Genomic DNA, 72,089 nt, shown 5'->3' on the forward strand with positions numbered 1-72,089 from the left:
CTTCCTGAGTGTTTCCATGGGGGTGGGATGAAGTGAGGTTCTATTACCCAGCATCAGGCTGCAGCAGGCCTGGGCTTCAATATCTGTGAGTACCTCTCCTACAAACAGCTAGCTCACAAAGATTCAATATGGAAATGTTGAAAGCACCTAGCACCTAGATTCTCAGTCAGTTATAAAGTGAATTTCCAAGACCTGTATATATAATGTTTTCCATGGGTATATTGCTAGATTAACATCAAAGATAATATTCTATGAGTTGGATTCTCTTTTTTGCTGAAGTTACTCATAACAGAATGGTTTTTAAAATTTCATTTTATATTATTATTATTAAATGCCTTGTTCAGTGTATTTTACTCAGTACATAGTCATATGTACTTTCATATTCCCAACCTCTTGTGCATTAAACCATTTAGGCGCCCCCAAAAGAAACACTATTCACCTTTTCATGCAACAAATGTTGGGGGTTAAATAATATTTTAATTATTATATTGCTTAGGAGTAACACTGTATATGTTTAAAAGTGATTATTTAAATATTGATTGGGGGGCTGGGGATGTGGCTCAAGTGGTAGTGCTCTTGCCTAGCATGCATGAGGCGCTAGGTTGGATTCTCAACATCACATAAAAATAAAATAAAGATATTGTGTCCACCTAAAACTAAAAAATAAATATTAAAAAAATAAAAAATAAATATTTGATTGGTTTTAGTCAGATAAACTTTCCCTGATTCTCTTCATGTTAAAAATAGCAAGTGTTTGAACACAAATCCTACATTTAAGAACATCATCCGGACACTATCACTCTTATTCATACCTAAACTGTGCTATCTGTTGGTAAAATTATGAGGCAATTAAATAAACTATAAAAGCAGACATGATCATGTCATGCCACTCAAGCAGCAAGACATGACATCCCCACCACCAATAGGCAGACACACACACACACACACACACGTAAAGGCACGCATACACATACTCCTAAAATATTTTATTGACTTTACACATTCCTCAGGATAGAGGCAAACTTTGCATGCTGTGATCTACTTCAAGATCTGGCTCCCACTTTTTCTCTTCTCTTTGCATGCCAAAGCACCTTAGTACTCCTGCTTTATCTACAAGGACCTCCTTTCAGTCTCTCAAGTGGTCATACCTTCTCCTCCCTATAGGGCCTTTGCACAGGGGTGTTTCCTCTGCCTGGAATATCCTCCTTCTCCTTGCTGAGTAGTTAAATCTAAGAATCCCTTTGAACTTCTCTATGGATGCTGTGTTGTTCAACCTTCTGGATTAGATGAAATACTCCAACCACATGGCTCTCCTTCAGCATATTTGTTTCCACTGCAATTTCACATTTGCTTGTTGTTGACTTAATTACTATGCTGCCTGCCATCTCCATTGTTCTGCAGCCTCTGTAAGGGAGAGTCCTCATCAATATCTAACCCCCATTATAGTCCCCAGTGCCTAGCATGGTGCCTTAGAATAGCAGAAACGTGATAAGTATTTGTAGAAAAAAAAATGGAAAACAAGCATGAGTAATGTGTGAAATCATGTCATATTGGCCAAGTTGTGAGCTCATACATTTGAATAATTGAACTATCTGATGCCATAAAGATGTCTTAATTTATCTGTTCGGAATATTGAAATCAAAAGATTCCGATGGATGTTTCTTCCATTGCTATTGATTCCTTAGGGCCCATACTAATTTGCCAAATGCTTTCAGTGAAAATGTTTGCATTTCCTTTGACTTTTATTTGTTTTCTTGTCATCCTCAGGGAGCAGAATGCCTGTCTGACTCACTCTGACAGATCAGCTGTGGCAGTTCTGCTGTTAGAGAAAATTCTCCACCCCGAAGGCTTCATCTCTCCTGCAGGGAAGGCTCATAAGCGGATGCTGTCATTAGCAGCCAAGCATTGTTGCAGACACGCAGCAAGAAAATATGCCAGGCTTTGTTTCAATGTACAGATTTTAGTGGAAAACCACCAAGAATTTCTGGGGATATTGACTATAGATTAAAACAATTGTCTTTCACTAAATCCTGAGGATTTCCCTTGACATTTTGGTTTTCATATTTTTCTTGACTCCCATCTCTTTAAAATTAACTCATTTTCCCTATGATCTTTGAAGGAAAAATGCTGTCAACTTAGAGGTTTTTAGCTATACTGTTGGATGTCACTTTCCTTTTTTACATAATCTATTCAGATATCTTGATTTAAAATCATCAAAGGAAACCTTCCCTGCACAGTTAGGCCAATAGGTATTTCAAGATTCCTTATGTAAATTTTCTTATTTCTCTTTTTGTATATATACATGAACTGTATTGTGAATAAAAAATAGTGACTGTTGAATTAATAAGCCTTGAATTAATTAAATATATATGAGATACGAAGTAACACTTCAATTTATATGATCAAAACATAGTATTTAAATTTTTTTAAATGATAGGCTAGATAATAATTCTACACTTGGCAGGGGAACCAAAGTTAGATGAATAGGAAAATTTAACCAAGAAATGACTTCTCTATAGAAGCAGCAGTAATTAGAATAATAGGACTAAAGGCAAATTTGTTAATGGGTATGTCAAAGGTAATTGTTTTCAAGTTACTTTCTTTTAGGTCATATAGTTTAGGGGGTATCTATGTCTTACTGATATTTAAAGAAAAATTTGGGAGAAAATAAAGGGATTGCGGTTCAAGTATAAAATGTAGTAGGAAAAAACCATAGAATGATTAACATGTTGGCATCTAAACGAACAGTTGAAATAGAAATTCTTTTGTCTAACTTGATTAGAACTTGCAGTTGGTTACATAATTGGAAAACAGTGAAAATGAGAAATCATTAAAAAAGTGATTACCATATACCTTAAATGTCTTATTTTATTCTAAAATATATAAATATTCATTTGCTCACCAATATTTTGAGATGTGGCCACTAATGAGTGGTGTTGACTAAAGATTCTCATTTTTCTTTACATAAAACACATCCATGCAAATATATCATTTCCATTCCCATTTCAGCCTCATTAGAGTAAGAACCTAACATTTAAAAAGGAATGTAAAGGCATTAAGTATTTTTAAGTTTTTATTACAATTTTGTTGTTGTTTAGGTACTGGGGATTGGACTCAGCGGCACTAGAACACTGAGCTACACCCCCAGCCCCCTTTTTTAATTTTATTTAGAAACAGGGTCTGAGTTGTTTCGTGCCTCAGCCTCCAAGCCACTGGGATTATAGGTGTGTACCACCATTTATCATAATATTTTATGGTCATCTCACATCTAATTTAATAACATTTAAAAATCTAATTTTTTTAGAGAGTGAGAGAGAGAATTTTTTTAATATTTATTTTTTTAGTTTTCGGCAGATACAACATCTTTGTTTGTTATGTGGTGCTGAGGATCGAACTCGGGCCGCACACATGCCAGGCGAGTGCACTACCGCTTGAGCCACATCCCCAGCCCTAAAAATCTAATTTTTATGAAGCAAAGAAACAACTCTATTTTCATAACTACATCTCATTGCTTTTTATATAGTATTAATTTATACAGTTATAATGATGAGTACAACCATCTTTCACAGGTAAGGAAACAAACATAATTGATTTTGACTTTGGTTAAGCAGCACTGTTCTGGGGGTGGACTGGATCAAAGTGCCTTCCTGTGCTATTGCATATTGACTGGGGAAGTCCACACTTTATGAATACAATGAAGGAGGTTGATGAATTCAACAATTTAGTTAATTCCAACTGAACAATTTCCTTTTAAAAGTTTACATTTATTATTTTAAGGGTAATAGGCTTATTATAAGAATTTGAAAATACCCTACACATACACATAATGTACCACATGAAAAGTCAGGATAAATCTTTTCAATCATATCTCTAATCATTCTAAATCCATAATGTTCTTTTAAACATGAAGCACTTATAACAGCAGTTTTAAACATAGTCCATGTTTTTAGCTAATGTTTTTTATATCAAAAAGTATAATATTATTATACTTTTTGATATAAAAGTATAATAATATTCATTTATAGTGAAAATTATAAGTCAAGAATATTAGTTCTAATGCTAGACCTATAGCTTGAGTTTGTAGAATTCCTCTTGCCAAAATGTTCTGTATAAAAGAGATATTTTAAAATACAATATAAAGAATAAAAATGTGTAAAATATTTATTATTTTTAAAAAATATCATATTACTTAGCACTGTCTTCACCATTTCCAAATGAGGATAGAGAAAGATTAGAGACACCCCAAGATTACCCTGCTCTGGAGTTAATGGAAAATTCAAAACTTTAACCCACGTCTTTTCTCAATGTTTTAATATTTATAGTATGGGATTGAAGTGCAGTCATTTTGATCTAAATAATAGTCTGAGGGTATATTTTTCTTCTTAAGTATGTTTTCCTCTATTAAAATTGCATATTTCTAACATCCTTTAAGTGTAATTCCTAGGAATAATTTTAAATTGCAGCAATTCCTTTATAAATAAATTATAACAGCAATGAAACATCCTCAACAAATAGAACCCTCTATTGTTTTTTTTAAATGGCCCCTGGATTTAAAAATTACAAAACTTTCTAGAAACAAAATGTTTTGTATCTATTTTTCCTCAAAGTCTTGTATATAATTTTGAAGCCAAATTTTAGACTTTAGACAACTCAAAATGAAGAACTATCTTAGCACAGAAAACCAAGTGCTGCATGATCACACTCCTGTGTAGAATTTAGAAAAGTTGATCTCATAGAAGTTGAGAGTAGAATGGTGGTGACCAGAGTCTGGGAGAATAAGAGGAGGGAGAGACAAGGAGGTTGGTTAAGGAGAACTAAGTTTTAGGTAGATAGGAGAAAGAAGTTCTGATGTGCTGTTGTACAATATGATGAATATAGATAGTGATGATGTACTGAATGTTATTTCAAACTCTAAAGAAAGGATTTTGAATATTTTAGCCATTTATAAATGATAAACATTTAAGGAGATAGGTTTACCCTGATGTGAACTCTCTACAATATATACACTCATTGGAACATCATGTATGTACAGCCCATAATATGTATTGGTTAATTTTTTTAAAAATTAAAATATAAAAGGAATAGTGGGAAAAAAGAAGAAAAAGAAAATATAGAAAAAGAAAAAGAAAGAATGCCTTAGCTCAGTCTGCCTTGTTAGGCACCTAGCACAGTACCTCATAAGGATGGCATATAGTGGGTATTTGCTGATTGCCTCTGATCCTTTTTCTTTTTTTAGTGTGATCTCCAACTCTTTCTTAAATATTGCACAAGTTTAATTTTTCTTTACCTCAAGTCCATAGTGAAGAAATGCCTACCCACCTCTGCATTATGTGCTAGAGTCTGGTAAAACTTCTCCAAACTAAAAATCCTGGGTTACAGATCTTCCCATTCTGTGTGTACCTTAAGGGCACCCGGGGAAGGAAGGAGCAAATAGACTCAGCTTCCCATAATAGCTACTTGGAAGGGTCATGCTTCAAAGTGATCTATGATAATTTAGCAAGGGAAGGTGTGCCAGAGAAATGGCTTGCTTTCCCTTCTCAGTTCCCCTCCCTTACAGAGTCTGCATAGAAAATCTATTTATGTTTACAAACTTACATGGGTTATAGATACACATTCCTATTTATTTACTAGAAGTAAGGAAAAAACTTTATACAGATTTAAACATTCAAGATCTAAAAAATTAATAATTTTGTACAAACCCTGCAATTGTTTAAAGATCTAATATTATAGTCATTTTATTGGTTTAAAATGTTGATTATTAATTTTTCCTGTGATGATACTTCAGACTTTTTTTTCTTAATAGTTGGTACATTTGAGTAGATAAAAATGTAATAAGGTGTCATTGCTTTGAATGTCCCATGACAGATTAGCTATAGCAATGACAAATTTGGTTACACATAATTGAGCCACTATTTGATCTTAATTAGTTAAAAAGCACTGTGTACCTCACGCTTCCTAGGACTAAGGGGTGGCTTAGTGCAAGATCATGTTCTGGAGTTATGGCAGGCTTCTCGGTCTGAGACTCCTTCATCTGTTTTCCTGGCTATAAATTGATTTTCTATATGTTTTTATTCTTATTGGAAACACACCCACCAGCACTTTCTGTGTTCTGTCAAAAGTAGAACTACTCTCCACATTCTTTCTGCTTCTTTCCCAATTGAAAATGTTCCAGGGATTCGACTAATTGGCCAATTTTTGGTCAATTTGACTGAGACTAGGACAGAAAACTCTTGGTGTGGGTGTACTTCCCAGGAAAGTGTAAGTGGCTGGGGGCAGATTGGAGCATTGTCTTGTTGGTAGTGGTAGAAGAGAACAATGGGTCCTTGTAAGTACTTTAATCTTTTCATCCATATTCAAGCTACTAAAACAAATCAGTTTAACAACAGTCACTGAGCACCAACTGTGATTTTATATCTATTACCTTTTCAATCATTACAACCACCTTTTGAGTCAACAAAGTGAACACAGAGCTTTCCCTGTTCAGAACCCCTTCTCATGCCAGAAAGCTACCAGGAAGCACTCCACGATGTTCTAGGAACTCACTTCTCTACATGATATAACTGTGAGGTGTCTGCGAAAGCTATGTGTATTTTCAATTTAGTCATTCCCTCAAACCACATGTGACAGGTCCAGGTCTGGTCATTTGACCATGTTGAGTCCTTTCCTGGGATGTTGGAAGTTAAAAAGAAAAAGAAAAAAAAAAAGTCATCCTCTTTGTACTTACACGGATTGACTTGTCAATGTATAAGGAAGGAAGGTGTTGTCAGGTCTATTTTATTACACGTTTGAGGTGGCATTGGAACTTGGAATGTAGGGAAAGGAAAAAGCCCAGTGGCAGAGGGAAGTAGAGACAAAGGATGGTTCCAATTAGTTTCCTGTACCCTTCACCCCATCCCTTCTGAAGGGCATTCTTAGAAGACCTTCTTGTTGGGTTGGTGCTCTGGTTGAAAATCACTGGCTCTTAAGTCCATTCATGCTCTCTGGACTCTCTGACCCATCTTCTCCCCACTTCTACTTTAAACTCTATTTCCAGTCCCACCATATTACTGCTACCTTTGGAAGTCTACCCTATTGAATTTCAGCATTCTCCTAGTTTCCTTTGGATGTCCCACTTCTCCCTTTCTTCCTGCCTTCAATGCAGGTCTCAGTTTAAAACTTTCTTCTTCAAGGACATCCATTTTGACCCTGTCCCCAGTCTGCTTATGTCTTCGCAGCACACCTGACTTCTATTTTAGAGCTAATTTTGTCATGGTATATTCTAATGAAATGCCTATTTCTTTGATTTAATTCCCTCTTGCAGTGTGTGCTCCTAGAGGATATGGCCATAACTACTTTGTTCATCGCTGTACATCTAGCCCATATGGCACAGCACCTGGCACGAAGGAGGTAGGCAATAGGCATTATTGAATATGCATAGAGAGATTAATTTATATCTTAAGATCAATAGATTCAGAATAACTGGATCTCTAGGTCAAATAATGACCTAACTATTGTCCTCATTAAGTGACTCTTGAAAAAAAATAAAATAGACACTAAGTATTTTTTTTTAAGAGAGGAGAGAGGAGAGAGAGAGAGAGAGAGAGAGAGAGAGAGAGAGAGAGAGAGAGAGAGAGAGAGAGAGAGAGAATTTTTAATATTTATTTTTTAGTTCTCGGCGGACACAACATCTTTGTTGGTATGTGGTGCTGCTGAGGATCGAACCCGGGCCGCACGCATGCCAGGCGAGCGCGCTACCGCTTGAGCCACATCCCCAGCCCGACACTAAGTATTTTGTAAGAGCAAAATTATATTATGTTATTCCCAGCAACACAGAACTGCAGGTATTTCCAGACATGCTATTCATTTTCTCTTCTCCCAGTCTTTGCTGGAAATAATCCCTCTGCTTGCAACATGGGATTCTTCTTCCTCCAGCTTCAGTCTAGCTCCATCCACCCATTTATGCAGCCTCTCTGAACCTCTGACTAGTTGCCCCTTCCCTTCACTCTCAAAAATCTTGGTTTTTCATGGATGTTCTATTTCTACTGCAGAGCAAATAGCCTTATCTACTTTGGTCTTGGTTTTCTTATTTCTCATATTTTATAAATAAAATCCCTTATGAAGTCCAATGTTTACATTGAAAAGTCTTTTCAGGGATCCAATGTGTCTCCCTTTTCCCAATGAGGTAAAATGTATTTAGTAATCATGGAAGGGAAGCTGCCCACCCTCTCCTTCCCTAAAGGGACCACCCTGTGGATACTTTGCAATCACTACAGGGTACTTTGTCGAACACCACTATAAAGGTCCTCAGTCATGTCATCACATATGTATAGTCTTGCTAATATGAGAGGAGATATCACTTATTTGTTGTCTGAAGATCTAAACAAAACCTTTCCTAACTCCTAAAGGTGGATGCTCAGAGAAGGATATTGAGGTCATGGGGGTGGGGCAAGGCATCACCCCCTGTAAAAGCACTCCATGGGCAGCTAGAAATGAAGCATATGGGTACCTAGAAATGTTGTTAAACACTAGAAGCTAGTAATCTCAAGTATCCAAATTTCATACTTTGGACCTATCTTATGAATCTGACCACTCAAAAATTTTATATTAAAATGTCAATTTGTTGTAATGTTAATATCTGGTCACAATCTTTCCATCTTTTGAGTGAGTTACAAAATAAATATAAAGTTGACCTTGTTTCCACCCAAGCAGCAATTTTATTTTTCTTTCTGGACTTCAGTGTTTTTTTAATATCTTAAAAAGTGAATGTAAGCAAATCAGAAATATTATACTGGAAACATTTTCCTTTTGTTGACCAATCTTTAGGATAGAGTTTTATGACCCTCACAAAGCAAACCCTGTTAGCTATTTCAACTACAAATCAAGAAAACCATTGCTAAAAGTGCCAAGATTCAAGACTTCAATGTGACCATTGAATTGATTTCTTTGCTGGAGCTAAAATTTAATAGGTTGCCAAGAGAGCCAAATCAATGGTGTATTCTTAAAAAAAAATCCCTTCTAACTATCATAACTTGTCTTTCACTTTTCATGGAGAATATATGATCTACCTTACTACCTCTGTGTAGAAAAATTATATTCTAGTCAATAAGTTGCTAAAAATTCAAATTTATTCACGTCATTTTAAGCAATGATTGATACTTGTGCAATTTGGCTTGACTTGTTTTTATACTTCTGTATTATCCAATATCAACACAACACAGAAAAGTGATATAAAGTATAATCCTTGATCAGAAATGAAGCAACAGAAGAAAAGAATGGAATTTGAGAGTCTCAGGAGACTCTTATTGATACAACATACAACTTGGACCCATATGATAAGAGAAGGAAGTAAAATACATATCTGCATAATATTTCATTTTCTCTGAATAGTTCTTGAAAAGTTCTGCTAACTGTGATTTTTGACAAGACCTAAAATTAAAGTGACATAATTTCTAGAGAAAATGCATTATTTGAGAAGTCATGACAGACTGAAGTCTGAGATGCTCAGGCCTCTTGATACATCATGATTTGCTGAATGTTAAGTAAATATCAAATTGTCTATGTTTCTCAATGGATTTCATCAGAGAGTGGTACTGCATTTTGCAAGCATTTACATCCATAGAAAGATGTGAAAGTTTGAGAAGTTTGGTTGCATATGTGCTAATTCATCCTCAATTTTACCCCTTTATGTATTTGAGTTTCTTTCCAATCTTCTATTAAAAATTACACTTTGCTATAAAGTATAATGTAGTGTTCAAATATTTTATGTAGCCTAGGAAATATTGTTTTTCTGGAATAAATAAAGAAATATTTTAATTATTCTTTCTTGATTTTAACTTATAAATTTAAATAAATTAAAATACCTTAATTTTGATGGTTTTAAGATAGACATAATTAATCATGTATATTCTTAACAGTACCATTTTTCATCCATTAATTCTAATTAGGATTTCATATAAGGCAAAGAAATCAATGGAGGTTTCCAAAATAACAATTAGTCTAGAGACACAATCAGGGACAAAGTTTGTCACTTGGTAAAAGACTTTTTTTTTTTGGTGGTGGTGGTGGTACTGGGGATTATTGAACCTGAACCCAGGGGGCTGAACTACATTCCTGTCCTTGTTATTTTGGGATAGGGTCCCACAAAGTTTCTCAGGGTGGCCTTGGCCTTGTGATCCTCCTACCTCAACATCCAGATGTGCTGTGATTATAGGCATGTACCTCCACTCCCACAAAAAGGCATATTTTGAATCTCAGCAAATAATAATATGTTGGTTGCATATTCTGATTTCTTTTAGAAATATGGTCCTTTTGAATTATTTGAAGCAAAATGGAAAGAAAAATTATCTGGGAAGTGAATTGGCTGCTGGGTAAAATTTTTCTTGTTCAATAATGTATCTCAAAACGTGAAATAGTCATTTCTTTTAATTTGTAGTGTGTCTTATTTCAGCACACCAAACACTAAATGGAATGTAATAGATTTTATAGAAATGCCAAGACAGGTAATTGCCTCAGTCTGGCTGGGCACAGAATCACGAGCCACTTAAGCAGGAACAAAACTTTATTTTTGAAAAAGCCATGTACGCACCGGCAAGCCAAAAACCGGTCCACCCACGCGCGCGTCTACCAGAACCCGGGCCCGACCTCCCCCGAATTCCCTCCTACTATCCTTCCCCAACCAATGGGAACTCTCCAGGAGTCCCGTAACATGAGTCCTGTAGCAGGCCAAGGTGAACAGCAAGAGTCCAATTTCCATATGAATGTAAATCTTAACATAATCATATCATCTCAATGGCTAGCTGGTGTCACCTTACAACCGAAAGTGCCATGCATCATATTATTTGCTTGTGGCTCCTAGCAGGTAATAATTTACATGTTCTCTTCTGTATAAAAAATCAATAGTATGTATTATCAACCCTGTGGAGTGCTGATATGGAAAAATCCATGTTCAAATCAATTCTTTTTGTACAGATGACCTTAGATCTGAACCAAACAATGATTAGCTAACTTCTTTTTTGGTCTCTATTTCTAAAGTAGAAACTGTAGAAATAGATGAGTTGTGACTATTCCCATTTGAAATATTAAAGTTACAGCTGGGATAAGCTATGAATATATTCAGTGAATATATTCAAAATTTCCTTATAAAAATAAAAATCTTAATTTAGATTTTTATTTATCAAACATTATAATCTCCTTCAAAACTTATGTGTCAAACTTTACTTTTGCTAAAAAAAAGAAACTACAAATACTTGAATTACTAAAAGCAATAACAAAAACATTTGCACTTTATGTTTTCATATTCACTTAGTCAACATAACAACTTGCATAGGTAGAGCTGAGAGCAGGTATTAAAATCCTTGTTTTACAGATGAAAAATTTTGTTGCAAAAAAGATAAAGAGTTTATATTGTGCAAGTCCCCAACAGAGTGGTGGAGCTCCCTGTGGTTTTATTCATGGTCAGAATAAGTCTTTACTTAAGGAGCCAGGACATGGCAGCCATCCAAGCAGGAAAGCATCACTGTTCAGGTTAAGGAGGCCAAAGCTTCTGAGTAAGGAGGTGTCATCTCAGATAAGCACAGGAAGCCCCTCCTGTGGCATTTTCATAAATCATGCTCCAAAACTGGGTACCTGAGTTCTGTAGCCCACCACTTTGGGATTGATGCCCAGCTCAAGTGAAGCATGCATCCTGGCAATGGAGCTTCTTAGGCAAGATGTAAAAGATTTATTATTCCCATTTAGCTTTGATCTCTCTTTGCATAAGGGTGGAGATTTGTGACACACTTAAGTGGTCTAAAGTAAGAAGGTTAGAAAAATGGCTTATCTGTATAACTGAAACTCCAAGCTAATAAGATGGGTGGGGAGGAGAAACCACTGGTTTTATTTTGGAAAGTTTTTTTTCTGTTCCATAATTAATGCAGAGGTCCTACTTCTGAATTATTTTTAAAGAAACAAAATAAAAGAGTTAGAATACAAATTTGCTCCCATCCAATTTACAGAGGTGACTGATCTTCTGAAGTTGATGTTTATTTTTTTCCATCTGTATACTTTATGATATATAACATATGACTTATGTTGTTTTGTGTGCATTTTAAGAGTTACATGAAGGGTGGCATAGTAAAGACATTAATCACGCTTTTTTTCCTCATATTTTTGTTTCTGGGATTCATTCTGGTTGATTCATGTAAGTCAAGTTTGTTCTTTTTCTGAATTCACTATAATTAAATTTTCCATTCCTATGTTGATTGACATTTCCATTGTTCCCATCTTTTTTATTCTTAAAAATAAGTGTGGAAGTTGCCTTCTGCCATATGCAAGAGCTCCACTAAAGTTTATACTTAGGCATAGTATTTTCGGTTTACAGGGTATAAGCCTTTAGCATTTTAAGGGATTGACAAGTCCCTTCTCCTTCAACAGCAGAACATGAGAGTTCTCACTTAGTCTTACTCTCTCAAGCAGTTGGGTATTGCCATTCTCTTTCATTTTTTCCTAATAGAGATGCAATTTCATCTTGTATTTTACTTTTCAATTCTCTATTAAGTTGAGCACATTTCCATACTTTCATTGGTCATTCGGGTTTACTATTTAGGGAAATTACTGGTCCCATTCTTTGACCACCTTTTTTTCAATTTGGTGTTTTTTTCTTATAACTTTGTGTTTCTGCAAATATTGTATGCTAGTCTTTTTGTCTGTGTCACAGGACAAAAAGAAAATTACAAAGACCTCATAGAATGGGGTATTTTTGAAAGAAAATGATAAAATGGTAGTAAATAACTTCAAAATCACAGCATTCCTAGGTGTTCCCATGATGTCTGATTCCTTCAGTCCCAGAGAAAACTTTCAATAACTATATCCCAAATGCTGTGTTATTGGATACAGGAATACTGGGAGACCACCTCAGGAGTTTCATCAATGTGCATGTAAATCAACAGATATTATGTCATTTTGTTATTATAACATATAACAACAATTCAGCTCTAAGCAAGTGCCCTGGATACTTATTTTGTACGATATTTCTTATGAGGATTGTAAATCTGCACCATACCATTGTTTGACATCTTTAGATGAGCAACTGAAGACAGACTTTTCTCACCAGGTCTCATTACTCCTTCATACCACAGTCTGATTCCACCCAGTGGCTTAATTGTAGCTTTGTTGATAGTTATTATTATTATTATTATTATTATTATTACTGGTTCTGAAACATGAAACTTTAAGATAGTCACATTTATCATCATTGTCTTTTTTTTTAAAGAGAGAGTGAAAGGAGAGAGAGAGAATTTTTAATATTTATTTTTTAGTTCTCGGCGGACACAACATCTTTGTTGGTATGTGGTGCTGAGGATTGAACCCGGGCCGCACGCATGCAAGGCGAGCGCACTACCGCTTGAGCCACATCCCCATCCCTATCATCATTGTCTTTTATTCTTTTGCTTTTCTTGATCTTACTTATGAGCCCTCTCCTACTCAGATACCATCATGGTATCATCCTTAATTTTCTTCTCAAATTTTTCAGTACTTAATTTTCATATTTAGATTTTTAAAATAGATTTTACATATGGCATGAAGAAAGAAATATAACCTTAGTTTGTCCCCAACATGGATTGTGATCTTTTTCTAGTACCACTTATTGACTGGTTCAACCGTTTCTACCATTTATAGTGGCAGTTCTCTTATTTTGTAAAATTCGCTTGAAGTTTCACTGTTTTCTGTTCCATGCCATTGTTTTATTTAGCCATCCAGTACTAATATCATGCTGGTTTTTAACATGGTTGCTCTAAGATAGTCTTGATATCTGGTAAGGCACTAGCTATAAATTTCCTTTCATGACAGGCTTTGCCCATTCTTTGTTTTCTTACTCTCATTCCTTTGCCTCCTTGGCACTTATGACCTAGCATAATACATATTGCTTATTTTTTTATTGCCTGTCTTTCTCAAGAAAATTTAAATTTGCTGAGAGTAAAACTTTATTTTATTCACTATTACTCCCTAAGTAAGAATATTTATTTAGTGATTTAACAAATTTGAGAGAATTAGTGTGTGTAAATGAATAAATGAATTCATAAATAAATATGGGGTTTTAAGTCATGATTTTTTTCTCTTTCTTTGTCTGATTTTGATATTCTGGTTTCATGATATTAATCCAGTAGCTTTCAGACATTTTGTATACATGCATATTTATTCTTTAGGATATATCAAGGTCTAGTGCTTCCTTGTGAATAGATGTTGGTGAATGATTTAATTTATTTAAAATTACAGTTTTCCTTGGGTTTCTAAAACTGTTATTCTTGATCTAGTTTTGGTATTTTCTTATAAAATTGTTCCTGTTTCCTTCATTTTCAGATGTATTTGTGCATTTGCTTATTATTGCTGCTGCAATAAATGACCCCAATATATTGACTTAAACAAACCAAATGGGTAGTTCTAGGTCAAATGTCTCAAATGGGTGGCAGACATTTTCCTTCCTTATTTCAGCTCCAAGAGGATTGCTCACATTTTGTGTTGGGTCACATCTTGGCTTCCCATTTCCCCCACCCCCACTACCACTTATAAGAACCTAAAGACTGCAGTGTTCCTGGGTGTATAATCCATGATACTCTTGCCACTTTAAGAACCTTTGTTTCTCATATGAAACTCCTATTTCACCTGTCAGGTAGCATATTCACAAGTGTTGGTACTAGGTTTTGGACTTCTTTTTGAGGGCCAATATTCTACCTACCAAAATTAGCTTCATGTTTTTCATTGTATTTTCTCTTGTATCTCTCAGGTTTATTCCCCCCCCCCCTTCCTTTCTTTCTTGTTTCAGATGGTGTTTATTTCTTCCTCTATCACTTTCACTTAACCAATTCATCTGATAGTTGTCTTTTTTATCAGCAACCCAACAGCTGTGACCGGGGTTTGGGTATAGTATAAAAATTAGAAAGTCATGGTGGGCCCTTTGGGGCGTTCTGTTCATATTATTTGCCCCTCCTGTCATTTCTCACTACTTCATCAAACAAAACTTCCCTTGTGCTCTGGGTAGTTGGAAGTAACCCCTAGTTGGATGCTTCCTAAATCTGCCTTAAAGGTAATGGCACATACAGAGCATTCTCATTCTGAATCCCATTCTCATTTCCTATGAATGAAACCTTCCAGCGCCTTTTCTCTCCTGACTCAGCTCTCAAGAATATCTAAGGAGGTGTGCGCCTTACCTCTCTAGTCCCAGGGGTCTGACGCCTGGGCATGCGCACCTGCTGTGGCCTAATGGAGGCAGTGATGTGGGTCTCGCTCCTTCCACTCTCTAGTGACCATCCCGCTTCCATTATCCCACCCCTTCCATCTCCTCTTTCCACCACCACCCTGCACCCAGGCTCCAGAACCGGTCTGGCTGGTTCTGACATCTGGGGAATGAACCTGTCGGGTTCATCCCCTAGCCTCTAGCAGCTCGGGCTCCGCGCCTCCGCCCTTATTCCCTCGCTGCTGCCAGCTTCTAAGAGTGAAAACCACTACAAATGGCTTGAATGAAACGTGTGTGGGTTTAGTGAGTGGTAAACCACCAGGGGATCCGGTCTCCCAACAATGCAGAATCTCTCTAGGAGGAGGAGGGGTAAGGGAGGAGGCATGGGGCAGACCGTTTGTCTCGCCCGCTCGCGCAGTGGCTGAAGCGGCGGGAAGAGGCTGGGCCACCCCCCCCTTCCCGACCACGCACTGCCTTGCCCGCGGCGGTTCCAGGCACCACACTCTCCGCCTGGCCTGCGCCCGCTGTGGCAGTGACAAGCTTCTGCGGTCGACGGTACTGTCCACCCACCAGCAGCGCCCTCTTGTCCCCCTTCCCCCACGATTCCTGTCTCCGCAGGGGTACGCCGCCCAGCAGCCGGCACCGCCTCCTCGTCAACTTTGAGCCGGAGGAGAAGCAACTTTGACAGTGGCCGTAGGTTTCCAGTCGGCTTCTTCTTGGCAACATTAGTCTCGAAAGTCGCTGGGGTTAGGTGGGGCAAGAGTTTCCTGGTGCATCAGCTCTGAGTCTGTTTGCAACCTGTTTCCAACGAGCGGGGAGCGGGGATTGTGACTGTCAGTCATCTGCGGGAGGGGGAGTTGTTTTTCTTTCCCTTTCGAGACCTCGGCTTGCAACTGGATAAAGCAGTAGCGAAAGGATGTAAATAGGCAGAGCAACTGTTACCAAGAAGGCAACCACCTCCCAAAGGCAGGGAGGCGCACAGGGCTTCGTCCGTCCGGGCTTCACCCAGTCGCAACATTAATCAACAATCAGGTGTTGGTTGCAACTTTTCAAGGTCAGCCACCCGGAGCAGCTGTTTCCTCTCGGGAACCTTGGGGGTACACAGAGCTTGGACTGGATTTGGCTGAAATGCACAGGACACCAAACGAGGAAGGATTGTAGGGGGTACCCCAAGACCCATCCCCCACTCTCCCGGTAATCTCCGGTTCCCCGCTGCCCAGGCGGGGGTGAGTATGTGACATGTGGCTAACTCTCCGCAGCAAGTTAGGCAGCAGGTGTTGGTCTTAAGCAAGAGCTGCGGCTGCAAGGTGCGCCCTAGCCAAGCCATGCGGGCCCGGGGCGCGCCACTCGGTCGCACATCGCGGCTGCTGCTTCTGCTACTGCTCAAGATTTCCTCTTTCTCTTCTGCGCTCGGGTTTGTCCCCGCGGCCAGAAAGGAAACTTGTCTCGGGGAGGGCTGCTCACCTACATTGATCCAGCGCCGCAGCAGGGATGTTTGGGGACCAGGAATTTTTGCTAGAGACGTTCTGAGAGCACGCGCACCCAGGGAGGAACCAGAGAAAGGGGCACGAGATGTGCCCTCCGGGGACCTACGGGCTGCCCGGGGCGGTGACCCTGGTGCCGCTAGAGGGGCGGAGACGTCGGCGGTCGGGCCCTCGGGACCTCCACTTGGAGCCTGGAGGTGGAAAGATGCCCACAGTCAGGAGGCACCTGGAAATTTGGGGAGAGGGGACCCAACGGCCCTCCAACTCTTCCTTCAGACCTCAGAGGAGGACGAGAAGAGTGCCGGAAGCTCCGGTATTTCCCGGCGCAGCCAGGAGCAGAGCGTGAGAACAGAACCCGGAGCCAGCGATCTTTTCTATTGGCCAAGAAGAGCAGGGAAACTACAGAGTACCCACCACAAGCCCTCATCCAAAACAATTAATGGACCGGCGGGGCACGAAGGGAGGACAATTGCACCTCCCGGCAGGGCGCTACCCCAGAATGGGTCCTCTGGTGAGGGAGTTCATGATCACTGGGGTCCCCGTCGGGGGAACAGCACCAGCCGGCGGGTGAGATTGAAGAACCCCTTCTACCCGCTGACCCAGGAGTCATATGGAGCCTACGCAGTCATGTGTTTATCAGTGGTGATCTTTGGAACCGGCATCATTGGCAATCTGGCAGTGATGTGCATTGTGTGTCACAACTACTACATGCGGAGCATCTCCAACTCCCTCTTGGCCAACCTGGCCTTCTGGGACTTTCTCATCATCTTCTTCTGCCTTCCACTCGTCATTTTCCACGAGCTGACCAAGAAGTGGCTGTTGGAGGACTTCTCCTGCAAGATTGTGCCCTATATCGAGGTAATGCCTTCTAGGGGTTCTCAAGCTACTGGCTTTATCCATTTCCGGGAGTATAGCATCAAAGAACTGCTGCTGGACGCACCTACCTGGCTGAACCTCTTCGCTTTTTCTTTGGGTCCCTCCATCTATCTTTCCAATCATTTAAGTATATATGTGTATATGTAAAAAAAGAGGCAGCTTCTCTAGATCACCTTCAAATTCAGCTGTTTCTGGGCTGTAGAAAAAAAAATGATGGTCTCAGAATGCATAGAATTGTTTGGATTATAAATCTCTCTCTTTGAATATGATACTATGTAGATTTCTCATTTGGCACCCATCGTCGATTTCAGAGTTAAAATAATGGCCAGTCTATGGTTGTCCTTATCAGAGCATAGCAAGAAACAGGAAAATAGAGAAGAAGAGGGAGGAAGGGAGAGAGGCATTAACATTTATTTACTAGATTTCTAATGCTTCAATGTAATTTTCTCCTCTAGAAAGATTATTACAGTCTTTCAAGATGCGTAAGTGGAAGCAATGTTTTATTTGAAAAAAAAAAGGAAATTTTTCTTGGTTGATTGGCCTCAGGATACATTAATAACTCCTCAAAATAGTTTACGTGTCTGACTATCTTCCAGAGTATTTCATCTAAAGTCTCAGGTCATTTCTTATATCTCTCTTTTTCCTTCTGAATTTCATAACAATTTTATTATTTTTGTATAATGAACTTAAGTAAAAGACTGGTTATAATGGCACAAAATCTGTTTAATATTCTCCAAGTACGTATTTGATATTCTTTATGGGTGTAAAGGATTGACAATTTTAAGGCATTTACTCTTAGTCTAGAAAATTTTAGGAAGACAGAGGCATATATAGGTCCCAAACTTTGAAAATGATTATCATTTTGAGTAAGATTTTACTGCTTCTCCTACAATAAATGTCCCAAACCAGAATTGTGGTAGTTGGAATTTGCTCTTTAAATGGCCTCTCTTTAAACACCAGCTCTTGGAAGGGGCCCAAGTGTTTTGCTGCCAGTTGTGTTTTTAGCCAGCTGGCCCTTGATTTTCTCCATTCAGACTGTCCATTTCATTTATGGAAGCAGAAGAAGGGAAACTGTAAATATTCCAGAGCCCCTGATCCTGTCTGGCACCAGGACCAGTGACACTATGTTCAACATTGTTCCGGGGCCTAAAGCTAGGGGATAAGTAAACAGAAAACAGCACCTACTTAAAAGGACCAAAGCAAGAGACAGTAAATAAGACCCTCTGTTATCTTGACAGGGATCAGATGCAGAATCATTTCAGGGCTACTAAGTCAGCTGCTGTGACTTTGGTAGGTTCCAGGACTTCGCTGTTGCCAAGTTTGAAGTGTCTCTGAAACAACTACACTTATTTGGGGGAGATTTCATTTTCGAACTGGGGAGGAGGTTGTAGAATTTGTGTTCAAGAATACCTGTCTACTTACTAACTGCCCTTTCAAGGTCAATTTCAGTTTAGAATTTCTCTGCTTATTTGAATTACAGGAAATTAATTTATGCAAGAAAGGAGACAGAAAGTAAAGTATAAAGGGAACAGGAGAGGTACCTACCCTAATAAGAGAGAAGGGTATTGACTTGTCTCACTGGAAATGTTCTGAACATAGAGAAATCTTTGTACTGGAAAACAACACAACCGAAAGAAGAAACTAGAGAAAGAAAATTACCAAAGTTCTTGAAGGGAAACTTGAAATGAAAAGAAGTTTCTCAAATTCAGGAAAGTATATAAAAACTTAGTTTAGCCAGACCAAACAGTTTTGAACAATGGTATTTATTATGCATTTGTTTTAAATTTTTTTCTCCCTAATTCTGTTTTCTAAATATATTGATATTGTCTTCCATTTTTATTTCACTGTCCAATTTAATTTTCTCCTTAAAAATATTTTGGTTTTTTAAATCATTTTTCTTCTGGTCAGTAAAAATCTGTCTTTTGCTTAGTTTTCCCCCATCTTTATGATCTTATCTATTTTTTAGTTATTGAGACTAGGCTTTATTCTTCCTAGAGAAGAAAGACTTGAAAAATATTCCCTTATTTTTTCTTGAAAATTTACATTTTACATTTAAATATTTGCATAATATTTATATCATACATTTAAACATAAATATTTAACATAAACATTCTATATATATATTTACTGGTAGAATAGTGAGTCACAATCTTAGTATGTAGTATTTCTATATTCCTACTTCTCCCATTCTATTCCAGGGTTTTGTAATCTTTGTGGCTTTGTGATAAATCTTAGAATGATCATGGGCAAATAGAATGGAAGGAAAAGCAGGATAGGAGAGAAGAGAATCTGAAATTATTTTGAAATGTTTTAGCATGTTTTATAAAAATAATTATCAGACCATAGTAGTAGCTTCATAATTCCTAATTACTGAGAACATGAAGTTCAAATGTCAAAATAAAGCATTTCTGCCTCCAGGAGGCACTGCTGTTTTCACAGAAGTAAAAGAGATTTAGTGCCTGTCCTATGTTGGGATCATACCCTGAGATGGAGATTTATTGGGGCATGAAGTTTACTAAAGCATGCTTTTGGGTTCAGTACCTATTAGGGGATGAAGGAAGCAGGACTTGGTAAAAGGAGAAGTTTCACTATGATACAATTGCCTTAAAGTCTTCAGCCCTCAATAAGAGGACATCTAGTGCTGAGAGGGATGGGTGGAAGCATGTAGAGAAATCCTGAATTGAGGCCAGAGCGCCCAGTCTTATCTTTCTAACGGAACCCATCATTGGATACAAGTTGCTCCCAGAAGTGGAGCATAACCTTGAGTTTGATCTATCTCTTTAGTAAAGGGCAGTTCCTAGAGAGACAAATGTAACCAAGAGCTATCACCCAATAGTCAAGGGAAGCAATGTTTCATTTCTGAAGGATGTTGGGAGGGACCAGTGTGGGTGGAGAACCACAGTATCCACAACACTGACTTTAGAATTAGCATGTTAAATTAGAAAGAGCATATTCTCAACCAAACCTTGCATTTTAGTGATGAAACACAGGACTCAGAAGAAATATCAGCATTCCAAGCAAATACCTAGTATGTGGCAACAAGACTTTTGGTCTCTGTACTTCTCCACCATGTTGCTAATTAGACAAATATCTATAAGGCAAAAGACAAATCCAGGGACATCGCTTCTTTCTTTTCTTTTTTTTTTTTAATTGATACTCCTTAGCATCTTTTAAACATTTCTGTATTTACTAGACAGGGAAAACAATATGCCCAGTTAGTGTCTTTGTTATATGATGATATTTATATGTTTTTTTACATTCATAAGTTTCATCTTGTTTCTCATAAACTAGCAATTGGTAACTGATTAAAGTTTTAAAATTTTCATGACTTAAGATAAGTATACTTGGGGCTGGGGATGTGGCTCAAGCGGTAGCGCGCTCGCCTGGCATGCGTGCGGCCCGGGTTCGATCCTCAGCACCACATACCAACAAAGATGTTGTGTCCGCCGAGAACTAAGAAATAAATATTAAAAAATTCTCTCTCTCTCTCTCTCTCTCTCTCCCCTCTCTCACTCTCTCTTTAAAAAAAAAAAAAAAAAAAGATAAGTATACTTTTATTCTGCCAAACATTTTGATGATAAGATTCTATAGGTTATATTTCATGTTCTTAAAAATCACAAAGTAGATTGGTAAGACATTATGAATATTTTACGCTTTTTCGAACTTCCTCCTGATATTTTTCCTCTTGACCTTGATACATCTAAAGACTATTTGACCTTTGTCTTCTTTCATATTTCTATATTTTGCCTTTCCATCACTTTTTACTTGTGTTTACTTTCTTGATAGTTCCCTTCCTAAAACCATATATACTCTTATTGATTGATAATGTAGGATCTATCATTTTTCCAGTAATGTGATCAGCCTCTTCCAGTGATTTTTATCTTTTAAACTTTTCTTTATTTTAAATTTTATCCACATGGATTATTATCAACTCTTTTGATTTTCTCTCCAATCTTCTTTTTTCTTTCATTTGATGATTTTTTTTCTTTTGTCAGACTGGATGTTAGTATTATCTGATGTGGAAGGGAATTTTGGGAAGAATTAGGCTTAGTAGAAAAATAAGAATGTTTTTGAGCAGATGCTGCAGAGTCTTTGCAATTGGCATTCCACTCTTCTATTTATTTCAATTTGTTGACCCAAAATGTAAGGATAGCTTCTACTTTCCAGGGTAAGTTGAAAGAAAGGGGATTTTATGTTGTAAATATGGCATGTTCATTTAGCTGTGAGTAGAAATGTTTTGGGAACTGTTGTAGTTGATAAACTTTTCCCTTTCTATTCCAGGGATAAGATATCTTTGTGGCCTCGTGATACATCTCATAAAGACCAAATACAAATGAAATAGTAGGAAAAGCGGGTAGGAGAGTCGAGCATTTGAATGAATGGGGGACATCATCATAGATACAGCACCATCAAATTGTCACCAGTAAAAAACTATAATCAAAGCAACAGTCGTATGTGGGAAGTGGGGGGATCATGTGTGTGATTAGAGATGGAGGTCCGGGTGTATATTAAAAAGGAGAGTGGCAGAGGAGTCCCCACCATACCACTTACTTCAGAATTTAACAAACGTTTAAAGCCAAATCATTCAGGATTTGAGCATGGCAACCTAAGCAGCTCTTTGTTCATTACTTGATGGATTGAAGCCAGTCAGAGTAAGTGTATCATATGATCTAGATCAATCACCAAATATTTACTTCTGTTTGGATGTTAATTGGGGGTTTTGAATGATCAAGGTTCCTCTTTAAAGAATTGATAAACTTCATGATGTGTGGTAGGGCAAAAGTCTTCAAGAAGGTGTAAGATAATCTCAGATGTAACAATATTTTTATTTTACTAGAATACAATATTCCTGTGTGGGAGTAAAAAGTAAATAAAAGGAACACATCTTACCAGGCCTCTGGTCAAGGGATAATATATAACAAATCTAAAATGTTCTCTGAAGAGCCAGCCTCTGCAATAGCTTTAGAAATACTGGTTTAAAGTGAGTGAAACTAATGCTCTTTCTTGCCTTCAATTGTAGTTAGAACTGACAAGAAAAGAAGGGTATTGAGGCTAAAGGTGGCATGGCCACACTAGTTTGCAAAGTTACACCAATTTCTCTGAATACCCACATTCAAATTGTAGCACATTAAGCATGGCAGATGCTAAATTTGCTTGAGTTGTATATTAGTCATTTGGTATTCTGATGGACTTTTAAGTGGAAACATGCAGTTTTATTAGCAATTTGGAAATTGCTAATAATATTCTCAGGGAAAATGGACTCAGTGTGTAGGAATGGTGCTTAACAAATATTTTATGATTTCCCATTAATCCCTTTGTAATCATTTTCTACACTTCCGTGCAAGTGAAAAATTTTAGTGGATGACACCAGCAGGAAAGAAAACCAGTTTGTAAGAGTGTGCTTTTATTTATAATTTCATTCCTGAATGGTACATGGTGAATTTATCTAATTTGAATCTTAACATAAGAAATAAAAGTTCTGATATTCAAATTCAAACTTCAAATAGTTAACCATTGATTGGAAAGAGAATGTGCCATTTTCTAAAGTTTGCCACGAAAATGTAAACAGAAGCATGCATTTTACTTTACTTCCCTTCCAGATTTATTATCTGGTATTTAGCTTTTTTTTTTTAAGATAGAGTGAGAGAGGAGAGAGAGAGAGAGAGAATTTTTTAATATTTATTTTTTAGTTATCGGCGGACACACAACATTTTTGTTTGTATGTGGTGCTGAGGATCGAACCCGGGCCGCACACATGCCAGGCGAGCGCGCTACCGCTTGAGCCACATCCCCAGCCCCTGGTATTTAGCTTTTAAGGATTACGAAACACCCAATAACTGACTAAGGAACAGTATGAATAATTCACTATTTACTCTAATCTTTTTCCAAATGTGTTATTGTGTATTCTTTGAGTCACCATCCATCCATTCATTACTCATTTATTGGTCTTTTCTTCAATGAGAGACACTATGTTAGGAGTGGGCAGGAGGAGATGGGAGAAGAAGGGCAATTTTTTCAAAGGCAAATATCATAGTTACGCTACTATTATTAAAGCTATAGAAAAGTAGAATGATGTTCTACAACGTAACAAGTACTATAGTAGAGGTTTTAACAAAGCATTATGGAATGGACCTGGTTGTGACAAAGATGGAGCAAAAACTGTTTTCTCCATCATTCTTTTCAATCATATTCTTATCACTCATCTTTATAGATGCCTATACATCTGAGATCCATGGTGAAAAGTTACAACTATGAAAATTTTTAATCTTGGTTTCCTATTTTCTAAAGCTTTCTTAGACAGGAAGCCCATAATAATTGGCAAGATAATTCAGCAGATAGGAAAGTCCTGGAAAGTTCTTTTAAAATATGGAATTTAAAAAATATGGAACCCCATCTCTGCTTTGCATTTATGAGTTCTTATCAGTGATGAGGATATTAAATAAATCAGATTTAAAATTTTTGACTTAGTTTATTTATCAGTGTAATTATAGTACATTAGATCGAGTTTACTTTTTTTTTTTTTTTCTAAACCTGAAAATCTCAAGAATATATGTAGTATTCAGTTTAACTGTAGAGAGTCTAGGAGGCTGGCCAGGGAGCTACTTTGGATGCTACTGTAGAATGGGGGAGTGGGAAGCATAACAAATGGACTTTCCCAAGAACTGGTTAACATGTCAAGGGTACACTCAGAGTGAGGATTTGCCCTGAGATGCTGAGGGCTCCCAAAGTATATGGTTATGTCAGTAAAGCATCTTTTAGCAGAGAATAGGAAGTATCTTTGTCTGCAAAAGCTAGAGAGGTCTGAACTTATGCGTCTATCTGAGGTAGTGAGAGTGAGGGTAAGTGAGGTGAGGGTCTATCTTCTTAACTGTCCTTCTAATGCTTTGTGGACCTTGATGGAATTCTTCCGTGTTTAATGACATTTTTATGTGTCACAACTAGATTTAACAGTGTCCCACAGGAAACACATGGATCTGTGTCTGAGATGTAGACTGTGGGAGAAGAAGGATGAACAGACTGTTGGTCATGGAGGTTTGTGTCTGGCACTGCACTCTGCTCCCATTCTTCAGGGGTGCTCCAGATGTCCCACCTCTCCCAAAATTGACCTGCCAAGGTCCCATAATTAGTCAACCTTGTTGGTAAGACTAATTCTTAAATCTCCTAATTAGAACAGTATTCTTTGTGCTAGAAGAAATGATCCAAACTAAAATTTCAGGGTTGAGTGGACAATAAGATTATTGTAACCCTTAATATGAAGTCTGTATATTTGCAAGGTAGGTACAGGTAGTTTCTACAAAGCTTCCATAAAACATGGGATATAATCTCAGTTCTGAAATCATTCTAGAGACAGAATATTTTAGTTTGTGAATTTATGATGGTTTTCAATGTTATCTATCTGCACACTTGAATGGTTCATAGCCTTAATGAACCAAGGTCATTGATTTGATTCCTATGTGGAGTAAGTCATTCTTACTGATTCAATTCAAGGTTAACTCAAGGTTGCCATTTTTTCCCCAAAACAGTCCCTTTTCCATACTCCTCACCTTCAGGTTCTTTCCTCCTAAATTTACTGTCTTCTTGATTCAAATCCCTCATATAGGAAAAGTAACTGATACAATAATTCACACTAAGATGTGAGATTTAGAAACATTGGCTTTTTATAGAGGATTGAATGAAGAAAGAATACTTATTTCACAGAATATCAATGGTAGAATTCTTGTTAAAAGCTTAGAAATTTTATCTTAGAATGTGTTTTTTCAGTATCACTCAAATCATAATGATCCAGTTACAAATAATTTAATTTTTAATTTGGGAGCACCAGCATGCAAATGATTGTCATTAGTCACAAAGGGAAATAGGTAAAATTTGTTCCTGTTCTTTGGATACTCATCAGGACCCACAGGTGCACAAACCAAAATTAATTTAATAATTAATAAATTAAGTCCACTTAATTTTTATTAGGAATCTTATAATAATACCAAGGATTGAAAACTAGAATGTGATCTTGGGGGAAATTACACTTTTGAAATGAATTCATAATTACTGAGAATAAGCATGGAAAATAAAAATTTTTAATGTTGATTCCAATATTCAGCTTTTATCTTAGGACAAATGATGCTAATTTTGCTTAATTTGCATTACTATATTAATGAACACAAAAATTTATAGTTAAATAATAACATAGGACAAACTGTTGTTAAATGGATTTTTAAAACTATACAAGGAATGCATTGTGCTACAAAAGTAATACTTGAAAGAAAATCTTAATTTAAGCTAGGAGTATAAAGGAAAAGAAGAGATGTATGGAATCAAGAGATGTTTTAGGCTGATATGTCAGTTTTAAATAGCCTTAATTGTTTTTTAAATAAGTGTGAGCATGTTATTAAGCTTAAGCAAGAGAAAAGAAAGTGTAAATGAGGTCATTAATGACAGTTGATAGTTGCTGCCTTCAAAATATTTTTTAGGCCATGACTTCAGGAATCACATACATGAGCAGTCAAGATGAATATTTATTCTGTGTGGGTGAGTTAGATCAAATATCAGTGATGGGGCTGGGGATAAGCTCAGTTGGTAGAGTGCTTGCCTCGCATGCACAAAGCCATGGGTTCAATCCCCAGCACACACACACACACACACACACCAAAATCAGTAATGTAGATAAGAATAAGATGCCTTCTCTTTGCCAAAGCTTGGTGGTGAAAGCTCTATTTCATTCTAGAGATGTGTGTGTACTTGGGAAGGGTGAGGCAAATCTCCTTGCTGCTTTTGGTCTGAAAACTCAGTAACTGACATGTGCTACTGCCATAGTGTGCTTTGTAATGAAGAACTTTTAAAAAAGGTCATCAATAAACATGCTGTCCCTGTTGGTGCTCAAAGCAGTACTCTTTTCATGGGGAAGTTGCCCTGAAGTGCTGCAAGGAGGAAGGTTATGGAAAATGCTGGAAGCCACAGGCACAAGCCCAGGCCATTTAGGGTTTCAGAGGAAACTCTATCCTGTGCTCATCCTGCTTTTCTCCTGACTGTTGTTAGTGCCACAACCACTGAGTTATAATAGGTTATCATTCATGGCCCAAATGAATGGGTTTTCTTAACAATAAAGTCCTTGTTTCTGAGGGTCACTTGTAAACAAAGGACAACTCATAAATAGATGTATTAAACATTTTTTATATGAAATAGAAGTTAGATTAGAATGCCTGTTATCATAACCTTCCTTAGAAGTCACCCTATTTTATAAAAATTAGTGTATTCCAGTCATTTCACTGTACTTAAATATGTAGAGTTAATTTCACATAAAGGGCATTTTACTTAGAAGTTCTTTTTTGTTTGTTTGTTTGCTTAGAAGGTCTTTGATCATTCCCCCCACCCCAATCAGTGGTAATCTTAATGGGTAGTACTAAAAGTTTAGCAAAAGGTAGTATTTATTTTAAGAGTTGTACTGAAAAAAGAGAAGTGCTCTCTGATGTCTGTTTCACAGGTTACTCTTATTCTTCATAGTTGCTTCATTCCTTTAGTTGGTAGTAAGCTTCTGAGAAATGGAGTAATAGAAAAAGACAGACTCCCCATAGATTACTGTTTTCATAGAGCATCTGTGCACTCCTTCATAGTATTTTGAATGAACATGGACTTAATGTAGTACAAAGTGGATATGTTAATCCAGGTGTCCTCAGGGCCTGATATTTGCATTGAATTAGAAAGTTGAGCAGGAGAGACAATGAAATCCAATAATGTCATGATCTGTAAATTAAGCTTTCTACCTCAATTACTAACTGTTTTTCCTTATAGGTTTCTTTTCACTTGTTTTATTTTTAACAGAACCTAGGCAACCATTAATCTTCAAATTAACTCATGATGGACAGAGCAGTGCATTTTTTTTCCTTACTATGGAAGAAGACAGTTTTACTCTAAATCTTTCCCTGAAGTCACTGTTGCCACATATCTTGTAGGATAGATTAATTTCTTGCCATTAATTTCTCACTGATATAAAATGGCTATCTTAAATTGGTTAACACAATAGCTAAACTGAAATTTGGAATTCATGATTTCAAAAACACAAGTTTAAGAGAGGGAAGAAACATTTGAAGGGTGAGCATACCTATGATTCACATAAGTACTGGGTGGAGTTTCTCTAAATCCAGTCTTGCCAATGTTGATAAAGGAATAGCTGAAGAGATATACCATTTCCATGCAGGTGACCACATTTGTGCTCTTCATTATCCTGATTGGACCACCTACTTTATGTTAGTTTGTTTCTGTAACAAAACTTAAAAGGTAACTCTAGAAGCCATTCTTAAAAATTTCCATTATATTTTAAAAATCCTCTATATTATATAGATTTATTTTTTCTCACTCCAGTGGTTTATTTTCTTTTCAGTATCCATAATAATGGGAAGAATATCTATTTCCTTTTCCCTTTATTAAAGAAACTGAGGCAAGGGAAAGATGAGAAGTTATCTGTCATGGTACTGAATTTCCTCTGGAATGTCTAGGCCATTAGCTAGAATCATTTGCACATTGACTGTAATTAGAAATAAACCTTTTAAAATGATTTCAAAATGGAGTCCAGTTAAGGTTAGTAAAACACTTAAAAGTTTTGAATGCAATGAAACTATTATATAATATGAATAATTCAAGCCTGTAGTATTCATTACGAAGTACTTTATAAATCTCAAATTAACAAATATTTCAAAAGCACAACTTTGATTCCTAAAATGTATTAGTGTGTAAAAGAAACACATTTAAACCTCAAAAGATCCTATGTATTATGAAAATAACATATAAAGCCAATGGCGTTCTTTCCTGTTCCTTTTTTAGTTTTCCTACCCAGGAGCAAAACTTTAACAACTTTATGAGGGTTACTGTGAATGTCAAAAACAACAAAGAACACATTGAGATCTCAATTCTGGGTGGTTTTCAGCATTATCTTGCCTTTGTGTGCATGTGTTATCTTCGAATTTCACAGATCTATTTATTTATTTATTTATTTGTTTGTTTGTTTGTTTATTTATTTATTTATTTTTTACTTCTGGGCCCACAGATTTAAATGCATGCTTTAAAGTACTGGCACGCATTTAAATGCAACTGGCATACTACTGTCCTAGGTTTTTATGGGTGTTAAAAAGCCATATGTCAAATGACCAAAATCCCAAGGTTATCTTCATCTCATAGGCTAACTAAGACAGTGATAATATTTACAAGGAATTAGATCATATCCCCTGAAATGAAAATGTTTATAAGGGAGATTTTATTATTTGGTCAGCATGGGGAAACTAGTTAGGCATCTGTAGCAATTTCCAAATATTTTGGAATTATATTTGTCTACAATTTTTATCTTAAGCCAGTGATTCTCAAGTACAGTTTCCAAGCATACGTGGATGTGTTCCGAGCAAGGGAAGTCACTGCAAACATGTCAGGAATTGTGCATAGTCAAGTCAATCCCTCTAATAGACTGTAACGAGTCATTCTGGGTATAAAATAATTTGTTGAATGTGTAGCAGCAGGTGTGGGATAGTCAAAAAATTCCTCTTTGGATTCCAACTCTCTTAAGGACAGATTCATCATCGTTCCTAGCAGCAAGCACAGTGTACTACATATCTGGTAGTTTCTCTGTCTCTCTCAAAAAATGAATATATATTTATACACATGCACCCACACACATAGCATTAATGTAGTGGCTCTCCTTGCCACTAAAAACGGAGTTCAATAAAGCCACAATAACACTGAAATGGGAACAGTACATCATAGGGGTGATCAAGAAGAGTGGCCCTTAACCCCCTGCTTTAGCACTGGGGCTGCCACTTCCATGTGTAAATTCTCAGGCCTCAGCTTCTGCTGAGTCTCTCCTGTGCCTTGTAGCAAAGCCATAGGTGGCCACAACTGCTCAGAGCCCAACTGCTCTGGATGTTGACAGGGCTGGAGCTGAAGGAGCTTTATTGTTGTCATGCTGGGCTACAAAGAACAGCAGAACATTGTTGTTTGAAAAAGAAAAAGATCTCAGAGTTGTTTGTTTTGATTCCCTTGCCATTTCTGAATTTTGATGCCAATTCCCTCGCAAAACTCAATATCTTAGTTCCCCCAATAGTGAAAATTTTGTGTTTCCAGCTTTCCTCTGATCTTGAAATTCTAAAAATTAATAGTATTTTCTATTAAAAATGTTTACAGTTCTGCTTTTGTTGCTGTTAATTATTCCTCCTATTGCAATTTAATCATAAGAGATTTCATCTCATTCCATCTCAGGATGCTGCTTCAAAGTACTACCCTTCTAAGCCAACGCTTAACAGCTTTCCTCCCAGGAGCATATTTCATAGTGATATTGAATTTTAGCAATCAGATATGGTCATTAAATGTAGAAGATCCAGCATTCATGATACAGTTTTATAATTGCATATAATTGCACTATTCATCTTGGCAGAATCTTTAATAAGCTGTACATAAACAAGTACATTTAAAATTGTGATGGAAATCTTTTCATGTTATCACAACGTTTAGGAATTTTAATTACATGGGTAAATTTCATATATGCGTTAAGTAGAAATTAGGCCAACACCACTTATTCAGATGATTTTTATCAATCCATTCAGAGGTGTGCAATTAATTCTTTACATATGTAACTGCCTTCTATAATAATGATTTGGAGGAGTACTGAGCAGGACCTTCCCACATTTTTGCTTTTTCACATCACAAAATGTGGTGCATAAATATCTGAAAATATCTGAAGTCCCACTGCAGGCAGTGGCAGCAGGAGAGCAAGGATGTCTAGGAGTGGCATTTGGGCTGCGGTTGCTGCTGGCAACTACGCTGAAAGTACTGTCTGCACCTGGGGCAACTCTGCTTTCCTCATTGGCTCCTTCAGCAACTCTGTTACTCCTGTGACTTTTCTGGATTGCTCAGCCTGTTTCAGCTGGATCCTAACCACAGAGGATGTTATCAGTGAGAAGTACAGTTGGAAAATGGGAAGCTGTATACAGGAGATTTTTGAGTTTAGTGTATGAATACTGGAAAGGATCCCTCCATCCGTGATTTGTCAAGAAGACTACAGATCAAATATGTTTGAGATTCTAATTGGTGCTAAAGCTTTTGGGAATCATGTCTGAAGAAATGAGCATCTGTAAGTAAAATGCACTGCAAAATAATTCTTGAGCAAAACGTTGGAGCATCTATAAGTGACACACCCCGGCTTTCATTGTCTTGTGAGATGGAATATATGGAACTTAGAAAATGTTCTCTTGCTTTTTGGAAAATTCTTTTAATTAAGAGTGAATGTGCCACACAGCTTCTGATAACTAGAGTTGGCAATCTAACACACCCATCCTAATCCACATCCACCCACATGCATGCGTTTGCTGTTACCTCTCATGAACTCCTCTGAAACCAAGTTGGAGGTAGAGATGCAAATGCTAGCAGTTCTGATAATTGGTTCAGATTTTTGAAAATCTCTACACTGGTAATTAGAGAGATTAGTAGAGGAGAAGATGCTATCCTTTGTGTGTTGTTTGGTTTTTGAAAGTAATGATATGCTGAGCTTCTAACACACTGCCTCTTCTCAGAGACTCTAGTATTTTTATAATACGGAGCTTTCCTTTTATTAGAAATGTTATTCATAATTTAAAAAGAATGCAAAGCATACAGCCTTAACTTCATATTTGTGGACTGATTCAGGATATATAGTGACAGAGAACCAAGCACAAAGATTTGCCTTACTGAAAACTACACAGAGAGGCTTGCTGAGTATTTGCATATATCTGACAACTTGAAATTTTGTTTTATATTGTTAAGAGAAATGAATCAAAGCATTTGAAAACCTTAAATCCAAAGTGTAGAAAATCTATAAAGTAAAGTAGAACAATATTGTTTGATGTAGACCTTTAGATAATGGCAGGCCATCCTCAGATTTCCTCAAGTGTGGCAATTACTGATATTAAAAAAAAAGCATAATCAGAAGATAATCACACAATGTTGAAGTCAGTGTTAGAATTATTTTTGGTCTCCAGTATAGATTAAAAACAAATTTCCATCAGGGTTAATAACTCATTAGTTTCAAAGTTAATTTTTACAAGGTAAATATAGAATGGCTTTTATTTTTTCCCAGTCATATTAGACTGATGTTTCTTATACTAGTCTTTAGGGGGATTTCTGAAACAATCAACTCTTGGAGAACAAGAGTTGTTATAATGAGCTCTTTATCTGTACTGATTTAGAGCTCGGTTAATCATATTTTTCCTTATTTTTGATTTTTCATGTAATTAAAAACCTGTTATAACTCATTTTTGGCATGTTTCCCTTAATAAGCATGAGACTCATCATGGCATGGAGTAATGTTGGTATTTTCTATATTCTAACTAGAAGACACTGTGCAGTGTGTGACAAGAGGAGAGATTATTTGACATTGAACTCTCAGAATTCACAAGGCAAGTTGCCATAGCTCTGGGGACAGTGACAGCTTGAATGCAGTAGATAAACAACAAATGTTTCAAGTACTAAAATTGTATGGCAAATGGTTTTTCTTTTGTCAACATGATCACATTGACTTTAAAATATCAGATATTAACATTATACATACTTTTTTTTTTACCCATTGACCAAGTCATGACCCATGACTATGTTTCTTAAACATTCCCACCAGACCACAGAGGAGACTGAATGCATATACTGAGGTTTCTGGGGTATAGTTTAAAGCATTCCATCCACTTAGGACTTTTCTTTTAGTATCCTGTTTTATCTGAAGCCTCACTAGCATTTTACCTTCCATTCATATCAATAATGGCTACATTAATAAGCACTAAACTATATAATTTACTCCAAAAACATTTGAGTAAATTTGATGCTCCCAGGCAAGTGCTATGTTTATTTTGTGACTTTGAAAACCATCCTCTCCCTCTTGGGAGAAAAGGACTCTTTCTTATGTCTTTTACCGCTAATATTAAACTTGGCATAGAGCTGATATCAATAAATATGTGTTTGTGTTGGGTATGTGTGTATCTGTGTGCCGATTAAAGTATGTGTAATACTTAATATAGGCAAATGAATTCTGTTTATATTAGGAATATATTTTATATTCTTGGAAAAACCTTTGTGTGAAAACATAGGAGCATATTGTTGGTTCTTAACTTTTGTTATTCATTTAGATTTAGACTTTGATTTTGTAAATTCATGTTCCCTTGAATTTTATCTATAAGATTTGTCTGAGGCCTGGTTATAAGGTGCACTCTTCCAGAGAGGATTTGTGTTTGCCTATACCAAGCACCTGGGTGATTGTAAATACATTTTTGATCCTTTTGACAACCAGAAATAGATAATGTGAATTCTGGCCCTAATGCCATGTAAGTGCAGGTTCTCAGTCAGAATGTGTCAGGATTTATTTTCCTTACCCACATCCCAACCCCAATTCACTTCCAACTCAGGTTATGCAGGCTAGTTCCACCCCCCCCCCCCGTACACTCCTAAAGATGTCAGTATTTAGGAAATTTTGAATTAAAAAGGGGTCTTTGCCATAATCCTTACCCATATCAGTCCAGCTTTGTGTCCCACCTCTGCATACCTGGGCACCTGGCTTCATCTGTCCAGCTAAAACTAACCTGAAACCCTCATCGGGACTGGCAGATGCTGCTGTGGAAAACATGCCCTGGGGATGGGGGTAGTGGTGGTGGTGGGGGATCATCTCTGACCTTCTTAGAATTTCTTTTCTCATTGATCTTGGCCTCTGAAGAATTCCTCTTTCCTTTTTTTCCATAAATGTTTGCCTTTGAAAATAATACTAAAATGCTTTATTTAGAAATTGGGGGAGACTTTTCATTATCTAGCTTTCTGGAAACAGTGTTCTTGATTGCTTGCTGTGTGTGAGGCACACTATTGACCCCCATGCTGGAAAACGTGACCTGTCTTTTCAGTAATGAAAGTGGGGCATATCCCTTATCTTTACTCCTTATCTGGATCTCTAGGTGGCAGGCATTTTCAGGTTATTGAAATTCTTAGAGTCTCTGAGTTCTTATCTATAAGAAAATGGTATTGGAATAACTAACCTTTATAGATGTTTCCAGTTCTAAATTTTTTTCTTTTACTACATCACTGCATCACTGTATAGCCATTAAAATATTTTTCTATTTTTATTCTTACAGTGATTCAGCTGCAGTCACCACTCCAGTTACCCATGTCTCCTTCTGCAAACGGTTCTCTCTCACCAATCTGCATTTATTTCTTAGTGCATTGATCTTTTCAGAGAGCGCCCCAAATAAATGTTTTTTGGTTCTCCCCATCCCGCAGGTTGCTTCTCTAGGAGTTACTACCTTCACCTTGTGTGCGCTGTGTATAGACCGCTTCCGTGCTGCCACCAATGTACAAATGTACTATGAGATGATCGAAAACTGTTCTTCAACGTCGGCCAAACTAGCTGTGATTTGGGTTGGCGCTCTGCTGCTGGCACTTCCAGAGGTCGTTCTCCGCCAGCTGAGCAAGGAGGATCTGGGGTTCAGTGGCCGGGCTCCTGCAGAACGATGTGTCATAAAGATCTCTCCCGATTTACCGGACACCATCTACGTTTTAGCCCTCACCTATGACAGCGCGAGGCTCTGGTGGTATTTTGGCTGTTACTTTTGTCTACCCACACTTTTCACCATCACCTGCTCTTTAGTGACTGCAAGGAAAATCCGCAAAGCAGAGAAAGCCTCTACCCGAGGGAATAAGCGGCAGATCCAACTAGAAAGCCAGATGAACTGTACAGTAGTGGCGTTGACCATTTTGTATGGGTTTTGCATTATTCCTGAAAATATCTGCAATATCGTCACTGCCTACATGGCTACCGGAGTTTCACAACAGACAATGGACCTACTTAATATCATCAGTCAGTTTCTTTTATTCTTTAAGTCCTGCGTTACCCCCGTCCTCCTCTTCTGTCTCTGCAAACCCTTCAGTCGTGCGTTCATGGAGTGCTGCTGCTGTTGCTGCGAAGAATGCATCCAGAAGGCTTCAACAGTGACCAGTGATGACAATGACAACGAGTACACCACAGAGCTCGAACTGTCTCCTTTCAGTACCATACGCCGGGAAATGTCCACTTTTGCTTCCGTTGGAACTCATTGCTGAAGGACAGTACTTGGTTTGGTCAGATTTGCTTATTTGTTTGGTTTTCATATCCTGTGAATGTTTCTACTTCATATTTTTCTTTAGGGGAAAACATGCAAAAAGAGGGAAAAAAAAGAAAAAAAAAAGCAAATAAATACATATTAACTACCATAGAACTGATTTTGCAAAATAATATTTGTGCTCTGAAAAAAAATGTTTATATTTGGTTATTTAAGAAGAATGAGAAGGCCAATAGTTTAGATTATTTTATCTGTATGGTGCTAATATTTTATTTGAAAAAGCTACTGCACCTTAATTTAATTAATTGCTAGATTTCTTCCTTTCTTTAAAAAAATTACAATTGTTGTATATTGAGTACAGCCATGTGGTTTTGCAAGTTACCTTATGTTTGAGTTGTAATTGAAAGTATATTGTATATGGTATTGTGAGATGATTTGTATTTAGAGGCATTCATTCACCAAGTAGCACCAAATAAATTACACTTTATTCTTTAATGTCATTGTCAATCTACTTTTAACCAACATTCAATAAATCTTTTAATTGCCTTAATGACACAGTTACTGGTTCTATGCACAACTTAGAATTGGCCTTACTGCTTTATAATTATATGCTCCGTTGGGGCAGGTAATCACTATGTTATAAAGAAGCATTCCTAATAGTACTATTTTATGTGCATGACTCATAAAAGTATATTGTATATTAAAACAAAACTGTATTTTTAATATTCAGATATAGATGTAAAATTACTTCCTAATATTTACAAAATATAAATAAATAGAGTAGGAAGAAATTATCTTTTTTTTTCCCTAATAAATTCACTTCTGAACAAGCATGTAGAGCTACAGATTTTCCCATGAGGATCTGGTTTTCCCTCAATGCTGACCTTTGAAGCTTTGTGCATCCTGCATGAAGCACTCTGAATTCTAATTTTCCTTCTTTTAAAAAATAGACTTGATTAAATCTGTATGAGTTAATTTCTGTAAGTGGAATGAAAGCACAGTTGTAGAATAGTAAAATATTCCTACATCTTGATTAGAACACTTGAATATTCAAATGCTACCTTTGAACAGATTCTTTATAAATTCCCACTAAAAAACTAATGCTCTGACCAGCCCAAAGGCCCAGCCTCTTTCTAGGATGACTCTCTCTTTTTTTTTTTTTTTTTTTTTTTTGGTACTAAGGATTGGTACCTTAGAGCATTTAACACTCAGCCACATCCCCAGCCTGTTTTTTATTTTGATGCAGGGTCTCACTGAGTTGCTTAGGGCCTCCCTAATTTGCTGAGGCTGGCTTTGAACTTGTGATCCTCCTGCCTTAGCCTCCTGAGTTGCTGGGATTACAGATGTGTGCCACTGCACCTGGCTCAAGCTGACTCTTAATATAACACTGAGAGGAAAAATATGGGTAGGGTTTTGAATAACGTGGCCAGTCCTAGAACCAAATCTCTCTAGTCTCCTCTTGGAGATTCCAACACAACTTTCTACTGAAGTTTAAGGCTTCTCTTGTACCACGAGACAGAGTGAAGCCATACCCTGATGTAACTGTTCTGTTTAGAGTGGTCTGAGCTGAAGATTCCCCACTCCAACCCCAAAACCTCCGCCAGTTATCTGCATCCATGAGTCAGCCCACCCCTGCTGATCTCCTCCTTGATCTTGCTGGTCTATTTGACCTCTTCACTCTCCTCAGGATGTGAAGCTCAGAATCTCTCAGTCTAGAAGTATCTGCCTGTGTTCTTTCTGTCCCACCCAAAATAGGAGATGGTAGTTTAATAATGGGGTTTAGTCTGTTTTTATATTTAATCCCACTTTGGTGGTTAATTTTGTAAGCCAAGTTGACTGGATTCAGTGATGCTTAGAACATAAGTAGAGAATTGGAAAATCCAGTGGGTCTGTGAGGATGTTTCCAGAGAAGATTGGCATGTGGGTCAGTGAACTGAGTGGGGAAGACCTGCCCCAAATGTGGTGGCACCATCCTATAGGGTAGAAGCCTGGAATGAAAATGCAGAAGAGAAAAGCTAGCTCTGTCCCTGCTCTCCCCTTCTGACCAGATGTGTTTCCTCTTGGCTGTTGCCCATGGACATCAGACTCTACATTCTTCAGCCTTTGAACATGACTTGTACCAATCGCTCTCCAGGGGCTTTCAGGCCTTGACCCTCCTGCAGAATCAGTCAGGTGGAGGCTTGCTTTGTCTTTCTCTCTTTTTTGCTCCCTTCTCTCACTCTGAGGCTCCAACTTCTTGGGTTGAGCAACTACTGGTTTCCCTTGTCTCTCCAGCCTGCAGTCAGTCATTGTGAAACTCTTCAGCCTCTGACTTTATGAGCCAATCTAATAAATTCCCTCTTAGAACTAAACAAACAAACAAACAAACACAAAACTAATGCTTTCCATTGGGATTATTTGAATCCCCTCTCTTTCCTCTTCAGGAGTTTAAGTTGCAGCAATTGGGTTAGATACTGGACATGTGGGGCATATATCTAAATGAGATGGCAAAGACTGTGACCTGGTGACACAGAGATATTTAAAAGCTACCAAAGAAGAAATGTGATTGAAGTCCTTCATCTTTAAAAAAGCTGCATGATATGGAAACACGATTTTCTATCCAGGAATATGTTTCTCTAATGGTCAGTTTATATACTGTGTAACATAACTGAGTCAGTGCCTTTCTTCTTTCAGATTTTAACATGATGTTATTTAAAATAATTAAATTTCAGAGGTAGGAAAATTAAATCGATGTGACCCAGACCATTTATCTTCCAGATGAAACCTAATTAGCTAAATGACTACTCACACTCTTCTTTTCCCAGTCTGATACTCTCCAAAGGAACTTTTCTCCCCCTCTGTGTGTATGTGTATATGTAATCATGTATTCCGTTTTTTTTTTTTTTTTTTTTTTCATTTGTTTTTTCCCAGGGACACTTAAACACTGAGCCACATTCCCAGCACTTTTTATTTTTTATTTTATCTTGAGACAGTGTCTCACTCAGTTGCTGAGGCTGGCTTTGAACTCACTATCCACATTTTAGCCTTCCCTGCCACTGGGATTACAGGCCTGCCCCACAGTGCCCGGCCCAATGTGTGTTCTCTAAGAGGTTTCAGGAATGATTACAACACGGCATCATTGTCCTCTTACCTTTTCACGAGGACAGCTGAGGACACCTGGGTTGGCTGCAGAGCAGATCAACAATAGTGATTTCACATTTCCTTTCATGATACTTGGGCAACTTTATAAATGAAGAAACACTGATGCAACACATTAAATAGAAAAATTCTACGCTAATTGAGGGTAAGCAGAGTTGAGTCTTGGACCCTACAAAACCAGAAAGAGGTGGATGGGCAAGAAGGATTGAGACAAAGAAACAACTGTGACATAAACAAGGACATCTCAGTTACCTCAGGAAGGTGTGAAGTTCTGTGACTGTTCAGAAAAGAGAAGAGGTCACATTGGGGGAGAGCATGAAAGGCTTCATGAGAAAACTTATGGGTAGGCTTTGAGAAGGATTTGATGAAAGGCTGTGTGAGGAGTGGTGCTCCAGGGAGAAGGAGAGAGAGAGAATTTAATGAAGGAACAGAGGAGGAACTCATTGGGTACGATGGAGGAATGAATGAAGAGTCCAGTTTGGCTCCTGTGCATGTGTGTAAAGAAGCTAGAAGTGGCTGTGGTTTGGATATGGTTCAGATGTGTTTCCCAAAGGTGTTGGGAGGTGGCATAATCTTTAGGAGGTGAGGCCTAGGAGCCTCTGGTGAATGGATTAATGCTCTCTAATGAGATTTCTAGATCTTGTGGGACCAGGTTAGTAATGTAAGAGCAGAACTTGTCATAAAGTAAAATGTAGTTTGTTTCTTCTACCCACAGCCTTTCTAATTCTCAACCATGTTGTGACACAGTAAAGGGGCCCTCATAGAGGCCAAGTAGATGGAGCAGCCTGATCTCGGATTTTTCAGCCTCCAAAATTATAAATGTAAATGAATTTTTTTACTTTATAAACTACCTAAACTTGGGCATTTTGTTATAAGAATGGGAAATAGATTTCAACAGAAGCCTTATGGAAAATAGTAATGAAAATGTGTACTGAGGCCTTATAATAAAGCGGTCATGTTTTGAAAGATGTTTAAATTGAATTCTTCCGAAATTGAAGCTTAGTTTTTAAGGTTTTGAATCTTACACATCATTTTAACTCTGTATTAGAAAGTTCAATTTGGAAATAGTTTAAATACATTCATGAAATACCAGTTACAAAGCTATAATATCACATAAACCATGAAGGAGGAACTACATTTCTTTATTTTTCACTTCCTTGTTGACTCAGTAGTTGGGATGTAATTTCTTATTGAATTCTGCTTCTGGCAAAGCAGAAATATCGATAACTCAAAATACGTATTAAAGGACTTGAAAATTTCCTCCTAGTTTTGTTTTCCACAATAATCAGTTTCTAAAGCATACATTCTTTTACTCTTAACCATTTTTGTTAAACTCCTTTCCTGTCCAGATCCTATCCAGTATATTTCCTCACTCATAAAAAAAGCCAAAAACAGAAAAGTAAAATGAAAAAGAAGCTCACAACTAAATTAAGTCCCGTACATTTATCCAAAACTGTATAAATCGTATTTGTGTTCCTTAGCCAATTTTGTGGTTTCAGGATAGTTAACAAACTTTTTCAAAATCTATCTCTATAACTGTATAATATAATGTACTCAATTTAACACTTCTTCAATGATTCAGAATTACAAAGCTTTCAGATTTATGGTGTCATGCTTCAACTCAATGAACATTTATGAAAGAGAAAGAATCAGTGATTGGGAGGGAAAGAGGTGGGCAGGATGGCTTCACAGAGGAAAAGAGCAAATGTTTGTTGCTCCATTTTATAAATGTAGGTCATTTACAAAATCCAGCTGAATTTGCATTTATTATTTTAAAAATATTTTAAAATATACACCTAATAATTGTTTTCTCACCATTTGCTTAATTTTCATAAAAGTAGCATTAGACTAAAAGGTCCATTTCTCCAAGAATCATGATAAAACTAGCTCTAGTAGCATTGGTTAAGTCATGAGTACTTATTCAACAAGTACTTAGTGAGCCCTACTATCTGTCAAGCACAGATGTAGGTGCATGTGATGTGGCTAGGAACAAATCTACAGTCCTGCCCTGTCTTGTTGAGAAAGACACTATACAAAATAAATAAATAAGGAGAATACATAGTGTCTTTGATAGTGAAAATTAACATGGAAGAAAGGAAACCAGCTAAGCCTTTAGGATATCTTTCCTTTCATTTTCCAGCTTCCACTAGCCCCAGCCCTGGCTGGTGGTGCCTAATTACAAATGCTTCTCCCATCTCCATGAGCCCACTTTCTCCCTGTTTATAACTTCTCCTGTGAGGACACAAGTCATATTGGATTAAGAGCCCACTCTGTTCCAGTCTGACCTCATCTATCTTATATCTGCAATTACTTATTTTAAGTAAAATCACATCCTGATCTAGGGATTAGGATTTTAAAATACCTTTTTGGAGGATACAATTCAACCTTTTAAGGGTATTCCAAATAGAAGATTGAATTATTTTGTGGATGAATTCCTAGTTCTTCCATCCTCAGACTCAAATTGAATTATACCAATGGCTTTTCTTATTTTCCAGCTTGCAGATGGTGCAGTGTGAGATTTCTCAGTCTCTATAATTACATACCAAATTATGTAAGACTTTAATAGTCATGCTGCATTGCTCAATTTTAGTCTATGACCCATGTCTTACATTCTTATTCTCCTGCTTCTATCTCTGTTTGATTACTACTCTATATATTAGGTTTTATTATTAATTTCTGAACCTTATAAAATAGATAATTTACTCTAGTATGTTATGATGATCTGTGTCTTAGTTTTCTTTAAGGAGATTAGAACTTGAGCATAATGTTAATGATGTTATTAATCTCAGAGTATAGATTACTGATACAGAGTCTATTAAATTCTAATCATTCACCTCCTTAAATCTTATAGATTTTTTTCTCATACAATGATTTATATATGACACTCAGTTGTTTAACATTCAAAAAGTTACCTGGCTCTTTGAAAAGTCTTAGGTCCCTGGATTGATCTTCATGAAATACTATCTCATCTCAAAGTTAACTCTGAGGCACTGAATCAGATTTTGATTAAGTATATGGTGTGCCAAACATCCAGATAGTTTTTTTTGAGGGGGTATATCAATTTGAGAAATATTGCTCTAAATATTCTATTCTTGTATTTTATAATTTATTTATTCTAGTATTTTATAATTCCTTAAATTTCCAAGTTCAAAGTGAATATTTTGTAGTTATATGGGTATCCTCTCATATTTGAAAGTATTAGGGATGAATTAATATTGAGTTAATATGAATTAATACAAAGAGCAAAGTCTTATAGAATAAACACTTATCAAGTGTATTATAATTACTGTATTTTACTACTGTTATTTTACATTGCAATTCCTAAGGATATCATGAACACACTTTACTTCTCCCCACTTCCAGGGTTACTTAGCACAGGGTGGACTGCTCATGTTCAGTGAAAATATTCACCACATTGGGAATCCCCTGGATTAAGAGTTGACCTGATCTCACAGAAGATACCTTTAGTATCAGATACTGAAAACTCATCCTACATTTCTGGAGACTAGTCTATACTCCTGCTGCTAATATGAATGTATAAGCAGTTATTTAGCCTCATGTCTCGCTGGCATTCTGAATGTCATGTCTTCACATGATTGCCCCTGCCCATCTTCCCTCATCTCATGCTAGGTATTAATTAACAGTGAGTATAACAACTCCCCTCTCTCTCCATTTATTCCTAGTCCTGATCTAAAACAATTTGGCAGAGAGCATGATCCATTAAAGAAATTTTCTTCTCTAACCCTTGATGCTTATTTTGAACTAGATGGACTTTTCTGATCATTGAAGTCTTTTCCTGATAATATGACTACATCTTGCATTTTTGTGTACTCTCCAAGAAATTTCTGTTGGTTTGGTTTTCTATGTTCTCCCTTTAGGCAGCATATCCCCATATCTCTGACTATAGATAACCCTTATCATAAGGAGAAGATGGAGAAGCACATTGAAAGTTCCCATAATTTCACAATCATGCCTTATGTATATTTTCTCCCTTTCTCTGGGAAGTAGAAAGATACATATTTTTATTTGTTTTGGTCTTTTAGTGAATGCTATTGAAAATTATTTACTAAAACCCAGTTTTGTTTTGCTGCCTATATTGTCAGTTTTTTTTAATTCCAAATTGCTCAACAATAGGGATTGTATGATGTAATGGAATCACATTACTTTGGACCTAAAAGATACCTTAAGATCTTTCAGTATTATTCAGATCTTTCCTTTTTTAAAAAAAATGCAACACTGATTCTTTAAGAAGTTAACTGACTTATCTGAAGTCACCCAATTTAACTTCAATTGTACGATGATTTAGCATAAGAATTATGAGTAGAGATCTCCTTCTGGATATTACAAATAATAACTCTTGTCTACTTCTCCAGCACACTCACAGAAAATCTACAAAAATAAATTCAGGTCACACATAGTAGCTATTCAATAAGTATTTACTTAATGAAAGAATAAATGAATCTTTAAACTAAATAAACACACAAACAATACAGGTTGGTAAAATATAGATGGGAAATCAGAACTATGAGTTAAGATGGAGTGATTCCCCACAAAAAAATTAAAAAGAATAAGAATGCATAATTTTGTTAAGACAGTGTTCAAGCCATAATATGAACAGTCCAGCATTAACCAATGACATACATATTTATGGCCATGTACATGGTATATGTTCTAGACAAACTATAGTATCTGTGTGTGATAATTCAATCTTCAAATGTCTCTATCTCAGAGTTTTAAGTTCCAGTATCCTTAAAGCCATTTTAGACATTGTCCCTTCCCCCTTCCTTCCCTCATTTACTCTATTCATTCAGTTAAACTCTTATGTGCCAGATATTGTGCTAAGTTCCTGGAAAAACATAACATATACATTAGATCCACAGCAACCCCTCATAGAGTTTACAGTATACAGCACCTACAGGAAGTGCAAATGATGTAATTAAATATTTAGTGAAAATATGGTTAATGTTGAGAAAGTAAAGGGCTCTAGGAGTATATAATAGGGGAACCTTATCTAGTTGTTGTGTCAGAGAAGATTCTTCTGGGCCAGGTGTGGTAGCACAGGCCTGTAATCTCAGTGGCTAGGGAGGCTGACGTAGGAGGATCACAAGTTTGGCCTCAGCAACTTAGTTAGACCCTGTCTCTAAATAAAATTTTTATATATATTTAAAAAAAATAGATGAGGATGTGTCTCAGTGGTTAAGCACCATTCCGTTCAATCCCTGGTACCAAAAAAAAAAAAAAAAAAAAAAAAAATTCCTTTTGAGGAAGTACTGAAAAAGGCTTAAAAAGGAAGGAGGATCCCAGGTAGAGGGAAGTGTTGTATCAAAGCCCTGGGTGGATACTGAACAAGACAAGACAAGGCCCCCAACGAAGGGAAGAGCAGCAGCATAGGAGAACAGAGTCTTTACATGGAATATGTGCTAGGTTTCCAGGGAGACCATTGTCGTCGTTATTAGAAAACAGACTTACTATGTATTTGAATGTCATAACCTCACAATAGTCCTGATTTTTTCACTATCTCTCTAAACTGTTTTCCAACTTTTACGTCAAACATGTAATCTGCAGTAGGATAAAATAAATTGATTGAAGAGACTGTATTTGTTTAAGAAGAAGATAATTATTATTTGCCATCATAGTTATAGGGCCTTTGAATCCTAGAACTCTGTTCTAAATCAATTTTCCATTGCTTTCTGTGGATTTGTAGAGGATTAGAAGTCTTTGTGGTGCAAATGCTCAGAATTCCAAGATTGATTTTTTTTAATGTACAGTTTAATCAACCTCAAAGTGATCATTCTCTTCTACTAGTAATACTTTAATCAATCACATGGCTGTCAAATGGCATTTTCATTTCCTATTATTTCAATTCCACAAACTTCATTCAATACTTTTTTTTGATTACTTAAGAGAAAATTAATTCACATGCAATTCATTCTGTAAAATCCATAGGAATCACTGGAGTAAAATGCCTTACAATAAAGCTAAATATTTCTGGTTTGTTTTACTTTTTTATATATACTAAATTTAAAAATAAGCATAAGTAACTGAAAGTTTACTATTTTGATCATTATTTTTCTGATGTTTGAGGAAAAAGCCTTTTCAAAATTGTATTCTTACTTTTATTTGTATTGAAAAATATAAATGTAGGTCAACTAGAATTTCTTTTTTCTTAATGAAGCAAAGTATTTTGAACTTGATAATATTTAAAAATTAGTCTCAGAGAGAGTTTAGAAGCTTAAGGGAGTAATGAAACACACACACACACACACACACACACATACACACACACACACACACACACAAAGGTACACACAGAGGGTACATTCAGGGTGTCCAGAATGAGTAGAGATAGTTATGGTTGCAAAGGAAGCTTTAAAACCATTTATAAAACCACAAATCATATTTTTTAATACCTTCTCCTTTCACTAATGACATTTATTCCTGATAGTTATTGTTCCCAATTCTGTTTACCAGGGAGAGTGGGCTGTGATCGCAAGTGCTTTCAAGGTAATGGAACTGTGACTGGAATCATGAAGCATGTTGGTAATGGGGAATTTATGTTGAAGAATACAATTATGTGCTTTGGTTTTTCTAAAAATTTATCCCTGTTTCTGTTTAAAGCCTGTTTGTAGCTGTTTTCATCTCATTGACAGTTCAAGTTTGAAAATCTAATGATTTTAAGAACAGTTTGCAAGACAAACATGGCCTTTTACGGATTACCAGGGTGTCCAGGGGAGGAACACTGTGAATCACACTTAACTTTCTGAGGTTGCACAAGAATGTTGTCCTTCACTTTGCAAAAGTACTTTTGTATTGTGTTTGTAGGCTTGTGTCAGCAGAGTTTAGTTTTATTAAGTTTTAATCTTGCTTTCACTCTCTTGGAAAAAAGACTTTGTTGTTTTCCTCTATGTTGGAGTTAGCCTCAGCAAGTTGGTGTTGGAGCAGCATTCTACCCTGACGTATTCTGATTTGAATTCCAAATAGATTGAACAAAACCCACATTAACAGGTTGGCATTATTCTGTGGGCACAATACAGTGATTGTTAGAGAAGTGTGGCTTCAAAGTCCACCAGGGTGTCAGACAGTAAATGAGTCTTTTGTTGGCTTTGGGGGTTGGATTATTTTTCTTTGTCTTGCTGATTTTGAGATTGTTGGACAGAAATTTAACTTTTTCTTCTTTCATTTTGGCAAGAGATTAAAACAATCTCAATAATGTTTCTTCAAAAGCCTTCATTGATATCCATAAAACTTTGTTTCTGAATTAACTTTTATCTCCTGAAAAGCTTTGGTTAGGACAAGCCAAGCACTTATAAGAGCATTTGCAACACTTAAAAAGCTTCCTAGTTGGGACTGATCTTTGGTCACTGAGTTTAAAAGGACTGGATGCTGTAATGCAATTGATTGTGTGATTGTCTAAACCTCAGTCCTGCAGGGTTTTAGCTGGGTCTTTGTCTAAGCAGGCCTGGAGCCCCAGCTGCCTCTGCCCCTGAACTGAATGCCTTTGTGTAAATGGTCACCCTGACTCTGATATTGCATCAGCCCCTATTTGTACCCCAACCTATTTCTACATCAGTAGAGTGTACATATAATGCCAGGCTTTGTAATCTGGTTGAGAAAATGCATGGATATTTAGAGGTTTCCCCCTCACTGTCACCTTTGGATGATTAAACCTACTGGAAAGAAACTTTATGTGATCAAGAATGCAAAATGACCCATCCACACAAGAACTGTGACTTTTTTTCACTGCTGCAATTCCCTGTTGCCAAGGTGAGCTCTCTGGTTTTGCTGCTTTAATCGATTAGATTATCTAGAAAGTTTGGAAGGTCTTTGATTCCAAGAACTATATCACCAGGCTCCACCCACTGGAAAAGTAGAGAGAGAAAGAGAGAGGAGAAATAGACTTTCAAAAAGTAAAGAAACTCTATAAATGTCATTTAGCTCCACACACATACACAGTGCTGTATATAAAGCTTTGGTATTAGAAAGTTAAATAGGTTATATCATTTCTTGATATAACAGTAGTAAATGCACTTAGATCTCCAGTGTCTTTTTGTATTAAACCATTCTCTCAGTTATAATCCATCTTGACATTATAAGGGACTAAGAGCAATATTTCTCAATAGAGATATGATTGACATTTCAGAAAGGAGAGTTCTTTGTTGCTCTTTGTTGTACTTGACTTTCCCAATGTTGTAGCACGTTTATTGTACCTCACCCCCAAGACCTACAATAACTAGATCTCTTCATTGTTGTGCTGATACAATTCTCCTCCGTTTCCATTGCAACTCCCCACATTCCAGATGTCCCTGGTAAGCTGCAGAGTGGTGCCAGACCAAACAGATTGCAAACCATGGTAGGTAGTAAGGCTTGTGAAATCCGTGGATTGAAAACCATGGAGGAGCTTTGGCAAGTATCCTGCTGTCATGACTGAAATGTCCATTTCCCTCAGATTCTGAGACTTTCTCCTTTGGATCGTGGTAGATAAGGTGCAAAAAATTATTTCAATATACCTCCCTGTTAATTTCACTGGTTAAATTGAATGCTGTTTCTAGTCAATTTTACATCCCACATAGCCCCTATTCATAGTTTATCACATCCTAAATTTAGAATAGGTAAAGAAATACTCAGCCCTAAAATTATGTGGTACATGTAGACCAGGAGTTTTAAAGTATCATTCCGAAAAAGTTTTTTTTTTTTTTAAAGCAGTTATTTCTAACGTCATGCACACATTTATGTAGAAACTGGTAGCCTATATTACAAAGTTTCATTTAATAAACTGTCAAATGTGTTTGAGTAGAAAGGCCACCAGTGTCACCAGGGAAAGAAGCTCCACAGAGTTGACACTGACAAAATCTAAAATCTGTTAACCTTGGAGTCTTTCAGTATAATCCAGTGGCAATGTGACTTGGGTTGACAGACTTACTGAGCCATGTTCAGAATTTCAATCAATGTGTATATTTTGAGTATGTAAGCCTAGATTCACATCCACATCCCAAGTGTTGAGTCCTGATATCAAATAATTAAAGGATTTGCGTTAAAAGTCACATGGTGGCTGATGACTGCTGGGTAATTGCCGGTTCGGAAGACTGATTCCTCTGGGCTGTGGAGGAGCTCTGGCAAGTATCCCACTTTCATGACTGAAATGCCCATTTCCCTTAGATTCTGAGTCTTTCTCCTTTGGATCCTGGTGGATAAGGAGCAAGAAATTACTTCAATATACCTCCATGTTAATTTCACTGATTAAATTGAATGCTGTTTCTAGTCAATCTTACTTCCCACATGCCTACGAAATTATGGGTATTGCTTCCTGTTTGGGTTGACATTAATTTACCTTCAGGAATTTGTCTTCACAATATCTCAGAGCTGCCCTGGAATCTCAGTCTCCTCATACCCTGCTGTCACTTATCAGGTAGTTAAAATAGCACCAATGACAACCAATATTTACATGGCATTTATTGCTTGTCAAAAATGGAAATGAGTATAAAATTTGGAAAAGAAATCTCTGCTAATATACAAACGTTTGAAGAACTCTTGAAAGACCTCAGTGAGTTGAAGATTATAGAATAAATCGAAACGGGTTGATGCACTATTTTTCATGAGTTTACAATCCTATCTTATTCTCTCTAGGGAATAAAAATATTGTACTCCCATAAACATGTGGCCATACTGTGTCTCACCCCTATTTTCTTCCACTGAATCATTCTTTCCTCTTTTAGGCATTCAGCAAGCTGTCTTCAAGCACTGAACATTGCTCACCTTGTTTCAGACAGGTCCTGTGACAAATTATGGCCTCTGCAGACATAAAAATATATCGATCAAGAGAAGTTGTAAGACATGGAAGAAAAATTAATCCATGCTTTTCTTAGAAAAAGGAAACCACCTTTTTGAGCAAACTTTGAGCAGGGCAGGCTCTGGAGCCTCAGCATCACATCCGTTCTGAAGTAAGGGCACGGCAATGCATATTGCAGGCAGCTCCTCCATGTTCTGTTCTGCATGGTGGGTTGGCCAAGGACTTTGTGTGGCTTGTTTCCCCATGGAGTTTATGTGGCTCCAAATGCAGATTCACTGATTATTATTATTCCATCTTCCTTTCCATTATAATTTGGTTGGCTATTTAACTCATGCCTAAACCATTCAGCTCAGGGCACTTCCCATGTTCAATGGAGGGTCAAGTCTATGTAAAACTTAGTATGTCAGTCTTCTAAAGCCAGCAAAACGAATTACCACATTTTGGGTAATGTGGAATTGGATCCAGGGTTGCTCTACCACTGGGTTACATCCTCAGCCCTATTTATTCTTTCTTTATTTTTTGAAACAGGGTCTTGCTTAGTTGCTGAGGTGGGCTTCACACTTGATATCCTCCTGCCTCAGCCTCCTGAGTTGTGGAGGCATGCATCACTCCTGGAAAGGCACCACATTTTAATGGCTTAAACTATATAATATATTCCCTTACACTTCTATAAGTCAGACATCTGCTACCTGAGCTAAGATCAAGGTGTCAGCAGGGCTGCTTTCCTTTCTGGGGGATCCAGGGGGAAATCTGTCTCCTTGCCTTCTAGCAAGTGGCATGTCTTGGGGGGCAACTCCCTTTGTTATTCTTCAAAGCCATAAACATTGCATCTCTTGGATTATTTTTTCCTGTGGTTACATATCCCTCTGTCCACTGCTAGGAAAGGTTCTGCTTTTAGGAACCCATGTGATTACATTGGGCCCGTTTTAACCTCCAGGAGAATTCCCCATTTCAGCATTCTTAATTGCATCTGAAAAGTTACATTGCAGCTTTTAAAAGCTAAAACATGTTCTGAATGCTTGTGCCCTCCTAAAATTCATGTTGAAATTCTAACTACAGAAGTACTGGGGTGATGGTATATGGGGGTGGAGTTTCAGGGAGGTGATCAAGTCATGAGGCAGAGCCCTGCTGAATAGGCTTAATATTCATCTAAGAGGGACATAAAAAAGATCCCTGTCTCTTTTGCCACATAAGACACAATGAAAAGACAGTCATCTATTAATAAGGAGACAGGCCTTCACAGATAGTGAATCTGAAAGCACCTTGACCTTGGACATCCCTACCTCCAGAAGTGTGAGGAATAAATTTGGGTTATTTATTAGCCAACTGGTCTAATTTTGGTGGAGCAATCTGGAAGGATTATAAGGGCATATTTGGGAGTCATTATTTTGCCATTCACTCCTGGATTTTTATTGAATGGCAGAGAAATTTACTTCATTCCAGACAGTTTTGTTAGTGAATGAGAGACCTGGGCATGCCTCAGTCATATTGCTGTCCTAAGAAAAGCCAGCCTGAGTAGAAAGACCTATGAGAGAGCAGCAGAACTGGTGTGAAAAGAGGATATATTATTTAGGAAATCTTTAAGTGCACGCCTTATCTCTAGACTTTTCTATAATGTGAGCTAAAAGATTTCCCTTAGTGACTAGGCAGTGTTAATTTTTATTTTCATCTTAACATATATGTACTGCAAGTTGTACATTTCAATATGTTATTCCATGGATTTTTAAATCGACACATAGCAATTGTACAAACTTTTGGGGTACTGAGAGACATTTTGACACACACACACACACATACACACACACACACAAAATCTGTAATTATCATATCAGGATAAATGCCATATCCATCCCTTCAGACGTTTTTCATTTCTTTGTGTTGAGAACATTCAAATTCCTCTGTACTGGGACCTTTCAAATATATAAATAGTTGTTGTCAACTGTAGTTCCCTTACTGTGCTATAGGGCAGTAGAAATTTTTCTTCCTGTACAACTGCATTTCTGTATCTGCTAACTATCCTTTCCCCATCCTCCTTACCTTGCACCCTTCCCAAATCTTTTGTGACCATTATTTAATTCTGTACTTCTAAGAGATCAGCTTTTTTTTTTAGCTTCCAAATATATGTGAGAAAATTGGGCATGTGTCTTTCTGTGCTCCACTTAGTATAATTTTCTTCAGTTCCATCCATGTTGCTGAAAATGACAGAATTTCATTTTATGACAATAGCATTTCACACAATGAAATGCTATTGTCATAAAGTGAAACACACACACACACACACACACACACACACATACATACATACATACACACCACATTTTCCTGTTGTATTCATCCATCAGTAGATCCTATACTGATTCTGTATCTTAGTGTTATGGTTTCGATGTGAGGTCTTCCCCAAAATCTCAGGTGTGAGATAATGCAAGAAGGAGTGGAGGAGAAATGATTGGGCTATACCTTAGCTTAATTAGTGAATTAATCCCTGATGTGATTAAATGAGTGGTAAGTGGAGGCAGGTGAATGTGGCTGGAGGAAGAGACTCATTGGGGGTGGGGCTATGGGGTATATATTTTGTATCTGGAGAGTGGAGTCTCTGTTTTCTGATCATCAAATGAGCTGCTCTCTTCTGCCACATACTCCTCCATGATGTTCAGCCTCACCTCAAGTCCCAAGAAATGGAGCCTGCTGTGGATTGAGATCTCTGAAACTGTGAGTCCTCAAATTAACTTTTCCTCCTAAAATTGTTCTGATCAGATCTATTAGTCACAGAATCAAAGAAAGTTGACTAAAACACTTGACTATTGTTAATAACACTGTAATAAGCATGGAAAGCAGATGTCTCTTCAACCTGCAATGATTTTTGAAACACACAGAGGGTAAATTTGTTCAACTACCAAGCTACAAACTAATAATTGTCACAAAGACAAACCTAAACTGTATGGTGGAATTCCAAATAAGCTTATCACCACAGAGTTAGCATAACAGAGATATTCCCAGGAAGGCCACCCCAGGATGGGTTGGGGCGACCTGGACCCAATCACATTCTTCCTTTGGGTAATATACTTGCTGGCCAAATGAAAGAAAGGCAGGTCACTGAGCTCAAATCCTTACATAGCTTGCTGTTCATACTACTCTTAAGAGTACCGCGAATATCAGGACTCAGAAAAAATTTAAGTCAGTGAGACTATTCCTGTCTTACTTCAGAACAGGAATGTAGTCAATTCCCATTTCTGTGGGTAATCTGCATCTTCTTCCCTGTGAATCTAAGAGACCCAACTAATGCAATAATGCAATTTTTAGGTTCCATAGTGGTCGTCAGTTTATTGCTGCTCTTTCATCCTACTCGGTGTTCATGCTTACACATTTCAGAGATTTCAGAGTCTTCTTGTCTTTTTTTTTTTTAAACTTTGAGTAGGGGCACTTAAATCACTTCCTGTAGCATAACAAAGTTTATGTATGGTGAATTATGATATGATTGTTATTTAAAGACTGGCGTTTTGATTAGATCTAAGAGTTCCAATGGAAACATAAATATGCCTGCATCCTGCACAGATCCTCTTATTTCATTATCTGCAATTTAACAATTTATGAGAATTTAAAATCTTTCTACATCTGAAAATGCAGATACTTTAGAAGAGGTTAATACATATGATGTAAGATTATGACTCTTAGAAACATTTGATTTGGATAGGATGAAAAACAAAAAAGATAGAAAGACATTAAATTTTGGATTTAGATATTAGATATTCATAACCAAATGTAGGGAAATGTCACAAAAGGTAAAGCAAACTTTTTAAAATCAAAATTCTGCCAGGGTTGACTCAGATGAATGAGTGTGTTGATGAAACAATGCCAGAAGTGTTCATTAAGTACCCAGCTTCAGCTGCAGAAGTAAGAGGAGTTTCTTATCACTCTTTGCCTGAGAAAATAAGAGAAATCCCAGAGAGAATATCACTAAATTCAAATAAGGAAAAATGAACACCAAATAAAAGAGAATGACATAGATTGGTTTCTAAGAATGTTATATTTTTCTCAAATGGATATGCTTAATAAATTTCACTTAAAATTATAAGATAAATTGAGTATATAGATAAAACATATGAAGGATATATTTTAACAAAGTGAACAGTATCAATTTATTTCTTTCCAATATTTCAGGTTACTAAGGAATTAGGTTCTGTTTCAATTTGCAAAGAGTATCATGAAAGTAGGTCAAATTTTTTGGAGAAAAGAAAATAAAGAACTATATTTTCAAGCTAGATTCTTCTCTGTTTTATTATCCCTAAGGAAAAAAGTTAAACCATAAAAAGCTGATAATTGACAAGGCAGTATAAGTATATGATAAGAGGAAAATGTTACTTAGGAGTAAAAAAGAATTATTATAATCATCAGGGATCACTTTTTTAAACTGTTAGAGAATAGAAGTACAATCATATATTTAAAAGAGTAGAGATGCAGCATTTTGAAAGTCTTCAATAATAAAATGCATAATCATTTTCACTGTTTCAGAAAGCACATGAATAAACTATTGCTATAAAATACAAAACACTCATTAGTTTCTCTAGTTTTTGCTTCCTCTGCAAATTGTTTCTTCACCAAAGATCTTCCAATGATGATTGATCATAAATTTACACTTAATTTTATTACATTTCATTGTTTTTTTCCTGAGCTGGGTGAGGAAGATTTTTTAAATTATCAAAAATTTTAGCTGTGTGCAGAGGTGATCTTAGCAACATGGTGTCTGAGGAAGGAGAATCACAAGTTCAAATCCAGCTTCAGCAACTTAGAGAAACCACATCTCAAAGTAATAAATAAAAAGTACTTGGGATGTGGCTCAGTAGTAAGGTATCCCTGGGTTTAGTCTCTATACATTTAGTCTCTATACCGTACCCCCAAATGTGTGTGTGTGTGTGTGTGTGTGTGTGTGTGTATCAGAAGTTTTATTGGAATAACTCTTACCATTTGATTCAAATAAAATCTTCAAAAGATTAAAGTCATGGCTTATCTCTCAAAAATAAGTCATATAAAGATGTAGTTTAAAATGAATATTATCAAAATAATGGTTTCAAACGCAAGCATTTAATCCTTGAGACTATTTTTCAAGAGGATATGCTTTTCTATATTCTCATAGAAATATATGACTGCTTTTAATTAAATTTCTGAGACAAAGTCTGTGTTGTTTCATGGTTTGATGCCATATTCAATATCAAAACAATTGTAACAAGCAGCATAAAGTTTTGTTTTTAGTTGTAGATGTGCACATACCTTCATTTTATTTACTCATTTTTATGTAATGCTGAGGATCGAACCCAATGCCTCACACATGCTAGGCAAGTGCTCTACCACTGAGTCACAACTCCAGTCACTTTTTTAATTGGAATTCAATATATGGATTTAAAAAACTAGAGATATATCAGGGCAACCTCTATGTAAGGGTTTTAAGTTTGGGTAAGTTTAAAAGTCTAAGCTCCAATAAAAATTGTGTGAAAGGGTTCAATTTCATTTTAATTCTCTGGAAATACTCTTGTCAGGCAGCCATGAAGACACTTCTCTTATTGGGAATCCTAACGTTTTGCTTGGCTCTTTGAGTAGCAGTTACCAGGAATGTTCATATCCCTTCAGAGCATCCTGCAGAGCTCCGAGAGGCAAGGAGCTGCCATGGGAAGTTTCCAATGCTTCATTAACATTCCAACATTCCTGTATTTATGTTGGCTACTGTATTGGAGCAAGTCAGGATAAGTTTGTTTTTGAAATGAGCACCCCAAAAGCCAGGAATGGAGTTATATATCTAAGCAAGATGGTAATTCTGAGGGCTTAGCATCAGTTGAAATATTGACATTCATTTCTCTGTGCTCTTTCTAGTAGGGCTTGTCTCTTCTTCAAATGTCTGGACCTTCCTTCAGAAGGCTCACAGAGGAGGAAATTATTTGAAGACTCACTCACATGTGCAGTGATTGATCCAGTGTGGGCTGAGAAGCCAACTGGGACTATGGCTAGGACACCCACCTGTGAGAATGCTTCATGTGACCCAAGCTTACTTGGGGGTTGTGTTTGGAGTGTTAGAGGAGGTAGGGTCATGAGCCAGAACGACATCTTTTTTATAACCACACCTCAGAAATCACACACATTCCCTCATTGGTTAGAGCAGTCACAAGCTTGCCTAGTTTCAAGGATCAGGGAAATAGACTCCACCTCCTGATGGGAAATGGCAAGGTTTTGGAGAATATATAAAATTGGAAATCTCTGGTGGGCATTTTGGAAAATACCATCTTTCACATCTCATAATAGGGCAGCATCAATCATTATATCACTATATTAGCCCTATGTTTTGACCATATAATAATACATTTAAATACTCAAATTACAAAATACATAATAATATATTTAAAAACTCAAATTCTCACTTTGAAAAATATTATTTTCTTTATTTCAATATATCCATTTTATTTTAAAATGTATGGATATCTGTATGGATATGAATTATCCAGATTCTTAAAAATGCAATATTCTGAATTGAACACAATATTGCAAAAAATTCAGATGAGATTCTAGCAAACAGTACAATAGACTGTGGGCCTCCTTACTCAGGGATTGTACCTTAATTGATATAGCCAGAAGTAAATAGATTTTTTTTCATAATATCATGATATTATCATAAATTGAGTATATTGCTAACTGGTATTTCTCTTTTTCTGAAATCCTAGTTCAAATTATTTCTTCTCTCCCCTTCCTTCCCTCTCTCCCTTTCTTCCTTCTTCCATTTCTCATCTTTGTCTTTCTGTTTAATTTTCTTCTTGGTTCCAAGTGAAAAACTTTATATTTTCTTATGTTTATATTTAATTTTATATTGTTAATTTTGGTTCATTTTCCTCATAATTTTGGAGATATATTAGGATTCTCACTTGGGAATACACTATAGTTCTAATTTCTTAACTTCTTTAATATGTGAATTGGCAAGATATTCATGGCTAGCTGATGAAGTAACTTTTTAAACACAGAGAACACAGAAATCTTCATATATAGCAACATATTTTTAGAGATGGCTTTGTTATCAATTTATTGATCATTAAGATCAGCAATTTTTTTTGCACTTTCCTAATTCCACTTAAAATAGTAATTAAACCTTCCTTATTCGTGACAGACACTAGACTGCAGATGCTTCATATATAACCTAAGCTAACTGGAAAAAGCATGCCAATATTCATGTATTCAGCTTTATTCATACATCTAATAAATGTTCATTATATTTCTCTGATATGCTTTGAGTTCTAGAGACACAAGGTGAAGAAGATATGAATTTTAAAGAAAATTAGCATATGCAATGTTTTAGCAATTTATTTTCTACAATGTATTAAATGTACACAATACCTGTCTGATCTATAGAAAAGCAAGGAAAATTTCCATGAGTTCAGAATGGGAACAAGCATTATTTTCTCTTCTAAATGTTCTTCTTATCAAGTTTAGAACGTGACTTATGCTAATTAGGTCTGTGAATTTCTCTGTGAAATTATAACATTGCTCCATTCTCAATACACCTTTTCAGATCATATGCTCACTGGCTCAGTTCTATATCCATGACAAAAAGAAAACATCCATGTCTCAAGACCAAAAAAATTAGAAATGAAAAATAAAAGAAAGATTTTCTGTCACCAACGAGGGGAAATATACAATACAAAATGAGTAATAAGAGTTAATTTTTAATAGACATTACGTTACTCACCATAAGTCAAAACCAGCCATACTTTTTTTGTGATAGCTTGTCTGAAATAACATTTGAGTGATAGAGGTCCTTTTGCAAAGCTTTCTAGAGTTTGGCCTATTTGAAAATATCTTTGAAATAATAAAAATAATGATTGAGGCAAATAAAATTTTATAGAGTTTATTTGAGCAAACAACTCATGAATTGAGTAGCTCCCAACCAGAAGTGGTCCAGGAGTTCTACCTAAGGAATGCTAAGGGGAGGCTTTTATAGGACACAGAAGTAAAGCAAAGAAACTCATAAAGCCTGTGTGGTTTGCAAGATGTGTGCACTTGGCAGAACATCCTCATTTATGTTCTCAGAGGAAGAAATTATTCAAAATTGCTTAGCAAAGTTTGAAATCAGACATGAGAGAATCTTTGATTTGATTTTCACTTATAAAAGTATGCATGCATATGTATGTTTGTTTGTGTGTGCTTCCACACACATACAAGCACACATGAACCTTACCTACCTACAGCAGAAAGTGTTCTAAAAGAATAACCAGGCTGACTGTGTGAAGCAGTCTCCTATTTTTAAAAGTGCTGTTCCTGACACATTAAGGTAATAAAATTTCCTTGAAAAAAAAGTAATGATAATTTTAAAAACTTATAACAATACAATTAGTATTAGAGCCACTTTTAATCTAATTATGTGTGGACTGTATAAATAATGTCTTAAAACAACCTTGAAAGATAAGCATTACAGCATCATTAAACCTGTTCTATATCTAACAAAATCGAGCTTTAGAGAAAGGAAACAACCTGTATAGGGTTAAAATAAGTGAACTTGGGATTCAATGACTATTGTGTCTGATACCATATTGTATATGCTTTTCCTACCATGGAATGGATTTGATCTTCTGAAGAATGAAATTGATTTTTAAAATTGATTATAATAGCACAATGGATTACACAGCAATGAATACTTTCCTGGGTAACTTAAGACATAAAATAAATTTATTGAAGGGATGAGGGAAGTTTGCATTTGAAAATACAGGAGCCATAGTAGTTCTGGGGTCCAGATTAGGAATGGGTGAATAAAAGACTCTTCTGGGCAACACCATGGAGATGAATCTGACCAAATCCTCTTCTGGGTTTGCACCATCCTGCTCAAGATTCAGATTCTCAGTAGAGTTCCTATAGTCTTGATTGGGTCATGTGCCTAAAGTGTGGCTCATGGGAGAGCCCTGTGACCACCATGACTAACAGATGGCCATGATGGGATTTGGGAGGTGGTGTAATTCTCTCAAAGGAAGTTGGATACCAGAAGGCAGAAAGGATCTGGGCAGCTAAAAACAACAGATTTCCCCTTTGCTGCTTTCTAGAACTGCTGGGGAAATTAAATGAGAAATATGTGTAGGATGGCTGGAATATTGTGCTCAAAAATAAGTGAAGCTAACTAAGAGACAAGCAGCAGGTGTCTGAAGGGAAATGACCTCAATGACCATTTGCCTTCTCTTAAAATGTGGTCAAGTTATTTGTTGTCAAAACAGTTTTTAGTGAATCTTGAAGCTTTAGACAGTTCATCAAGGCTCAAGTTACATTGCCAGTTATTTCCAGGTGAACAATCGGAAACCTGTGGAATAGATGAGAAAGAAAGGGCAATAAAATATTCAGTATCCTTTTGTTTGCCATGTATAATTGAAACCAGTGAGGTTGATGGCTTGATGTCACCTTCTGTAAACTTCATGCAGAAAGAGAGATAGAGAGAGCACCTCTAACTTTAAACATTTCTCTGAAGTGTTTTAAAGTTTAGTAACTGAGAAAACCTTTAGAGAAGTTTGACTTAGGAGATTGCCACTGCATAAAACTTTCACATTAGGGCTGGGGATGTGGCTCAAGCGGTAGCGCGCTCGCCTCGCATGCGTGCGGCCCGGGTTCGATCCTCAGCACCACATACCAACAAAGATGTTGTGTCTGCCGAGAACTAAAAAATAAATATTAAAAATTCTCTCTCTCTCTCTCTCTCTCTCTCTCTCTCTCTCTCTCTCTCTCTCTCTCTCTCCCACTCTCTCTTTAAAAAAAAAAAAAACTTTCACATTACAATGGGAACCAACTGTCTCAAGGGATTTAATAGTAATTATAAACCTTATCAGCAAATTGTCACAGCTCATCATTAATTATGGTTTAGGCTTTGTTTTCTCATTTTAAAACAACCCATTAGAGGTTCCTTAATAACCCTGGAGATTTACTGACCATTTTCTCCTGTCAAGATTCTGTTTTTTACCCCTAGAAACACTGAACACTCACCTTGAATTTACTCCATCTTTTTTGGGGGGTGGGGTGGGGGGGTAGGGTAGAGACAATTGAACCCAGGGGCACTTAATCACTGAGCCGCATCCACAGACCTGTCTGTCTGTCTGTCTATCTATCTATTTTGAATCAGGGTCTCACTAAATGGCTTAGGCTCTCACTAAATTGCTTTGCACTTGCTATCCTCCCACATCAGCCTCCTAAATTGCCAAGATTATATAGGTGAATGCTACTCCACCTGGCTACATTTTTACTCAATCTTAAAACAGCAAATGGATATTTGACCAAAATCCTCAGGTTTTTCTAATACCATAGCAGCTCACATGAAAAATATGCTCTCAGGCAAAGAAGCCAATAGATATAACTTGATTATTATTATTATTGTAGTAGTAGTAGTAGTAGGTATCTTTGAGCATTTCCAAGCTGCACCACTGGGCTTTTCCTGAGCTGAATGTGGCTGGAAGACACAGATATAATTTCAATTAATAGTGGAAGCTCTGTTTTATTCACAAGTGAGATCATTGTTGGGACATCTGAGCCAGAATCCACTTAACTTTACAAGCATTAGCTAACCTGGAGTAAGACAGGTGTCATACATTTGGACCATATGAAATAACCTATCTTGTACGTTAAAACAGCTAAGTATTTGCATTTTCAGAGTGCTTAGCCTAAGAGTTGAAAAAGTCAAAACCATGAATAATTAAATAATTTACACAAGCTCATGGAGGTGGTAGTGGTTGTACTAAATTCAATCCAAAGTCTGTCTGGGTTCAATCTGTTAGCCAGTTGTGTTTAGGATTTGAGTGACATCTCCTGCTCTGTGGCAGTTATACTGTAGTCAAAGCAGCTTTAAAGTAGAACTACTTCCACATGTCAGTGAGACACAGGAAATGTTAGGATCTGCTTCATCCCCGAACCATCACAGTCTGCATCCATGTATTTTCCTCTCTTGGAAGATCCTGCCCACTTATATCCTAAGTTCTCCTATAGTCACAGGAGAACTTATCAGGTTCATTTAAAAACTAACAGGCCAAGATATTCAGTAGTATACACAAGGACAAAAGTAATCAGGTAACTTAAAAGACCAAGTTCATATATTTATCCTCTATAAACTAATAAAATTAATTTTAATTTGTATCCTAGATATGTTTCCTGAGACATGGAATTATTTTGATATATATATTTCATATACACATGCTATTTCAAGTAGGAAAAAAAGAAAAATAGCCTTGAATCATTATAATCCAATTCTCCACATAACTATGTGCTTAAATTAATTTGTCATAGCTGACTATACCTTGTTCATTATTTTGCCCCATTAATTAAAAATATATTGCATTAAGGTTAATTTTCAATTGAGCCCAAAAAGAATAAAATTGTTTTTGTTCCTCCTAGGATATTTAGATATACATGCATATATTTCTTTTTTCTTTACTGTCCTTTACTCTTCTTTCTAACTGCCTCCCATATGGATGGCTATGTCAGAGACATTTTATTTTGAAGTAATAAGCACAGAACCAATTTGTCACAGACATTAATAATGTTTTCCTGATGGAGAGAAGTTAGGTCATGTCAGTCATAATTTCATTCTCTGAAAATAATTTTAAAGATCCATCTCTGTTCGGCCTTGGATAGTAACATCTCTTTATTTCCTCTATTTCACTAAGATTTTTATCTCCTTGTTATTGTTTGGAACAAAAATTAAATTTGTTTCCATAAAAATGTCCATTTAAAATATAATATCAAGGAAAATGAGTTTTTTAATATCCTACAAGAATATAACATTTATTTCACTTTTTCTTTTTTTTAACATCTAACCCTATGGAACTAGCATTGTGAAAAACTATTTTTAACAAAGGATGTGCTGGAATTCCCAGCACAAATAGGATATGTGTTTTATTTTGTGCTTGTAGGGAACATCAGATAATTCTTAGATGGATAGAATAATAACCTAATGATTCTGGTCTCAACATTTGCAATAGCTGATAACTGATAACACAGAACTACATGTAAGTAACTTACATTAGAATTCTCATCCGAGGCAAGATTTAGCAAAATATGATCCATGGGCCCAAACTAGCCTTCTGCCTGTTTTTGTGAAATAACTTCTCTGTTTGTTTGCACATTGTCTAAGGCAGCGTTCAGGCCACAGTGACAGAGCTGAGAAGTTGCAACACAGATTATACTGTCTGTGAAGTTGAAAGTATTTATGATCTTGTCCGTTTATGTTTATCTTCCTGACCCTAGCTCCATAACAAAAGCAAAGCAAAGTAAAGCAAAACAAACAAACAAACAAACAAAAGGCACTCAAAAAGAAGTGCTATAAAATGATTACAAGAGAACAGATGAAAATGCTATCCTATTTAACTTCTAAATTAAAGGGTGTAGAAGAAATATTCTCAGGGTCTTAAGCTAAATTAGCATTCCTTCTAGGGCTTACATTTCAAAGAAAGCTGGATGGTAGAGGTGAGTGGCTATATGAAGTGATGGTGTCAGTAGAACAGTATTGTTTGTAATTAATTTTGTAGGGTATATAGTTTTACATAAATAGTTGCGCTGGAGGCTATGTTTTAATAAAAAAAACAATAAAAGGTGGTCTTATAAAAATTCATGGATAAAATTGCCTATGAGTCTTCTAACATAAAATTCTACAATTGTCCACTATTTTTTACTACCCCAAAATTAAGCTATTTCTTTTGTTTTCTGAGTCTTGGGGAATTTGAATTGGTTGGGATGAGCTAGTTTATGGTGCAGTAATAAACATCCCCCAAATATCAAAAGTCCAAAGACAGAAGTTTAAGTTTTGTCTCACTCAGACAAAATGCATTGTGACCTTATAGGCAGCAGCCCTCTACAGGATGACTGAGCTTTGCGTTTTCCATATCAGCATGCTTTCATGATTATGGCTGCAAGGGAAGAATGTTCTAGATATTTTACAATGATAGTTTCATCCTTCTGCCCACCTCTACTTATATTCTTATATTAAAAAGAAAGTTGCATGACCATTCCCAACCTCAAGGAGGTGAGAAAGTGTGATTACCCCATATAATCCAGAATGAAGAGAGGAAATAAATTTGAGGGATATCCAAGGGCAATTGGAAGATAGGCCAGCTCAATCATAGTTTTCCATATTTTTCCTCATCCTCTTCCTAGAAGCTCCAAAGGAATTCCTTCAGAAGATCATATATGTACTGGCATCAGTAGGAGAGTCTAAGGGGTAAAATATTAGTATTCGAAGTAGGCACAGGCAGGCAAGTGTGAAGGTTGAAGGCTTTGTTGCAAATACCAGCTAGATTTCTGAAGTCTTTGTAATTACACATTTTATTTAATTTCAGTCTAAGCTATTTCCTTTCGGCTGCCAGTGTTTGGTAGATAACCAAAGCCTTTTCTAACCCACTTCTTAGTGTAACAACCCCTTTCCTATGACACAGTTCTCTCTGATTCTACAAACTTCTCACCCTGGGCTAGGCAGGATAAACATTCTGAATCATTTTTTTTCCTCTCCTTCAGTCTAGTCTCACACTCCAGAAGCCATTCTAGCAGTTTCTTCTCAGTTGACTCAGTTCCTTTTTATTCTTTATATTTGGCTTCAGTATTAATATTCCTACTCGAGTAGCTTTGTTCTAATTCAAAGATCTCACTCTAATTTTCTGCTTGATTCTAAGATATCTTTTCCCCTGTTCCTCTCTTGAGTCAATTGCTACCTCATTACAAATGAGGTACTGTACATCATGCAGTAGTCCTGAGATAAATTCAGTCTCCTCACACGCAGCTGGGAAAGAGTGTTACTCATAGTGATGATGTTTATTTAGTTCATCACTCTTAATAAGAGTTTGCTAGAAAACAGATTTGTCCCTTTTTGATGTTTCATCTGTGGTGCATATGGGGATGATTGATGGTGGGCTCTGTGTTCTAACCTTTGTGAATAAGTCCCTGTCTGCCCCACCCATTCACACATATTTGTACTGTTTATCAAACTTTCTTTTTTACAAATCTCTTTTTCTCCAATTTAATAATTTTACTTTTGGTTATCTTGGTGCATGTGTGCATTTAAAATGGTCTTCAATTAAATATCTGTCTTTTTAAATAAAACAACAAATGCTTACTAGAATCATTGCCATGTATAAACTAGAGATCAATTCTGGAAATTTTATTTTATGTGCAACTCCCCAGTGCCTTTAATTGAGATCCCTTACAAGAAGATATTTGAATTCTATTCATCACTGGGGTCATAGGTATTACTGAATTAGGTAATAATTGTCTTTCTCACTTTAGGAATCAGATTCTAGTACTTGAGATGTGTCTCGCAGCAATTAGATTTCCTTTCCACTGTTTAGTTTTCAACACTTCACTATCAACTTAGGTCCCACATTAATCTTATATATCCCTTCCCCAGTATCCAATTTGGAAAAGATTGAACCACCTGAAACTAAAATATCTGGAGTTTGATTAATACCTTGCAGGTGCTTGAAGGGACAACATGTAGAGACTCACTTCAAAGTGATGTCTGGAATTCATAAGTCTTTGTCCTGCCATAAGAGCAGATCAATGACCATCACCAGTGGGTAATTGAGCATGGGTCTGATGGTTTTCTATTAACACTGGATATTATTGATGATGCCCTCTCACATCCACATATTCATGTGATTCACAGTTGGCATCTTGTTGAAGATTGATGCCCTGATATGAAATGATGGGTTTGTGATGAATTTCACTATGACTGTTTCTTGACTATTTCATTGAACATTCTTCTTTGGTTAGATATTCACCAATGTAGGTCACTGAATTCACTAAATGAAACATTTTACATGTACTCACATTTACCAGCCATATCTTTTGAAAATACTCTTTTCTCTGAAAATAAAATTGGTAATTTTTTTTCTACCCCATGTACATTATTCTTTTCTATTTATAAATTATTAAGTAACTACTTCAAATTGAATTAATTATGGGGTATGCTTTGTGATTTAAAAACTTCATTTAACACCCCTGTTAAAGGATCACCCAAAGTCCCTATTAATAACTACTTTAAATTGAATTAATTATGGGGTATGTTTGTGATTTAAAAATTTCATTTAACACTTGTGTTATAGGATCATCTGAAGTCCCTATTTAAATTTTTTTTTGTAGTTGTAGATTAACAGAAAGCCTTTATTTTATTTGTTTATTTTTATGTGGTACTGAAGATTGAACCCAGTGCCTCATGCATGCTAGGCAAGTGCTCTACCACTGAGCTACAGCCCCAGCCTCAAAGTCCCTATTCTTAATTGTTTGAAGGAAAATGAAGTCAAAGCAAAAATTGGAAAAAGATAAAATTTTGAAATTGTACGTGTTCAGTAAACATGAAAACAAAGGCTTAATCTCAAACCAGATAGTTCAGTAAAATGGGAATATTTTAGTTTACTGACTCTTGTCTCTTGCATTAGTCTTCCTATTATGATTCTCTTTCTTTTTTTTTAAAGAGAGAGTGAGAGAGGAGAGAGAGAATTTTTTTTAATATTTATTTTTTAGTTCTCGGCGGACACAACATCTTTGTTGGTATATGGTGCTGAGGATCGAACCCGGGCTGCACGCATGCCAGGCGAGCGCACTACCACTTGAGCCACATCCCCAGCCCTTATGATTCTCTTTAGTGATTTCAATTTGACAATATGTGATATTCTGGCCTCTCATTTTCTTGACTTCCTCTCCAACTCTAATATCCTTCACACAGCCTCCATCACTGACACCTACATTTATGCCTAGATGTGAAGTTCTGTCCCTCCCTCGTCTTCCTCTGGCTTTCCATCTTCTAGATGGACAACTATATCATGCACTCACCTCTTTCTTCACAGGGCCAACCCAGCCTCTTTCACTGCTGTCTTCACTCTCCACTGAAAATCTTGCTTTCTATTTCATGAGGGAACACAACCAAAAGAAGACAACATTCCTGGATTCCTGTGCTTTTTGACTGTTACTATGACCAAAATACCTGACAAAACAACTTAAAGGAGCAAAGATTTATTTTGGTTCATGGTTTCAGAGGTTTCAGTCTTTGGCCAGCTGCCTCCATTTGACTTGAGGTGAGGCAGAACATCAGGGCAGAAAGGCATGAGGAGGAAAACTATGCAGCTTATGATAGAAGGAGAAACAGGAGAGAGGCGAGAGAAGAGTGAGGGAGAGAGAAAGGGACAAGATGAACACTTCCCGGGCACAACCCCAGTGACCTACTTTCTTCAACAAGGTCCTATTTCTAATAATCCATTAAAGTTATTAATCCACCAAAGGGATTAATCTGCTGGTGAGGTTAGAGCCCTCATGATACAATCATTTCCTAAAAGCCTTACCACTGGACTTTGCTGCATTGGAACCAAGCCTTTATGAACACAAGCTGTGGGGACATTCCAGATATAAATCATATTTCAAAAATGACACTCTCTACTTGCCTGAAGCACCATGGCCTCTGCTCTCTCTCTCCCTTTTGTTAGGAGGACCTCATTGCCATGTTCCTAACTGGATAACTGTTTCTGTTGTGCACTATCGCCCATTCTTTCTCACCTACTTAATTGCTCTCTCTCTCTCTCTCATATCAATTTTCCCTGCTTGCTATATCATGCTCATCCATATAAAAATGTTGTTATTTATACTTATTAAATTAAAAATGATCTTCTCATAACCTTGCATTGTCTCCAACTACTATCCCTTTAAAGCAAAGTTTTTCAGACTGATGACTATAATTGGTGTCTAATTCCTTTCTTCCCCATCTACTGTAAACAAATATTTGCTCCTTCCTTGCTACTAAAAATCCTCTAGTTAAGGATATCAATGACCATCCTATCAACTAAATAAGTAAATTCTCCTGGATCAATCTTCACAACATATCCAAAAATCTCATTTTACTTCTATTGCTATCATGCGATTAGGGCATGGAAGACTTTACAAGGACATGAAGGTTTACAAGGTCAATTATCTAAGGTAATACAAGGAGCTAATGAACCTTACGCTGAATTTGTAGATAGGCTTATTCAAACAGCTACCAGAATTTTTGGGAATACAGAACAAGCAATGCCACTAATAAAACAACTGGCTTATGACCAAGCGAATCGTTGGTGCAGAGATATCATTAGACCATGGAAACAGGAAGATTTAAACACATATATTAAATTATGTAGAGACATTAATGAACAAGAGCAAGTCATGGCAGCTGCAGTAAAACAGGCTTTATATACCAGGCCAAGAACATGCTACAATTGTCAACAAACAGGACATTTTAAAAGGAATTGCCCCAGAGGAGGAGGGTTTAACCAAACTAGGTATCAAAGGAGTAGAATACCGGGTATTTGCCCACGATGCCGTAGAGGGAGACATTGGGCTAATGAATGCCGTTCTCAAACCACCATAGAGGGTACTCCATTACATTGGGCTAATGAATGCCGTTCTCAAACCACCATAGAGGGTACTCCATTATCAAAAAACGAACAAGGACAAGGTGTTTATCCACAATATTGTGGAGAAAGGCATCGGGCTCCGTTGCCAAAAAATGGACAGGGGGCCCCAATACTCCAGGGCCCCAAACCACAAATATACGGAGCACTGGAGGAACCCAGCAACCCCATCAGGGTAGTGACCAGGACACATTGTCCATCAGATCCCTCATCAGACAAACCAGAGGGAGCATAGGGTTGGACATCTGCGCCTCCCCCAGATCAGTACTAACTCCAGAGATGGGAGTTCAAATCATTCCCACAGGGGTAAAAGGACCTCTTCCCAAAGGAACAGTAGGCTTATTATTGGGATGCAGCTCTTCTACACTAAAAGGACTTACGATAAGTCCTGGGGTAATTGATCCCGATTATGAAGGTGAAATAAAAATTATAGCCAGTTCTCCAAAGGGTATATCAATAATTTCACCAGGAGATAGAATAGCACAGTTACTAATAATACCAAGCCTACATGATAAATTTTCCAGTCATGCTGTAGAAAGAGGTTCCAAGGGATTAGGCTCCACAGGTGTAGATTGGGCTATGCTTTCTTTAAATTTAGATTCTCGCCCCTTGCTAAAACTAAATATTCAAGGACATGAATTTAATGGGCTACTGGATACAGGTGCAGACCTTAGCATCATCTCTCGTCAAGAATGGCCAAAACATTAGCCATTACAACAAGCCACTCAAACGCTTTGAGGCCTAGGAGTGGCGACTAATCCCAATAGAAGCGCGATGGTATTAGATTGGAAGGATCCTGAAGGATGTGAAGGAACTATACAGCCATATGTATTGGATCATCTTCCTGTAAATTTATGGGACGAGATGTCTTAGATCAATTAGGTTTGACATTAACAAATAATATCAATCAAAATGCACCCACTATTATGGCTAGACAAGGTTTTAGGAAAGGAAAAAGATTAGAAAAACAAGAACAAGGTATAGCAGCACCAATACAAATAGATCAAGGAACAGACAGACATGGGTTGGATTTTCACAAAGGGCCACTGAGACAATAAAAATTACATGGAAATCAGAAAGACCAGTATGGGTTCCTCAGTGGCCCTTGACTAAAGAAAAGATACAAGTAGCCCATGATCTGGTCAAACAACAATTAGCGGAAGGACATATACAACCTTCTGTATCTCCCCATAATACTCCCATTTTTGTCATCAAAAATAAATCTGGTAAATGGAGATTATTGCAAGATTTAAGAGCCATTAATAATGAAATGGTCATTATGGGACCTGCTCAATCAGGGATTCCTCAATTGTCTGCTTTGCCAAAAACTTGGTATGTTTTAGTTATAGATATTAAAGATTGTTTTTTTTTTTAAAGAGAGAGTGAGAGAGGGGGGAGAGAGAGAATTTTCAACATTTATTTTTTAGTTCTCGGCGGACACAACATCTTTGTTGGTATGTGGTGCTGAGGATCGAACCCGGGCCGCACGCATGCCAGGCGAGCGCGCTACCACTTGAGCCACAGCCCTAGCCCCTTGTTTTTTTTCAATTCCAATTCATCCTGAGGATAGTCCACATTTTGCATTTACTATCCCTGCACTGAATCATGAAGGTCCTGATCAGATATATGAATGGAAAGTACTCCCTCAAGGATGGCTAACAGCCCAACTATGTGTCAAATTTATGTTAACAAAGTAATCCAGCCACTTAGAAATCAAAATCCTGAACTACAAATATTTCACTATATGGATGATGTTTTATTAGCACACAAAGCTAAAAACACATTGCTAGGATGTTATGCCACACTTACAAACTTATTAAAAAATTATAATCTAGAGATAGCAATAGATAAAGTACAATTAAATTTTCCAATTAATTATTTAGGAGTTCTATTATCCTCAACCATGGTCCGTCCACCAAAAATTCAAATACGAGTAGATCAACTCAAATCACTTAATGACTTTCAAAAGTTATTAGGAGACATAAATTGGATAAGGCCTTATCTAGGTATACCAACAGGAGAGTTGGGACCTTTATTTGATATCCTAAAAGGTCCATCAGATCCAAATTCACCCTGAATGTTAACGCCTGAAGCAAGAAAGGCATTAAAAATCATTGAAACATATATGGAAAATATGCATTTGGATAGAATTGATATAAATTTGCCTTTATTATTTATTGTACTACCAACAAAAAATATTCCTACAGGAGTATTTTGGCAAGAAGGTCCATTATTATGGATACATTTATCTTATTCTCCTAACACTATTCTTACTAGGTATCCTGAGGCTGTAGGACAATTAATACTCAAAGGAATAAAAACAGCAAAGGGAGTATTTGGAATTTCTCCCAATAAAATTATTACTCCATATACTATGGATCAAATTGATGAGTTAGCTAATGAGTTAAATACTTGGGCAATAATCATGTGTAAAACTAGTGTTTCATTTGATAATCACTTACCATCTAATCCTTTGTTGTCTTTTTGGTCATTGCATCCTGTAATTTTTCCAAAAATGACAAGAAAAACACCTATCATGAATGCTCCAAATATATTCACTGATGGGTCAAATAATGGTACAGCAGCAATAGTTACACCTGATCAAACTTTTACATTTGTAGTACCCCAACAATCAGCTCAAAAGGAAGAGCTTAATGCAGTATTACAAGCTTTTGTGATGTTTAAAGATTCTGTATTTAATTTATTTTCTGATAGTCATATATAGTTAATGCTATAGTATCCCTTGAAGATGCTGGTAGGATTTCCCCTTCTTCTACTGTTTTCTCTTTGTTTTCCACTATACAAAGTTTAATCTGGGACAGAAAAGATCCATTCTTTATAGGACATATCAGGGCACATACAGGATTGCCTGGAGCCCTTAGTTTGGGCAATGATTTAGCAGATAAAACTACACATGACATACATATTTTCTCTACACTAGAAGAAGCTATAAATTTTCATAAAAGGTTCCATGTCAATGCTAATACTTTACAAAAGCATTTTAAAATAACTAAGGAACAAGCTAGACAAATAATAAAACAATGTCAAAATTGTGTGACCTTTTTACCACAAGTTAATCTTGGAGTCAATCCTAGAGGATTGTTACCTAACCATATTTGGCAGATGGACGTCACACATTTGCCAGAATTTGGAAAATTAAAATATTTGCATGTTACAGTTGATACTTCTTCTGGATTTTTGATGGGCTCCCTTCATGCCGGAGAAAAAACTAAAGATGTTATAGCTCATTGCTTACAAAATTTTGCCACAGTGGGCATTCCAAAACAGTTAAAAACAGATAATGCCCCTGGTTATACTTCTACCTCTTTTAAACAATTTTGCTCATCATTTGGCATTACTCATATAACAGGAATCCCATACAATCCACAGGGACAAGGCATAGTTGAAAGAGCTCATCAAACTATTAAAATGTACTTATTAAAGCAAAAAGACGGAATTGGGAAGGGGTATATATTCCCCAAAGATAAACTTAAAATAACCCTTTTTACTCTAAACTTTTTAAATTTGGATTCATCAGGACTTAGTGCTGCAGAAAGGCATATGTGTCCAAAAAATGTACATAAGCCCAAGGTACTTTGGAAAGATATTCTAACAGGACAATGGAAAGGTCCTGACCCAGTAATTGTTTGGAGTCGGGGGTCTGTTTGTGTGTTTCCACAGGAAGAACAGCAGCCGATTTGGATTCCAGAGAGATTAACTAAAGCAATTTCTACAGAACAAAAAGAAGATGATTTGGCTCAAATCCGTAACAGCTGATATCCAAAACTCCAATTTGGCTATCTTTACATCTGCGACAGAACCAGGATGCTTTTTTCAATATCTATTTTATTATTGCCCTTTCCCATATCATGAAGTTCTATTTTGTTTTTTGAGCTCATACAGACCTAAGTTAATGTTTTGCTGATCAGTTCTATTTTTTGTTTTTGACTATAGAGTTTTTAAACATTGCAATGGAGATTTCACCTATAAAAAGTTATAAGGCCTTTACTATTATGTTATGTGTTGTATGTATTATATTATGTGTGCACACTTGTGTTTTGTGTTATATGTTTGAATGTACGTATGTCCATATATCATATATGATGAGCGCTCATGAAAAAATGGATCCAAATATTTTTTTTTATTCATGTGATTTAAATGGTTTAATTTAAATTGGGTAAATAACTATTAAGAATTGTTTTAATATGTAAACAAAAAAGAAGGTTAACAGATCTGTTTGTTTACTTTCACCTTTCCTTTTCATTATATTTAATAATTCTCTTCAAGATAATGTAAATTGTTAAGAAAATTGTTTTCTTTTAGTGCCTTCTGGAATGTTACATAATTTTTTCTTTAGCCATTATTGCCAGAATTCCTATCTTCATCCCAATGCCGGTGAAGACAAAGATAAAACTAATCTACAGTTTCTGCAATAGCCATCACTGAACTGCTTGCAGAACTTGCCTAAACTATGTGTAACTTGTATGCATTGTGAACTATCTGTTGGTGCAGTGACTTGTGGTAGTGTTGGGGTATTTTTGCTGATGATGTCATCGGTGGTACAATTTTTCCAACAAGAGCCATCAATTGGCTTGGTGTATCTTCCTCCCTTCTGCTTGTCATGACAAAGACCTCTCCACAGGTGTGGCTGTATACTGGACTGGTAGTCAATGATGGGTAAGATCCAATTACAATGGTACCAACCTAAGACAGGAGGCTGACGCCCTGAGGTCAGCTCATCTGAAGACGGGTAAGGACTATATGTAGTATTGGACAACCTAAGGCAGGCACGGTCCCCAAGCCACATGCTTGTTGTTTAAACAGGGAGGGGGAGATGTTGAGAGCCACAGCCAAAGGGGCCCCAGCAAACTTCCAGCTGCCGGCTGATGATTGGTTCACAGCGGCCCCAGCAACATCTAGCTGATTGGCTCCTCTGCGGTGATGTTCATTGGGCTGTTTCCCTGCCCTTCAGACTGCCAGCTGATGATTGGCTCACAGCGGCCCCAGCAACATCTAGCTGATTGGCTCCTCTGCGGTGATGTTCATTGGGCTGTTTCCCTGCCCTTCAGACTGCCAGCTGATGATTGGCTCACAGCGGCCCCAGCAACATCTAGCTGATTGGCTCCTCCACGGAGCTGCTCATTGGGGGACTTCTTTGGCTCCGCCCACACAACCCAGCCATTCGGCCTCAAGAGCAGGAGGATTGTGGGAGGTGGAGAGGCTGGTGTGGGGTTGAGAGGCTTGTGGAAAGCCGGTGGTGGCAGTTGGGCTCTGAGGGTTTTTTCCCGAGGAGCTGTTTTGTTTGGCATGTGTGGTTCTAAAAATAAAGTTAGTTTCTTTTGACAAGTGGCTCCTGAATTGTGCCCAGCCAGACTGTGGCACTCCTGGATCAATCTTCACAACATATCCAAAAATCTCATTTTACTTCTATTGCTATCACCATGGCCAAAGTCACTTGGAATGTATCCTACCTGCATCATGACCCACCTGCATCATGACCCACCTGTATCTGATCCACCTGCATCATGACACCTCTATCATTGCAACAATCTTTCAATCTGTCTCCTTGCTTCAACCCTCATTAAATTCCCCTCCAGTTAGAAGTAGAAACAGGTTACCTTTAGTATCAATTTGGCACAAACCAAATGTCTGCAATCTTAGTAACATCATCATCATTGCCATGTACACAAAATGCTCAGAATCTTTCATTTTTCTTAGCAAACGCTGAACATTTAGACACACTTGGCATGATAGGAGGTGCTGGCAATGTCATATAGAAGAGAAAAATCAGACCTGGTTCTGGAATTTTAGACATTACACTGATTATAAATTGTGATACTTGACACCACGAAACAGAATGTGGTATTTTAAAAATGGCTTTATGGAGGTAGAATTTTCATATTATAAAAATCACCTTTTTAAAGTGGATAATTTGATGTTGTTTTAGAGTAGTCACAGAGTTATGCTGAGTGAGGCAACTATCCCCAGAATTTTAGAACACTTTTTCCATCCCCCAAAGTAACTCCCATGCTCGCTCACTATCAGTTACTCCCCAACCCTGACTACACCTAGCTTCTGACAATATCTAATCTATTTGGTGCCTCTCTGTATTTTCCTATTCTGGACTGTTAATATAATTGTAACATTACCATATGCTACATTTGTGACTGATTCTTTTTACTTAGTATAATGTTTTCAAGGTTCATCCATGATTTAGCACATCAGTACTTCCTTCTTTTTCTATTGCTGAAAATACAACATTGTGTAGAGAAACCACATCTTGTTGACCCGTTTGGCAGTTGATGGATATTTGGGTTGTCATCATTCTCTGACTATCATGAATGATGCTCTTGCTAAAATTCAAGTACATATTTTGTTTGTACCTGTTTCAATTTCTATTGTGTATATACATAAGGCAGAATTTCTGGGTCACATGGTAACACTATATTTTATTTCAAAAAAACTGACAAACGTTTTCCAAAATGGTAGCAGCCTTGTAAAATGCGATATGTGAGGGTTCCAATTTCTCCACAACCTTGATGACACTTGTTATTGTTTTTCTTCTTTATTTTCACCCACTTAGTGGATATGTAGTGGTATCTTATTGGATCTTTGGTTTTGTTTACCTGATGACTGATAATATTGGGCAACTTTTCACATTGATTTTTTTTGTCATTAAAAATAGGACATTTTGAGAGAGAATTTCTATTTCTAGGGAAGGGCTTTTTGAAGACAAGTGACTTTAATAAATGTGAAATGTAGGTAGGATTTAGCTGGAATAAACACGAGGGAATGAGTTCTCCATGCTGAGAGAACAGCTGTTACACAGATTCTGAGGCTGAAAAGCATTTGATTTCCTGGGGAACTTGAAGAGGCCTGTGTGGCTGGGCAGAAGCCAGTGGGGTGGAAAGAGGCAGTGGAAGGTTGAGAGTGGTCAGCAGGAGCTGGAGCATACAGAAACTTCATAAGACATAATTCAGAAAGTTAATTTCATTCACAGGGCAAAGGGAAGACAGCAGATTTTTCTGCCAAGAGGTGAGATAATCTGATTTATGTTAATAATAGCCAATGCCACATAGCTCTTACACGTTCCAGGCACTGTTTTAGGAGCTTTACAAATAT

The 72,089-nt window shown here is 36.8% G+C and overlaps 1 protein-coding gene across 1 annotated transcript; it reads left to right on the plus strand.

Moving 5' to 3' along the window:
• Positions 1-15,603: 15,603 nt before the first annotated feature.
• GPR37 (G protein-coupled receptor 37) lies at positions 15,604-35,090 on the plus strand. The gene is made up of 2 exons (XM_081286452.1): positions 15,604-17,532; positions 33,808-35,090. Exons 1-2 carry the CDS (start codon positions 16,516-16,518, stop codon positions 34,624-34,626), a joined length of 1,836 nt encoding a protein of 611 aa, XP_081142578.1. The 5' UTR covers positions 15,604-16,515; the 3' UTR covers positions 34,627-35,090.
• The last annotated feature ends 36,999 nt before the right edge of the window (positions 35,091-72,089 follow it).

The sequence above is a fragment of the Spermophilus citellus genome (assembly GCF_964194105.1).
Source record: "Spermophilus citellus genome assembly, chromosome: 3".
NCBI lineage: Eukaryota > Metazoa > Chordata > Mammalia > Rodentia > Sciuridae > Spermophilus > Spermophilus citellus.

What these genes read in the sequence shown, in the direction of transcription:
- GPR37 (XM_081286452.1), top strand. Translation starts at nt 16,516, where the DNA reads ATGCGGGCCCGGGGCGCGCCACTCGGTCGCACATCGCGGCTGCTGCTT. An exon ending in AGATTGTGCCCTATATCGAG is followed by an intron (nt 17,533 to 33,807) that starts GTAATGCCTTCT and finishes CCCATCCCGCAG; the next exon opens with GTTGCTTCTCTAGGAGTTAC.